The sequence below is a fragment of the Mus musculus genome, chromosome 1 (genome assembly GCF_000001635.26).
Source record: "Mus musculus strain C57BL/6J chromosome 1, GRCm38.p6 C57BL/6J".
Taxonomy (NCBI): Eukaryota; Metazoa; Chordata; class Mammalia; order Rodentia; family Muridae; genus Mus; species Mus musculus.
In genome coordinates, this window is record NC_000067.6 from 164,036,968 (window position 1) to 164,109,056 (window position 72,089).

Consider the following 72,089-nt stretch of genomic DNA (forward strand, 5'->3'; position numbering starts at 1 on the left):
TCTCCTAGCAGTTGTCTTTGGAGTGCATATAAGTTTTGTGCTTAGAGTTTACAGAATAACATCATAACCATCTTCTGTTCTCATCATTTTCATAATTAGAAATTTAGTAGTTGCATAGTAATTTATTTCCCTTCTGGTTTCTCGTGTTTGGTTATCCAAGTCAAATTACGTTTTGTGCTAATAGCGTTTTGTGACTGACTAGTAAGTTATTTCCTCAGAATAAATTCCCAAGAGTCACTTTAATGAAGAGAAAAGGCTATAAGCATGTTTATAGTCTTTGCTACATGGCACTACACTATTAGGCAAAAGGACTCTATGAATCCCTATAAGTGTAGAGTCAGACTTTCAAAAGAATCCACGTTGCTGCTGCTGCTGCTTCATCTCCTCCTCTTCCTCCTCCTTCTCTTGCTCCTCCTTCTGTTTCTTCTCCATTTTTTATTTCTGAGTATTCAGTGAGTTAGAAACATTGGGAAACATTTACCTAAGTTAAATACCCAAATAATGAGTAAAACATAAAAAGTATTTATTTAAAGTGAAATTACTCAAATGTCAAAGAAATAGAGAACCTAAGATCTACACAATAAATCAAAGCTAAGCATTAAGATTACAGCAAAGCTGGCCACCTCCTTAGGTGCTTTGCAGCACACAAAAGGAAATGATGGTGTTCCATCCTCTGTGATCTTATTAGGAGACTCACTATTGGTGATGCTGGTTTGATTATTGGCTAGCTTTCTCAGTTATGGGACACTTTTCCATCTATAACCAGCAATGACTATTAAGACTTTGAATACCTGACTCTTCGACCATCTTTATGTAATGGTAATAAATACAGCCATTTATGAGACGCTTGAACTGATGGCTACAGTGGTCCTTTAAAGATGAGTTTCTTCTTTGTTTACCATTTATAGTCTTCAGAAAGGCTATTGTCTTTTCTTCCTGTATACTTGTGTTTTTTATTCTTTAACAATCTATTATTTTTAATGTTCCTTTTGACTCTCAAATTGTTCCCAACATGGTCATCAAAGGTCACTTTTGATGGCTTCATGTATCTCCTTCATCTACTCCCTAAGTCTGTGAGTATTTCCTTATTCCTAGTACAGGCTTACTGACCCATGCAAGACCTGGGACCAGTAGTTTCTCCAGGAAGACACTGTTCGTGTTAGTAGATGACAACATTTGTAAACTAAATTCTGAGCAATAACTCAATTCTTCCAATATATCATTGAAGTGAGAATATTTCAGTGTACAGAGCTAAGATATATATTTGTGTTTATGTGTATTTTAAATCATGAGTTTATGTATTACTTTACACATTTATTAAATATGATTATATTGTTTTCTTTCACAGTGATATTGGCCCTAAATAACATCAATGTTGCCATTTATTCAATCATATAATACACAAAGAGTTATTCCAAAAGTAGCATATTACTGGTATTACCCAAATACCACGAGTTCAAGTTTAAGGTGTTTTTGAAATATTTTTCTTAGAATATAGGTAGTGTTTACAGTTAAAGAACTATTTTCCACTGACATTTAGGTTTAATTTTTTTCCTCCTCAATTTAAGTTTTCAAAAGTTTTGACATTCTGTTACATCAGTTATTTCTATTTGCACTCAATGTTACTGGTTGCCTTTTTTCCTGATTCATCTTTCTTACACTTATTTTTTTTAATAAGAGCAAGTAGATATATATATATATATATATTTAACTTAGCTCTGTCTTGTATACTAAGGTGATATATACATACACACACACACACACACATATATATATATATATATATGAATATATATATTCGTATAACAATGGAACCAAATAGTACCTCATTCTATGTATGTACTACTATACTGCTTTCAATAAATCTTCTATTTTACCCATTTAGGTTCTTAATATTTTGTTATTAAAATCAAGCCATAAAGAATAACTTGTACATTTATGCTAGTAGTTCACTACAGACTCCTAGAAGTGGAACTGATTAGTCATAAGTTAAACATGTGTGCTCTTTTGTAAGTTATTTTGCCAAGTTCCCTGTTAGGACAATGATACTGTTTACAGCTGCCCCAGTTGTTAGGGTTAAGTGTCAATATGACACAGATTCAGAATCACGTGGAGGGTGGGGCAGAGTCTCAGTTAAATAGTTGTCTTCATCAAGTTTCTCTGTGAGGGGTTGTTTTGACTTTTAACTGTTATAGAAGGTTCAAGGCAACTGCGGGTGGTACCATTCCCTAGGCTAAATAAGGAAACAAGAGACCATGAGCCAGAAGTAGCCAGCAGGTAGTGTTTCTCTGTGGGTTCTGCTTCAGGTTTCTGTCATGACTTCCCTCAATAAGGGACAGTAACCCCCAAGATAAAATAATTTCTTTTATCACTTAAGCTGCTTTGCATCAGACTATTTTTACGACAGCAACAGAAAGAATTGAGGAAATTAGTGATGCTTGATGATTTTTTTCCTTCACAAAAGAGTGTGTTGACAAGCTTTTAAAGACACCCTCCCTTTAAATAGTTTGTCCTTATATGTCCTGTATATATGACACTAGCTACAGCCAGATACAGCCCAGACTAAAAGTTAACCTTTGACCTGGACTTTTGTATTCACAACATTTTGAGAAAAGCTACTTAACTGGAATCAACTTGTTCAAATGTACGAGGGTATTGCTTTCTATCTAAAAGAATAATGGTCCTAAAAATAATTAGCTATGAAAAATTCCCACCGTATCACATTGGACTTTGTAAGAAGAAAAGGCAAATGTCCTTTACCATTCCATCAGTCAGCAAAACAGGTTCCCAAACAAGCTTTTCTTACCTTGAACTTTTACACGGTATTTGCAAAGGGGAAGAAGACTGTCCTAGCCAGCATAAAGGTTGCAAGACTGGTGGAAAATAACAAGAAAACAGCTCCCGTTCCTGCTTAGGTAAGTAGAAAAGAACCTTACTCTGAACAAAATGTTTTATGTATTTTTATCCATGGTACTTTTTTTCTTTGGAGGAGAATCAGTGCTTATAGAAACATTAGGATGATGGGATCTTTAATTCTGCACATTGCATACAGAAAAGAAAATGTATGTGGTTGGAAACCTCCTAGCTAGTGAGGGAACCATTTCTTCAAGGGATGTTTCTCTTAGTTACATATATAATGGGTAGATAGATAGATAGATAGATAGATAATGAAATGAAGGAAATGTTATATTCATATTAGACTGCTCTCAATACTTCACTACTAAAATTAGACCATAATGAATAACCTAATGCATGTATTTTTATATTGTTGATGGCATATTAGGGACTAACACTGGGGCGGGGGGTAATTTTTCATATAGTGTATTGGGGTTCTCTCAAGGAAGAAACACAATTAAAAAAATAATTACAACTGTAAAAGTTATATTTATTGGATCGGCATAGATTATTATTAGTGGATAAATAGTCTAATAGTGACCATCTGTTTCTGGGGGATTCAGAGAACTAGGTGTCTTTTTAGTACAAGCAGATAGAAGCTGAGAGCATAAGCTATCAGTGGCACAACCCCAGTCTGAGACTAAAGGCCCAGAGCTCCGTGGAGATACACTAGGGCGAGTGTGTGTGTTAAAGGACAGAAGAAACTGGAGGCTGCTGCTACCAGCAAAAGCATCAGCAACAGATGTGCTCAGCGATGTAGTGAGGTGGAGAATTTAGTCTATTAGACAAAGAAAACCCAGTACAATGTGCTTTGGATTCGGTTTTCTGGGTATTTGCATGGGGCTGAGTTTCTCGTTCCCGAGCAGTGTGAGGCTTGCTGACTTTGCACAAGCTGTCTCAGAGAGGCACGGTGGCAAGGCGTGTCTGAAGAAATGTTTCATTTCTCAGAGTCTGTCAAAATTCTTTAATTAAAGGAAGCATTCCACTCATTAAAATCATAAAGACTCTACTATGCTAATTCCCCCAGCCAGACTGACCGGAGGCATCTTTTAATGAGATAAAATGATAAAGCTGAATTTCTTAAAAGGTATTATTCATCTCTTCCTATCTGCAGAAACAGGGGCTTGCTGGCTTAGTGAAATTGTTGTCTTGATTCCTGTAACATTCCCAGGGAGGGATCTCCAGAGACATAACTGGTTTTTTTTTTTTTCTCCAAAATCAACATTATTCAACAACACAAAGGATTTTCTGAACATCAAAAGTCAAGTGTCGACACCCAGAGAGCAAGGAAATTCTGTTTTGAATGTCAGCCCAGTATCTTGCCTGCCCCCCGCCCCCTGGATAACATACGCTTGTTACTCAAGGTCTGATTTACCTTTGAGGTTCTACAGCACAAGAACAGCCTTTCAGCTGGGTACACTGCTGAAGGTGTTTAAGGATGTAGCTGGCATCACAGATAGGTGGCTTTGTCGGCAGACAGGACATCACACTTGCAGATGGTGCCAGGGTGGCTGGTGCAGTTGGAGTTTCCGGAGTAGGCACGATGCCCACGTTTCTATCTGAATGTTTTCCTACGTTTGTGTTAGCATCGCCCAATTTAGTCATGAAGGTTAGGACCCTGTGTTTGTTGGGAAGTCCCGAGTTTACTCTTCTCAGAGTTTTAACACACTTAGAGGGATGTGATCATACATAACTGTTTTGGGTGGCATGATGGCTTTTGCTAACTGATCACACCTTAGTATCAGCAGGAACAGGGTCTCATGGAGGGGTTGCCTAGATAAGGTTGACCTATGGACATGCTTGTGGACGGTTTTCTTCTCTCTGTTAATTGAAGTGGGCAGATCCTCCTTGAACGTGGGTGTGTCATTTCCAGGGCTCTGGACTCTGTAAACGTAAAGAAAGGAAGCCGCCTACCTAGTAAGCACACATACATTCATTTACTCTCTTCTCTTGGCTGTGGATGTGATGGGAAAAGCTGCCACATACCCCTGCCTCTTCTTCCCCACCATGATGGGCTGCAACCTAGAACTTCAAGCTGGAATAAACCCCTTCTCTTCTCACTTGCTTTTTAGCAGGGCATTTTTATCACAGCAACAGACACAGATTAGAACAGACGGTGAAGGAGGCACGGACCAGGCAGGGTAGATTGCTCTTAGCTTCTGGCCAACAGCCAGCAAACCATAGAAACCTCTGCACCAGGTCCACAAGAAACTCCATTCTGCCTACAATTTGATCGAGCTCAGAAGCAGATTAATTTCTGAGGCTCCCAAGAAGAGCTCAGCTGTCTGATACCGTGATGTTGACAACGTAAACCCAGGGGAGAGAAAACCAACCCCTTCATAATAAATGTGTGCTGATTGCATTCATAAAATGTGTAATAAATTGTTAAGATAACAATAAAAAATGTAAAAGCCAGACTGCTGAGCCATATAAGAGGGCAGAAGTGTTTGCTGCCAAGCCTGATGACCCAGGTCCGAGCCCCAGGACCCACAAAGTAAGGAGAGAACACTCTCAAGTTGTCCTCTTCCTGAGATATGTCACATGCACATTCATGTGTGAATGTATGCACACACACAACTAAATACATCATAATAAGAATTTTAAAATGAATTGAATAAGCCCACAGTACCCCAGGATAGTGCGCAAGCCACATCCCGTGGATGCACAAGTATGTGTAATTCATTGTGAAGGGCTTTCTCCAGCCATGGACACCCACCCAAAAATGCAGGAGAGTTACTGATGCCTTCCCGGAATTGCCTTTCTGCCAGTGGTAGACAGACATTGTGAGGTTTCGTGTATTGCTTCACAGAGTGCTCTAGTAAAAACTGAACTCTGGCTGTGCCCGTTGGCAAAGCCTTTATTAATATACCTTCTTGTGAGATCCTTTCCTTCCTGTCTCACTTCTTTACCACCCTATAGGGTTTCTCAGGATCATCTCTTGAATAAGTAACTTATACCACGTTATGACTTGGGTTCTTCAGTAGAAGCCTAACCTAAGATGCTGGCCTACAGAGCCAGGCTGGGAGTAAGCTGCTGGACCATTTGCTTGTGTGGAAACAATGGTGTACTTTCCAGGCGAGAGCTCTGAGCAAGTATGACTTTACCAAAAGGATCCAAGCTTTGGGATGATACAGATGTGGATTTGAACCCAAGTTCTGCCAGTTAGTAGCTGAAAAAAAAAAGGACAAATTTTTAACCTCTCTGGTTTTCTGTTTTCTCTTTTGTAAGATGGATTTAATGGCTACCTTTCAGGTCATGAAATAAGTACAAAGCAATATATGTAAACTAGTGGTCTGCAGTGATTGCTCATTAATGCTGCATTTAAATATTCACTATTAGCTATACAGCCATGTCCAAATAGAGAACATTTGCCTAATGAACCATCTTATTTTGGTTTCTATGACTGATATAGCTGTAGAGAGACCTAGAAACTTCAGGTATGTTCCTGTCTCCTCTCTCAAATCACCTACTTTTAATTTTAAGGAAAAATGACCCTTACTCCTTGGACTTTTAGTGGCATCTTATTGTTATTTGGAACTTCTGCATCTCCTCTCTGGCAACAATAAAAATCAAAGTTATATCTTGAAACATGACCAGGCTGGGAGTTTTCTACTGGGAAGGACTGAGAACAAAGCTAAGAATAGTTCCTGAGAAAAATCCTACCTTTTAAAACAAGTGGCGCAAGTGGCCAAGGAAAACAGAGCAGGGGGCTTTTCTCTCGTCCGGAGTCTTCTCTCACCCCTGCAAACAGCAGTCTCCAGGCAGCCTGGCTACACTCAGGAAGAGTTGAGCTAATTAGCCTGCCCACCCTCCCTTGTTTCTTCCACTTGGGGAATTCACCAGAGTTGGCTCATTTAGACCATATTCCCATTAGTTATTCCTTAAATCCCCACACAGAAAGTTAGGAAGCTTTGAGATAAGGCGCTGCCAAGCAGGAAACAAAGCCATGCCAAACAGGAAGCAAAGCCATATTAAGACACTGAAGCCTCTCATCATCTTGGAAGCTTTAAGGGTGAGGTTAGTGTAGAGTCCTCCTGAACCTGAGGACAAGATAAAGCAAGTGAATGCAACACACACACACACACACACACACGTACAGATACATACACTCACTCACACACACACACAGATACATATACTCACACAGACACACACACACATAGAGAGAGATACATACACCCTCTAAACACACACACAGAGAGAGGATACACATACAGAGACACACACACAGACACACACACATAGATAGACAGACAGACACACACACACACACAGATACATTCACTCACACACACAGATACATATACTCACACAGATACACACACACATAGAGAGAGATACATACACCCTCTAAACACACACACACACACACACACACACACAGAGGATACACATACAGAGACACACACACAGACACACACACATAGATAGACAGACAGACAGACAGACACACACACACACAGATACATTCACTCACACACACAGATACATATACTCACACAGATACACACACACATAGAGAGAGATACATACACCCTCTAAACACACACACACACACACACACACACACACACAGAGGATACACATACAGAGACACACACACAGACACACACACATAGACAGACAGACAGACAGACAGACAGACAGACAGACAGACAGACAGACACACACACACACACACACACAGAGGATACACATACAGAGACACACACACAGACACACACATATAGACAGACAGACAGACAGACACACACACACACACACACACATTTCTTTTTTCCTCGGGAATAAGCCACCTTCTCCCCACATGCAAGAATTCCAAATGGCAGCTCACCCTAAACACCTTTCCCATTTGCTCAGCACTGTCACAAGGCATCTCTGCCCATCAGCTCTCCAGTTTCGTCAAAATTCTGATACCTAAGGAAGGGATTTCTTTTTTTTTTTTTTTTTTTTTTTGATTTTTATGAATGTTTGGTTTGTGTGGTTTGGTTTTGCTTTGTTTTAAGACGTGTTCCTGTGTAACCCAGACTGGTCTTAAACTTACTACGTAGCTATGGGTGACCTGGAATTCTGATCTTTCTTGCCTCCACTTTCTAACTTCTACAGATATTTACCATAACACCCAACTCTTGTGTGTGCATGCATGTGCATTTGTGTATGTGTGTGTGTGAGAGAAAGACAGACAGACAGAAAGAAACTGAGAGAGACAGAGACAGAGAAAGAGACAGAGACAGAGAGTGAGACACAGAGAGAAGAGAGCCTCATGATCTTACGCTGACAGGCCTTCAACTTACTATGAAGCCCAAACTGGTCTTGAGTTGGCAGTCCTGCCTCAGGCAATTGAATTCTGGGATTTCAAGCTTGTGACACCATACCCAGCTCCATTGTACCGAAGTGACCAGAGATTCTTCTGTACAGTCCAGTCTGAGAACCCTACATCTTCCCGTGGGTGTGAGGAACAGAGTGTAGAGCATTGCTCTCGCTTTACCTGGTTGTCTGAAGGGGATCTACATATCCTGAGTGAGTTATTGGGAAGCCAAGCGAGACATATACCGATCAGTTTTACATCGAGTCAATTTACGCTTTGATCAAACAACGAATGCCTCTCTGTGATATGGTGGCATACTAATGTTAATTTTTTAAAAACTCATTTGGACGTAAATGAGGAAAAATATTTGCATAGCTATAAATAAGATCGGATCTGCATTACCATTTCTCCCTCTACCCATTCTAGAAAGATAATTTAGATGTCATCAAAGTAGAAATTTGGAGGTACTGTGGCTTTGGAAAATCCAAAAGTAAGAGGTTTCTAAAAAGGCCTTTTGCAGAGGTAGGGAGAATGGGGAGAGCCACTCTAGGAGAGGAGAGGGAACTGCCTGTACTTGCCTGTTCCACTCAGCAGTGACGGTCGAAACACAAACTGACACATCTATAGAGGGCTTTGTTTCACGTGTCATATGTGGCTATGACCAGGGCTACTTTCCACCTTACCCAACAATGTGCTGTTGTTTCTACAGGGCAGTCTTGATTAGAATTCTCACACTTGTTTCAGTGATGCCACACCCTCTGTCGGAGCCTCTTTCCCTCGGGAATTCTGAAGTGGTTAAAATCTTCAATGTACAGGGTGTGGAAGGAAGCCTAAAGGTCTTGAAGTAAAGACTAATGGAGCGAGGACATGTGGTACCTGCTGGAGCAGCCTATGATGTGCCTGTGGCTGCATCTTCTTTCCTCTAGTTGATCACATTCATGCGGGGCATTCCTTCTCCCAAGACTGAGATCCTCAAGGGGTGTCTATCACCCCAGGTTGGAAACTAAACAGTTCAAAGCTCACTGGCTACATTTTCAGAATTTGGAGACTTAGTACAGACTAAGATACCTCTCAGCACCCACCCGTTACCTATGAAGTTTGTACTATTTGAAGGGAATTAATCTTCCCTTCAAACTACCCCCCTCCAACTACTCAAGTCTCATCTAGTTTCCTTTTCAACTTACCTCCCACAACCACCACAGAAATGAATGCTCCTCGTTAGCACTGGACAGGATTGACCAGATGAGGGATGTGTCAGATGATGTAGCTACAGCAGGTGAGCAATAATCCCTTCCTCTTGTCCTGAGCTTCCTCAGGGGCTCTGTTTATGGCTTCTCCAGCAATATGAGCAACAAGAGAGCAAGGCTATTGGCTCCCACTGTCCACTTACAGGATTTTCAGGTCTAGTTTCTGGGGCAAGACATAGGAAATATCTTGGAGGGATGCAGGATGCTAGCGTGAGTAGATGTGCATTAACACACCTCTAATCATGTTTGTGTTCATCTTTAGATAGAATGTACATGAAGCCCCCTTTACTTACAGATCTCTTCTATCACTTGCTCTTACCTTTCTTTCTTATAGTGAGGTCTATACCTAAAGCTCTTCCAGTATAATCTTAGAATACGATTTTGCTCTTTTGCTTTTGATCAGGATCTTTTGGCAAATGTGGCATAGAGTCAGCCACTCCTTCCAGGCAGGGCACAGTTGCCTTGCTTGTTGTTTTTTTCCTTTCCAACTTGCTTCCTTTATCTGAGCAAGCCTCTCCCCGTGGCATCCCTTCCCTGTTATTTGCTGTCCTGGGTCTTTTTCCTGCCCCTAAGCATCACACCACTTGGTAGAGAACTTCAGTGAACTTCAGAAGTGTGAAAAGCCTGGGGAGTGAGGAAGAGCAGAGACCTCAGTATGGGCATCAAAGCCGAAGGCACCATGATCTGGGCAAGGGAGAGGGACCTGGAAATCAGTTGCCTGGGATTCAGCAATGTATCTCCATGCAGTTGGATGAAATAAAGCTTGGTGAGAGAGAGAGAGAGAAATGATACATAGGTAGATAGATAGATGATAGAAAGATAGGTAGATAGATGGATTTATAGATGATAGATAGATGATAGATAGGTAGAGAGATGAATAGATAGATCCTAGATAGATAGATAGATAGGTAGATAGATAGATAGATAGATAGATAGATAGATAGATATGAATACATAGATGAAAGTTAGATAGATGATAGATAAGTGATAATAGATAGATAGATGATAGATAGGTAGATGGATAGATAGATGATAGATAGATAGATAGATAGATAGATAGATAGATAGATAGATGATAGATAGATAAAACCTGGTTTCTTAATTCTTTCACCTGTGCAACAAGGATAGGGTACACATTTTACAAATGATAGAATCAAAGCAACACGGATGAGCATGACAACATGAATAAAACATGGCACAGAGGAAGCCCTCAACACCTTAGCATATAATCAGCGGTCTAGGTCACTAAGTAGGTACTGTGTCACTACAGATACCATATTACCACTGTTGAAACGAGAAATCTAGTATGAATAGAACATGAGAAGAAACATTCAGGAATGACTCCCCTGCACCCCAGTGCCTGTTAGGATGGCCTAAGGTAGCAGTGACTGAGCAGAACCTTGGCACTGATGTACGTATCATCAACAGTTATCCACAAGAAAATCGAGAGTGACAGATCATGGGTAATAAAATACTCTTAGTTTGCTCATCTTTGTGAAACCAAGTTCTACACTTGATTGATAATGGTAATTAGACTTTATAACACAAGACTTAACATCACACACTTGTATCCCATTTGATAAAACTGCATACAAATATAAGAGCCCAGAAAAAGAATTAATTTAGAGGGGCAGAGTCTCTGACATCACTATGAAAGTGTTTTAACTCAGTGGATATTCCCAGAAAACTTTTTGGATGCAGTTGAGAATTTCCTCTTAGCCAGATTTTGATAATAATGTCCTATGACTCACAGGAAGCCAGCTCCCCTATAAAGAGGCTCCAGCAGAAGCAGTGCTCAGTGGTCCTCGACTGACTACACAGCAAAACTGCGAGAAGAACGGATAGAGAGAAGCAGGAGCAATACACCTAAGGGATCCAACGCCAGAACAACAATTCCACTGAACAGTAAGTGCGGATTCCGAACCAGAGGAGCCTTGGGCCCGAAGCATAGATTTATGTGTGCTCACATACGCAAAAAAAAAAAAAAAAAGTCATTCTGATTAAAAAAGACCTGTCTAAACTGTTATAGTGTTGTAATTAATACCTACATTTTCTCTTTGTTTAAAATGATGGAAATCTTAAAGTCTGCATTTATTCTCCATGCTAGATGCCTGTGAAATAAGGGATGAGGTACAGGATTCTAAAACCTCACAGCTTTGACTTAAATGCTGTTGTAGAAGGATGTGAGTAACCCGCACTTAGAATTTCCTTCTGTGACTAATTCTGCACTTTCTCTCCTCAGGAAAGTTTCTCCAGTCTAGCGCCTGGATGAAAGCAACTGCTGGAGTCATGAATGCCTCGCGCTTTCTCTCTGCTCTTGTTTTTGGTAAGCTGGAGTCACGGGAGACCAGGGACTCTCACCCTCACCCCAGTGACTCTTAAGAGCAGGATATTTTGTTGTGTGGGGCTTTCTGTGCGTTATATGGTGATTAGCAGAACTGATGACCTCCCTGCAGGGTTCTGCCTTGTGGTGGGAAGGGTGGATTTTAAGTGCTTTGTGAAGAGTCGTTCATCTGGCTCCTGAAAGGGGGCTCAAACAGGCACCACGTAGCATCCAATGAAGTTTGCTTTCTCTGACTTCCATTGTACTGTGAGGTTGGAATATAACATTGCGGTTGCCATAAGGCACCACCAGATAATGGCACACGGTGATATATAGAAATTCTAGCCCCTTGAGATGATCCTCTTCTTACTTTTAAAATCAATAGTTTGAACCAACAAAAGGACCCTATAAACCAAAAGCAAGACAACACGATTCAGGACTAAACTTTGCTATCTCTTTCTTGACCCAATCCAGTTCTCCTCGCTGGAGAGAGCACAGCTTGGTACTACAATGCCTCCAGTGAGCTCATGACGTATGATGAAGCCAGTGCATACTGTCAGCGGGACTACACACATCTGGTGGCAATTCAGAACAAGGAAGAGATCAACTACCTTAACTCCAATCTGAAACATTCACCGAGTTACTACTGGATTGGAATCAGAAAAGTCAATAACGTATGGATCTGGGTGGGGACGGGGAAGCCTCTGACAGAGGAAGCTCAGAACTGGGCTCCAGGTGAACCAAACAACAAACAAAGAAATGAGGACTGTGTAGAGATTTACATCCAACGAACCAAAGACTCGGGCATGTGGAATGACGAGAGATGTAACAAAAAGAAGCTGGCTCTGTGCTACACAGGTATGAAGTTTCTGCATGGTGGAAGGCTGGCTCTGTGTGGAGGCAGCCTGACAGATTGAGAGTTGTATAAAGGAATTGGTCTCTACTAGTTTTTTCAAAGAGATGATTATAAGTGATTTTAATAGTAATTGCATCTCTTAGTACTGATTTGTGTGAGTAGAGGCAAGATATATACATATATGTGTGTGTGTATGTATGTACTTATATGTATACATATAATAATTCTATCAATATACAGAGTATATATATTTGCATAAAAATAAAATATGTGGTTTAGTTGTAGCTATTCTGATGTGTATTTATTACCACCAAAATATACAACAGATGAGACTGGAACTTGTATCTGGCATGCCAATCAAAATCTCCAGCACTAATGTCATTAGAGTCATCTGGATTGCACTGATTCTAAATTACAAACAAACAAACTCATGATGAGCACCATACTAATTGACTGTCCTCATATGGACTGTGTTTTCTGTAGCTTCGTGTACCAATGCATCCTGCAGTGGTCATGGTGAATGCATAGAGACCATCAATAGTTACACCTGCAAGTGCCACCCTGGCTTCCTGGGACCCAACTGTGAGCAAGGTAAGTCTTGTCCTCACCTGTTTCTTCTCCAAGATGGTAACACCCTCTCCTCCCCCAGATGGCTTGTGATGGCTTGTCAGTCGGGCCCATGTGTTTCCTCTACTGAGTAAGAGTGATATAGTGGCTGAGACTATGAGATCAGATCCTCCTGGGTCAAACTGCAGACCTACTACCCGTATTACTTATGGCACCTTGACAAAGTAGTCCTGTAGGGTGACTGACGATTCCAGTTGTCATGAAACTAAATAACATCATGTGGCAATTAGCTGAAGCTTAGCGTTTTAGGTTCCAGAGAACGACAAAGAAACTGTTTCATAGTCTGATGGTTCCATAGAGCCTGGACCACAGGAAATGTTCAATGGGTGATAATTATGGTGACCAGCGTTCCTCTCTCAGATGCAAAGGGAGAGATGAGCAGACGTGTGTCTTGATTCGTTGTTTTGTTTGATTTTTCAGCTGTGACTTGCAAACCACAGGAACACCCTGACTATGGAAGCCTGAACTGCTCCCACCCGTTCGGCCCCTTCAGCTATAATTCCTCCTGCTCCTTTGGCTGTAAAAGGGGCTACCTGCCCAGCAGCATGGAGACCACCGTGCGGTGTACGTCCTCTGGAGAGTGGAGTGCGCCTGCTCCAGCCTGCCATGGTAACTCTCCCAATGCAGTAAACCTCTTCACTCCTCCTCATTGCCTTAGCTTTTTATCCAACTTGTAAATTTTTCCAATTCTGTGGGAAACGTGTTCTTCTCTCTCTGGTACCTTTTTGGTTTAGCATAGGATTTTTTTTCCACTTTTTTTAAAAAAATGGGTATTTCTGAGATCCTGGTGACGCATAAAGGAAGGTGTCACGGAGAGAGTGCAAACGCATCTAGACAGCATCGTAACTTTCCCATGGACTTTCCTGGTCGGCTCTCCCATGCAATAGGACCTTGTTGAGCTCTGTACCGCTCAGGGAGCTTCTCTTTGCACGGCAATCTTAGTTCTCTGGAGCAATCGAAAAGATTCGCTGTTTAGGTCTTTTGTATGCTAATATTGTTTTTAGGGTGAGTCTTGGATCTTGATCTAGAGGCTATGGGTTTTGTTGTTGTTGTTGTTGTTTCCATGTGTAGTAAAATAGATCTGAGACCACCCAGCACAGTTAAAGTGAAAATTAATGAGAAAAGATGAAAATGTGAATAGTGTAGTAAAGACTTAAGCATCTGTTATGGATCTGTTATCCATAACTGGCACAGGAGTTTGGGTTATGCCCTTTGAAGATGGTCTCATCTTCTTTGACAAACACTAATTCAAGAGAAAATGAAAGCATTTGTTTTCTTTGAGTAAAACTCTCTCCTCTCTTTCATCTCCTCAGTGGTTGAATGTGAAGCTTTGACCCACCCTGCCCACGGTATCAGGAAATGTTCCTCAAATCCTGGGAGCTACCCATGGAACACGACATGCACGTTTGACTGTGTGGAAGGGTACAGGCGAGTTGGAGCTCAGAATCTACAGTGTACCTCATCTGGCATCTGGGATAACGAGACGCCATCATGCAAAGGTAGGGTTCTTCCAGGTTGAGATTCATCGAACTCTCCTCCTCAACCAAGGCTTGGAATGGGCAAGCCAGCTTTACTAATGCGAATGGGTGCTTGTGTTACAGCTGTGACCTGTGACGCCATCCCTCAGCCTCAGAATGGCTTTGTGAGCTGCAGCCACTCAACAGCTGGAGAACTTGCGTTTAAGTCATCCTGTAACTTCACCTGTGAGCAGAGTTTCACGTTGCAGGGGCCAGCGCAGGTTGAATGCAGCGCACAAGGGCAGTGGACACCACAAATCCCAGTCTGCAAAGGTGAGTAAGAAACTGTCTCTTCTAACGCTTTCATTTCTTTAAAAACAAAAAAACAAAACAAAAAAAAAACCTGTCATCTTGGCCACTGGCGATGACATCAGGTATCGTCTGTTAACTATGATACCAATCGTGAGGGCAAGAGAAATACCTCTGACATTGACTTAAAAACAAAACACATAGCCAGGAAGCACGACTGGATGCAAGTAACATTTCTTTTGCTTGTTTATAAAGTAGGGTATATTAAATATTAATTTACTGGCATTGGCGTAGAGTAAGAATTAGTAACGTATGAGAAATCCTGTTTAAAATGTAAAATTCAGTACAATGAAGGTACTGCTCAGCCCTCACATTGTATCACCCACTTCTGAAGTTCCAAGCTAGCAGTGATGACAGTAGCCCCAGCTTGGTGTCTGTCACCTACAAGGATTGTTTTGACACAGACATAGAAGCAATACAGTGTAATTGTCTTTACGGCAAAAGCAAGAATGTCCAGGTGAGCAGTTTTCATTATGCAGCTCTGGCATCATTAGAGCTAAATTTAGTATTGAGTGAGTTTCAGGGGCAAAAATGCCACAACGCCAAACTCATGCCAAGAGCAGGCAAACCCTGCATGGAAGGCTTCGTCTCTTTCCTCTTCTGGCAGCACGTGGAAGCAGTCACGGCCCGTGCCATGCTCTTCAGTGATGTAAAATCCCATTAACCTCACTCTGCACATCAGACCAGCATGGAGGGACCATATTCTTGCTAATAGTTGCCTCGAATTAGGCATCATTATCATGGAGATATAATATGTGTATCACATAGGAAACAGCCGTTTTGCCAGAAATTCACAATGAAGATCCATCTTGAGTTCCTTACTCATAGCCTTGTGCCAGTTGAACTTTGCCATCAAATGACAGGTGTTCTCCAGTCTCACCATGGTGTTTTCTCGCCCCTTCTCTGGTTTCTCAGCTGTCCAGTGTGAAGCCTTATCTGCGCCACAGCAGGGCAACATGAAATGTCTTCCCAGTGCTTCTGGACCTTTCCAAAATGGGTCCAGTTGTGAGTTCTCCTGCGAAGAAGGATTTGAACTGAAGGGATCAAGAAGACTTCAGTGTGGTCCAAGAGGGGAATGGGATAGCAAGAAGCCCACGTGTTCAGGTACATGCTTTTTAAAAACTATTTCTCTCTCTCTCTCTCTCTCTCTCTCTCTCTCTCTCTCTCTCTATCTCTCTGTCTCTCTCATTCTGTCTCTCTCTGTCTCTCTGTGTGTGTACTCCAAGACCCATATGTGGAAGTCAGAGGACAACTTGTCAGAGTCGATTTTCATGTGGGTCCCATAATATGGGTCTCAAGAATGAAATTCAAGTTGCTAAGATTGGTAGCAAATGCCTTTACCCCCTGACCCATCTCTCTGGCCCCTGCAGACATACTTTAGATTTTACTGTAAGATAGAAGCTATTGAACATCTTTGTGGCTTGGCTACCCTGTGACACCTGCTATAGCCCAATGCTTATATCTTGGAATGGCTTCTCTCTTCTAGCTGTGAAATGTGATGATGTCCCTCGGCCCCAGAATGGCGTCATGGAGTGTGCTCATGCTACTACTGGAGAATTCACCTACAAGTCCTCATGTGCCTTTCAATGCAATGAGGGCTTTAGCTTGCATGGCTCAGCTCAACTTGAGTGCACATCTCAGGGAAAGTGGACCCAGGAAGTCCCCTCCTGCCAAGGTAACACTGAGTTCAGACTCTCATGACACACATCAACTCCGTGGTTTTGTGGTATGGGTTTCTTGACTTCCGCTATGGGCATGTCCTTTGCAGTGGTACAATGTCCAAGCCTTGACGTCCCGGGAAAGATGAACATGAGCTGCAGCGGAACAGCAGTTTTCGGCACAGTGTGTGAGTTTACATGTCCTGATGATTGGACACTCAATGGATCTGCAGTTCTGACGTGTGGTGCCACGGGACGCTGGTCTGGGATGCCGCCTACCTGTGAAGGTAAGGCACTGATGGATGGTGGTTGCCTTGGGGAGTAGAGGGAAGAGGGGTGTTATGTTGCTAAGGAAGCTAACTGTCCATTATGTCCAAATCAGAATGGTAGGTCATAGAGATGGATAAAAAGACAACAGGAAATGATGTCTGTGGACCAGGTAGAATGTTCTGTTCTTCTCTGACACCCCCCTTTCTTCTCCAACGCTCACCACTGACCCCCGCTGTTATGATTTATTCCTTGGTCCTTCTCTGTTCTCCCTTTCTCTCCCGTTATACCTCCCGTTTCTGCTCCCTCGAAGTGGGATTCTGATCATTGGAAAGGGGAGATCTAGAGACAAAAGGAGGAGCAGGAAATAAGTGTGTGTGAGAGAAGGCAGGGGTAGTTCAGTGCTAACCGAGGTATGGTGACGTGACGTAGTGCCAAAGAGCTTTACAAGGCTACGTCCTAACTGGGAGCACGATATGCAGCCTCAACGGCGGTTTGAGAGGAGTTGATTAAATCTTCAATGACAGTAATAAATCTTCTGCTGATAGTAATAAATATACAGAGAAAAGGCCAAACGGCAAGGCCGAAAGACTCGAAAGCCAAGTGTTGCTTATACTGTCTCCTCCCAATTTGTTTCCTCAGCCCCAGTCAGCCCCACCCGTCCCTTGGTAGTTGCACTTTCTGCGGCAGGAACCTCACTCCTGACATCGTCCTCATTGCTCTACTTGTTGATGAGATACTTTCGGAAGAAAGGTAAATTCAGGCATCCACTCCAAAAATGAATTTGAAAATTGTGTGTGTGTGTGTGTGTGTGTGTGTGTGTGTGTATTTCCCCTCACTGATGAGCTGTGGCCACTTAAAATTTTTCACTAGAATCTATAGAGGAGAACCTACTTATTAAATAACCCCCCAGTAAATAGCAATGGAATCAAGCAAAAGTTTCAGGACATATTACTCAGCTTGATGTTGAAAGTTTTAGGAAATCCATGTTGACTGTGATAACATGCTTATCTCTAGGGGGCGCTACTCACATAAAATTCCATGGTGTCCTTGGAGATGGTCAATCAGAATTGTAGAGTTATACCACGATTCTATTGGGAGCATAGGTGAAATGCTTTCAAGTAACTGAGAACATTGCTTGAAATAGTCTAAATTTGTGTGTGTGTGTGTATAAATAACAAGGATAATATATCAGGAATACACACACACACACACACACACACACAGAGGAATAGAAATAGGAAACATACCCACAGTCCCTTTGATCTACAGACTATTTAAATGTTTTTAATTAAAAATTGAAATTTAGACATTAGGAAATTCCATGTAAAACATGGATTTTGGATTTCTTAGGAGAACTTAGAAGAATCAGACAAGATGAGCATGCAGCTGTTTCCTGGTGTCAGAAAGCCGCTGTGGTCTTTGCATATTTCGTCCTCTGCATTTTGCCTTAATTGCTACCAAATGCTTATTACAGAGTCCTGTAATACTGAGCATGTAAGGCCAGATGAGTCAGGTCAATTAATCTGATTTGCTTAAAACTCATTAGTCCGAACTAATAGTTTTCTTTCTCTTGCAGCAAAGAAATTTGTTCCTGCTAGGTAAGGTGAATTCTTGTGTAAAGCATGCTATTTAATACATACATTTTCCCCTCTGCATGTAGGAAAGCAGTGATTCACGTCCTTTCCTTGTGTTTCCACAGCAGCTGCCAAAGCCTTCAATCGTTTGAAAACTACCATGTGCCTTCTTACAACGTCTAGGTTCAAAACAATCAGGTATGACTTGGGCAGGTCATGTGAATGAGAGAAAAATCTCTCTTACACATAGTGCTCCTCCTTGACACCCTCAATCAAGCCTGCCATTGGCTTGAGAGAATCCCCATCTTGATGATAATTTATAGAAACTTGTTTCTTTCTCTCCCTCTCCCTCCCGCCTTCTCCCTCTCCCTCCCTCCTTCTCCTTCTGTCTCCCTCCCTCCTTCTCCTTCTCCCCCTCCCTTCTCTCTCTCTCTCTCTCTCTCTCTCTCTCTCTCTCTCTCTCTCTCTCTCTCTCTCTCTTTCGCTCTCCCCCCCCCTCTGTAAGTGAAGCAGCAGACGTTGGTCTTCCTTGGATCATTTTACTTAGGGATGGTGGTGGTGGTGGTGGTGGTAAGTCTAGACCCATTTAGCAATTAGATTTGTAAGCATGAATCTAAGCTAGGGACTGGGAGAGACCAGGCCTCTTCCTTTATTCCTCTGAGATAAAGAACTGGGGCACAGACTTTATAGGAACTTGCCTGAGTTTCCAAAGCTACCGTGAACACCAGCAGTAGCAGGATCTGGAATCTGTGATCCTCAGTGTCCCCATTGCTTCTGAGAGTTTGCTTGGGAGGTCAAGTCCTTCTAAATAAAGGGTTTTCTTGATGAAGAGAATTGCTGGTGTAGTGTGGGGCTTAGAGAAGGATTGAACAGAAACTAGATGTTTCAATTTGCCTCTTCGGCTCCCTTCCTTGAGTTTCTTCATTAGCATAGTCCTTGGTGATGACCAATATAGTTGAACAGTACTTAGTTAAAGCCCAAGGTGCACCAGAGTTCATTCTTTGGGTTGTATATTCCGTAGGGTTCAATGGGTATAACTGACCTATATCTACGATTACAGTGTCATAGAGACTAGTAACTGAGTGGCATTGGGAGTTCATGTCTGGAGCACCTCCGAGACAGCTGCTAGCTGATGGGTGTGCTTTGTTGCTGCTTCCAGCATGCAGGAGACTTGGAAGACTCTCACACTTGCTTGTATTTGCAGGAACACAAATGCATCGTGGGAAATAGAATGATAAGCTGAAGACAGCAGGAAATGAACTGTCTACAGAATCCTGGTTCCTCTTGCCTGCTTAAAAACTGGGATCCCGACTCCATGGATCAAAACTGAGTGACAAGGCCAGCCCTCTACTAGAATGACTCAGTTTCCTCTTTCCTAGTTAGTGACAGTATGAAGAACATGCTGCCACAGAAGGTGGAGGTGCTCTCTTCAAAAGAGAGTGAATGGACGGGGGAGAGCGCGAGCTGGAATAGCAGAATCCATTCTGACTCTTAGTCATGCTAGAATTTGGGAACAGAAACAGCGTTTTATTGCTTTGTTTCTTTCTCTTGTTCCCCACACAGTGTGTCAACAGCTAATTCCAGTATTGTTGTCACAGGCGTAAATAATATTTATCAGCAGTTTTGAGCAAATGATTTTCTATTTCTATCTTGAAAAACAAAAAAGGCAGAATTGCCATATTCTCAGGTTATGGCCTAGGAGTGTCATTACGGGTACAAGGTGCAGTTCCTGGTGAATATAACATGTTAAGACTGCTAGGCAGACATATTGGCTTTATCCCCATGGGATTCAGTGGCTGCCGAAGTATTCTTGAACATTGTGTTCTGTGTCCTGGCACTGAAGCCAGCATGAGATCCATCATTCTTATGTCAGCTCAAGGGTCAAAAGGACTTAAAAAAAAATCAGAATCCTGTGGCCTATCACATGGCAAAAGTTATCCTAAATCTTTTTTTTAATTAGAAAATCCCTAAATCTAAAATTAATGTTATATCTGCAGCCCACTTATTTTCAAAATGAGAAATTAATAATCAGTGTGAAATCCTGAGTATTTAACGGTAGCTGGTTTTAAGACATGGTACTATCAGAAGAATAGAAAGTGAAGAGAGAGTTTAGATATTTGATCCCCCCCTGCCCTGCCAAGGTTTTTTTTTTTCTGGAAGAGAGACCATCCTTGAAGCTAAATGTTCTGATTTAATAAAAGCATAAATGATAAAAAGTACATTTTAATGTATTTAAGAGCATGTCAAAATGTGAACATGCTGTGATTCCTAAAAGAGTGGTTCTTTTACACGACAAACACGTGATTCTTATACCTTGTATCTAATTCTAAATCCACGATGAGGTGTCACCCTGTAATCAATGCAGACAATGGACTTTTAAAGAGTAAAGGTGTCCAGTGGTTATTCTAGTTCATATGTTCTAGAGGAGGGGAAAGCTGGTGAACACAGTGATTATGTTATGTTACAGAGAATAAAACTCCTAAGCAATTTCATCTGCAACTGGCAATGACATACACTTGGTCTGTAAATGCCAGCTCTGTTCCTGCCAAAAGTGTCCCAAGTTCCAAATTAACATATTAGAGAAAGAAAATTTTTGGGAGGTCCTCGCTGATTGGTGGCGGTGGAAAAGCCAACAGGGAACAGGAAGTGTGATAGGCATTAGGATGAGAGAGGAGTGACAGAGAGAGAGAGAGAGAGAGAGAGAGAGAGAGAGAGAGAGAGACTGTGAGAAACTGCACAATGTAAATGGTTGTATATTTTGTATCAGAAATTACTGTGTGAAATATAAGTGTGGTCTGTATCTAAGTCCTGATTGAGTATTTTAAATTATGATTTAAAATATTTTATGGTGTAAGAGTATGTATTTATTTAAATATGTTAAACTTATTGTATTCACATATGAGTATAATGTTTTGCAATAAACGCGTTTCTACTTATCTTTGTGTATCTGAGTCTTCTTAACATTTTAATGCATCCAGATTAAAATCTGTACCGCATAAAAATTACATCCTAATTAATTAATTGTGTGCACATGTGCTTGCGTGCATCTGAATTGTCACTGTGAATGTGTGGAAATCGAAGGACAGCTTTGAGGGGTCAGCTCTCTCTTTACACACCACGGGCTTGCGTGGCAAGTGCCTTGACCCAAACCTCCCTCTTTTAAAATGGAATATCAGGCAACCATATACCTAACTCTGCAACATTTCTATTGGCGTAAGTGAAACCCTGTCAGTTAGCGGTTCCTTCACACTCTTTTCTCTCCCCTCCATGGCAATGCTAATCTACATTATGTATATGGATTTGCCTCTTCAGCACACTTTATATACATAAAAGTGCACATGACCTTCTTCCTAGCTCTTTTTACTTAGCACACTGTTTTCTAGGGTTCTCCATGGTGTAGCTTGTATCAGCTCTTCATCCCACTTACGGAAAAATTATATTCTCTGTGCTGATTGACCAGATATTGTATCTGGACCACTCAGGCCATTGTCACTGAATGTCTTTCCGCCTTTTGATTACTGTGAATGACGCTGCTAGGGAAGCCCTGAGGGTGTGGTTAAGGTGCAACTCCTCCACTGTCATTATCTGGAGGCAGGTAACTTAGGAATCCTGCTCTGCTTTTAGAGAAACCTTCCAGCTCTCTCCCAGTGAGGCTGCTCCATTTTACAGTCACACCTGCCATGAGAAGGGCTCCAGTGTCTCCACATTCTAGCTTATACTTACAGTGGTCTCTTGATGACATCAACACTCTAGTGGGTGTGGAATTATATACATCTAGGCTCTTGTATCCATTCCAAAAGATAACCAAACATTGACTATCTAAAAGAATCACCAAGCCCAAGGAAACAAAGTCTTTGCTGCATGACAGTCTCATTTGCTGTAATTTTAAAAAGTTCATGTTCATTTAGTTCATTGGGTTCACTGAAGTTTGAATTATCCCATCTTAGTTAGGGTTTCATTGCTGTGAAGAAACACCATGATCAAGGCAACTTCTTCCTTTTTTTTTTTTTTTTTTTTTGGTTTTTCGAGACAGGGTTTCTCTGTGTAGCCCTGACTGTCCTGGAACTCACTTTGTAGACCAGGCTGGCTCGAACTCAGAAATCCGCCTGCCTCTGCCTCCCAAATGCTGGGATTAAAGGCGTGCACCACCACACCCGGCAAAGGACAACATTTAACTGGGTCCAGCTTACAATTTTAGAGGTTCAGTCCATTATGGAGGAAGCATGGCAATGTTCAAGCAGACATGATGCTAGAGAAGGATGCTGGGAGTTCTACATCTTGATTCAAAGGCATCCAGAAGGAAGGGTCTCTTCCACACTGGGTAGAGCTTGAGCATACGACCTCAAAGTCTACCCCCACAGTGACACACTTCTTCCAACAAGACTACACCTATTCCAACAAGGCCACCCCTATTCCAACAAGGCCACTCCTCCCAATAGTGCTACCTACCGTGGGCCAAGCATATCCAAACCACCAAATCCCCCAAGACTAGATTCATATAATGAGGTTCTTCGTTACCAGTATATACATTCTTGCTGCTATTGCAAAGGCCTACAATGTAGGCCTGTGGGCAGACGTGATCTAATTTGTTATCATTCTGAGCTAGGGCATACGTTTAACAGTGGTCTAGGATGCTGATATTCCTGATTCTTACGCTGTGAATCCTGAGCTGAATTGCATCACTAAGTCTCCTGGTCCTTCACTTGCATACATACTTCCTGTTTTTCAGAAAGCCCAGTCATTGTTTCAGCCTCCTAAGTTATTGACGGAGCTGTTACACCCATGAACTTACATGACAAACACCATGACATGTATGTGCCAACACACACACACACACACACACACACACACACACACACACACACAAAAATATAAAATAGTAATAACAATAACAACACTACAAGTTAGCAGGTCATATTAATTACCTTTGAAAGTCTAAAATACTACAGAGATAGGCATGGTTATCTGAATGAGTTCAAGCCAGAAAGACCAGTAAACATTCCAACAAGCAAGACTACTTAGACTCCATAGATTATAAAGAAGCAAGCAAGCATGTGAAGTTGGGGGATATGTTGGTGAGTTTCCAGGGAATGACAAGCAGTGGGAGATGGGGGTGGATTAAGCACCAAGGAACTATGAAATTACTTAAGAACAAATACATTAAAAAATGAGACTAGTAATAGTTACTCCTCTGTAGCATTTTAGACTTTCTTTTTTATTATTATTATTATTTTGTTTTGTTTTAGGTTTTTTTTTCCCCCCGAGACAAGGTTTCTCTGTATAGCTCTGGTTATCCTGTAGACCAGGCTGGCCTCGAACTCAGAAATCTGCCTGCCTCTGCCTCCCAAGTGCTGGGATTAAAGGCGTGCGCCACCACTGCTCAGCTTTTTTTTTTTTTTGGTTTGTTTTTGTTTTTTGTTTTTGTTTTTCGAGACAGAGTTTCTCTGTAGCCCTGGCTGTCCTGGAACTCACTCTGTAGACCAGGCTGGCCTTGAACTCAGAAATCTGCCTGCCTCTGTCTCCCAAATGCTGGGATTAAAGGCGTGCGCCACCACTGCCCCATTTTAGACTTTCAAAGGTAATTAAGATGACCTGTTAAGTTCTAGTGTTGTTATTGTTGCTACTACATTATATTTGTGTGTGTGTGTCTGTGTGTATGTTGACACATACATGCCATTTTTTGTCATTATTACTAACTTTCTTACAGTTTAAATACTATTATGTCAGTGACTTCCTCCAGATTGCTTTTGAATGGCTGAATTCAAACTTTATATGCTGTCTTACCCTCTTCACACTTTCTACTCAAGGTATTTCTAGGTCCCCCAACCTCTCTAAGTTAGAGCCCTGGGATTTTATTTAGGATTTTGCTTTCAGAAGAGCCATTAACAAGGACTTCCACTAGGGGGTGAACGAGGAAAGAGGAAGGAGAGGAACTAAGTTGGGTCAAGTCTTCCAGAAAGCTCCCGAAGTTCAAGAGCAAGTGAACTAGCTCTGAAATAAGTTTTTAATCTATGGTACGACCAGGGTCCCCTACCCCATGGTCGGGAGTTTATAAACAAAACAAGGAACACAAAGGAAAGTGGGGTGGGAAGGGAGAAGAATGGAAGGGAAGGGAGGAGAAAAAAGGGGAGGGGAAGGGAAGGTAGAGGAGGGGAAGGGTAGGGAAGGGAAGGGACGGGAAGGAGGCATAGGTAACCAGAAAGGACTAAGAGGATGTGGGGAAGAATCCAGTTGCCATTGCTTCTTTTTTTTTTTTCTATTTTTTTTTTTTAATTTGGGGGATTATAATATAATTACAATATCTCTCCCTTTCCTTTCCTCCTTCCAAACTGGGGATATCCTGAGCAGGGGGCATAGCTTCTGGTCCACTACTGTGTTCTTGGGGCAAATGATTGAGCCCAGATTAGGAAAGGGGTGGGGAGAGAGAGATAGAGAGAGAGAGAGAGAGAAGAGAAAGAGGAAGAATTGGGGGCGGAGGATGTGAGGCTGGGCTGGAGAAATGAAAGAAAGCAAACCCCACTGGTGACATTGGCACATTCTTCCTGAGCGCAGCACGCCCTCCTTGTGCAAGAACTCTGAGCCCCAGGTGCAGGAGGCTGAGGCCTGCAGAGAGACTTGCAGAGAGACCCAGCAAGCCATGGTGAGCATCCCAGCCTATAAGAGATCTCTAGATATTCAAAATTTTCCTTGGGGTTGAAGAGGCAGGTGGCAAGGGGGCAAGAAGCTATCATTTCTGCGTTTAAGAAATATAGAAACCAACAAACAAGAACAAGAACAACAACAACAACAAAACCCCTACGCATGCTGTCTCAAGAAAATGACTCTAGACTCTTTCTTGCTGATTTTCTCCCTTGGTGTTTGCTTTGATGGAATGCTGGAAGGGGCACAGATAAGATTAGACCTTTGCGGTGACACAGAGTGACTCCCTGAGGAGTGATATACATCCAAAACTACAGTTTTAAGATGTGCAGAAAGCCTATGGCTTTGTTGTTTGAGTTATTAAAAATATATTGCTTCTTACTTGAAAAAAGCAATGCTTGCCTTTCCTGGCTTCTGGCTACATCATTCTTTCATATATTTGAGGTATGGCTCCTTCATGACCCAGCGTGAAAGGCAAATGTGAGTGTCACTGGTTCATTAGACCCCAAGAGCATTAAAAACAAGAGCATTAAAAAAATTAAGATTCTGTTTGATTTAAAGCTCAGTCGAAAAGTAGGTACAAAGAATACCGAAATATCGGAAAGCATAACATTAATCATGATCAACAACCTGGGACTGAAACCTGGAAGGAAAATGAAATAAAGTAGTGTACCAGTGTGTAATGAAGTAGATGCCATAATTTTCAGCCATGACACCCACCCCCCCCCAAATAGTTTACCTTGGATACGGTTGATAGTGGGCTGATGGGCTTTATCTGTGAATTGAAGAAGTGCCAGGGCACTGCCTCATGGTGCTATAAGTTTGCAGTTCAGAGTTTAAATATTTTGCACTTCATTTACAGGTGTTTCCATGGAGATGTGAGGGTACTTACTGGGGCTCGAGGAACATCCTGAAGCTGTGGGTCTGGACACTGCTCTGTTGTGGTATGTCCTTTGTTTTTGGCTAAGCCTTAGGCAGTGATTGTTCTTTTCTTAAATATTCATTGAAAGTACATAGTTGCAGGGAATACAATCAGGTAGATGGCTATTAATTCTTTTTTTTGTTGCTTTTTTGTTTTATTTTTTTTTTTGTTTTTGTATTTTTTATTTTTGGCTATTAATTCTTTTAAGGACTCTCATTCTTTCTCTGACCTTCAGAACTTTTCTGAGTCCCCCTAATACCAGCTTAGCATTGACATTCTCTAGTGATGTGCCCAAATCCTGATATCTACACAATAGTCCTCTGTTAGGAAGGAGTACAGTTAATTGACAAACCTCTAATAAGGCACGTTATGCTTATTCTACATTTCATTTTCTATTAATAGTTTGCTGTGCCCAAAATGAACTTCCACAGTCCAGAGCGTGGGCTGCCTGAGGGCTGGGGTTTTGTTTTTATTTTAGGGGCTTTTGTGTCTTTCTTTTGATGTTACATGTTTTATGCTTAAGCCTTAGAGACTCTTCATCAATAAATTTGAACCATTGTCTGAGCTAACTTATGTTAGCTCTCCTTCTTCTCTCACCTGGACTTTCAGCTCAGAACAAGTGAACACACCCTCTCTTTGTTTTTATAAATTTTTCTTTGCTTTTGAGAGTTTCATACATGCACAGTAAAGTATGATCATAATGATATGCCATTTCCCCCTTCAACAACACCATATACCCCCCAACACCCCTCCCAACTTCCTGTCTGTCTGTCTTTATTCCTTTTGTTTTTGATAACCTACTAAATCCAGTTAGCACTGCTCATAGGTGTACGGGTGTGGACCATCGACTGGTGCATGAAAAACCTAGCTGTGACCACACCTTCAAAAAGAATGATTCTCCCTCCCCCAGAAACTATTAACTGACAATAGCCCTTCAGTAAGGGGTGGGGCCTGAAGATCCTCTACCCCATCCACACTTGATCCTCCTCTAGGTTTTATGCAGCTGCAGAAAATCACAACTGCTACGAGTTCAAAACTGCATTAACCATGTCATGTCCAGAAGACAGTACTCCCATATTCCCCAACACTACTTCCCAGGCTTTGTGTCTCTTCTGCAATGAGCCTTGGTAGATGAGGGGTTAATATGAGCGTTCCATTTAGGGCTGAGTCTCTAATTCTCAGCATTTAACAGCTATGCATCTCTCCACTGGCTGCTATCTACTTCAAAAAGCAATTTCTCTGACCCAGGTGGAGAGCAGCTCAGGATGATTGGCTTAAGTATAAATATTTGGAAGGTATTTTTGATATGTCTTTAGAGTACTCACCTTATGAAGTAAAAACTCAGTGAGCTGATGGCTATGAAATCTTTTATCTTACTGTAAAATCATAGCTCACATAGGTCATGCCATTCTTAGAATGGCCAGTGTCATCAAGGTCACTGTGCACAATCATGTGTTTTACTTGGTTGCTTCAAATCCCTTATGCCTGAAGGCCCAGTTGTTAATTAGGCACTATTACTTAAATATCTTTGTATGTAGAACATGATAAAACCAATTGTGTGTCTTTTGCATCATCTTTATGTATGTTGTTCTTTCTGTACTATGAGTTTAGATACACAATTGGTCTATGTATTGAGGCTTTCCCAGGGCAGCTTCTTCTACAATAGAATACATTTTATGTTACAATAAAGTATTTAAAATTATGTTAATGTTCTGCCTGACCCTATTTTATTTTACTTAAATGAGAAATTTTATATCTGTACTGTGACATATAATAACAGTAACAAATATTAGCCTTTAGGAAGTTATCCCAGGATTAAAAAGTATAGTGTAGATTTTAAAGCTGTATTAAGTTATTCTTTAATTAATTCTTAGTGACATACATTTCTAAAGTAGGTTGGATAAATTACACTTCAAAGAATTTTGAGGAAGATCTTTCATTAAAAAAAATCTGCTAAGATATATTTATGTATAGTAGTCATTGAGTAAAAAACAATTCTATATCTTTTCAAAGAGAGAGAGAGTCTATATTCTGATCCAAGGCTGCCAACAGCTAATTTGGGTGACCCTGAACTGCTCACCTGTTCTCCTGCAGTCTTTGTCCCTCATCTCTAAGTGGTGGGCAGCCTGCACCTGTGCCTGGTCCTAGAACACTCTATGAGTCGTCATATTTCTGCTGCTGTTTTCCAGACTTCCTGATACACCATGGAACTCACTGTTGGACTTACCATTATTCTGAAAAGCCCATGAACTGGGAAAATGCTAGAAAGTTCTGCAAGCAAAATTACACAGATTTAGTCGCCATACAAAACAAGAGAGAAATTGAGTATTTAGAGAATACATTGCCCAAAAGCCCTTATTACTACTGGATAGGAATCAGGAAAATTGGGAAAATGTGGACATGGGTGGGAACCAACAAAACTCTCACTAAAGAAGCAGAGAACTGGGGTGCTGGGGAGCCCAACAACAAGAAGTCCAAGGAGGACTGTGTGGAGATCTATATCAAGAGGGAACGAGACTCTGGGAAATGGAACGATGACGCCTGTCACAAACGAAAGGCAGCTCTCTGCTACACAGGTAGGCAGTGTCTAGGCTCCTACGCTGATGTGGGACCACCATAGTTAGAGTAATAAGACTCATTACCCAGAAACTGCTATTCTGGGTTCTAAAACAATCCTAACTAAGCCTTAAGCATAGCACCTCTGGGCAATCTGCAGGTACACAACAACTAAATAACGTTCTATCCAGGTTGTAAGTGTGTTATGTGGGGAACAGGGATGGACAGACTGTGCCTCAAGGACAGACAGGAAGAGGATGCTGAAAGCTAGGTGGTCTTTGAGGGCTTTTCTCTAACACCTCCTAATCATATAGACAATTTCTGTGAGTTAATTCATTCTAAAAGCAGACAAACGCCTACAGCCAAGTGGCTATTGTATCTTATAAATTAAAAGTGTAGCGTGCGTTATGCAAAAATGTTTTGAATACTTAAGCAAATTTTTCTTGTTCATTATAATAGTGTCAAACAAAAAAGTTCTTTGTGCAAAGAAGAGACTCTGGATGTAATCACATTAAAATGTCTTTGTGTAATCTGCTTAAAGCCTCTTGCCAGCCAGGGTCTTGCAATGGCCGTGGAGAATGTGTGGAAACTATCAACAATCACACGTGCATCTGTGATGCAGGGTATTACGGGCCCCAGTGTCAGTATGGTAAGCTTCATTTGTTTGTTTGTTTGTTCCTGCTGGTGTTCATTAGACCCATAATAGCTTAGCATTGCTGTGCAGAGTTTGTGTCGTGTTGGCTTTGCTTACGGACTTCTCTCTGATTCTGCATGTGGACGACACACCTGGTTATCTTCAAAGCATAGTTCAGAGGCCATTTCTTCCCACGGTATTTCTTTGGACCCCCAATACAGACAAACAGTTATCAAGTAGCGGAAACAAGACTCAACTCCATCGAATCCTCATAACTCTTCTCAACCCTGCTTCTCTCTCCATGAAAGTGGTCCAGTGTGAGCCTTTGGAGGCCCCTGAGTTGGGTACCATGGACTGCATCCACCCCTTGGGAAACTTCAGCTTCCAGTCCAAGTGTGCTTTCAACTGTTCTGAGGGAAGAGAGCTACTTGGGACTGCAGAAACACAGTGTGGAGCATCTGGAAACTGGTCATCTCCAGAGCCAATCTGCCAAGGTGAGTGACTTTAGAGTGGATCTTCGTTGTTGGGACAAAATAATACCAGTTGGGACAAATCAATATTAGCAGTTCTAAGAAATGGGAAGTTCCAAACAGAAAGCTAAACTTTCACAATAATATCTTCCTGTAAAGATTTCCCAAGTCAGCATGAAGTTTCAATTTACTTCACAAGTGGTTTGAAATATCACAAGGAGAAATGTGTTGGGATTTGTCAAAGGTGAGCAGGTTACAGTAAAAAATGGGGTATTGTAGACCCTTACTGTCAAGGATGTCACAGTCCTCTGAGCTTGCAGGATTAAGAACTATGAGGTCGAATAGAAACAATTCTATTTCTCCCTAGGAGAGTGAGGTATTGGGAAGGTACTCCTGTTCTTCTATAGACAGATGTGACAAGGAACAGTAAAAGAACGAACATCTGATACACAGAATATGTCAGAGTTATTTAATAACAAATCCTATACACTTATTTTGGTTGGGTATTTCTGGAGAATATGGAAGCAAATCATAGATTCTGTACTTATGGAATATATATTTAATAGAAACTATTTATGTTCAGGGATCAAGTTTGAAGGAAAATGAGATGAACAGGAATAATCCTGTGGTGAGATCCCCTAATAAAATACAGGTCCTTTATTTGCAATGAATGGCCACTTGGCATCTTACTGCCAGCACTGGAGGCAATTATCCTAGAAACAGCACAGAGGACCACTGCTAGGATGGCCAAGAAAGAGAGGGTGGAGTCATCAGAGTCCTAGGAAGTCACTCAGAGATGCGGTGGGAGAACCGGAAATGAGAGAATACACATGTGCAAAGAGAAAGGCTCCAGCTCAGCCAACTACTATGGAAAGGCGCATCAAATCTTCAGAATGAGACTAAGTTTCAAAATGCGTTTTGATGTGTCTGCTGCACACAATGGAAAATTGGAAGAAGAAGACAAGTAATGGCTTTAAGGAATAAAGAACTGAAACAAAAATTAATTTCAGTATTAACCAACTGGACTAGATCTGACCAATTCACTTATCTCTGAAACTGTGACTCTTCCCCAGAATGTTACCTCCACCACACCGTTGGACTGCCCTTTAGTTTACTCCCCTTTAAACATCGTGCTTGCTTTCTTGATTTCCATCATATCCTTTTTCTAACTGTCTATTTTGTTTGTTTTGGTTTGGGTTTTGGTCTTTTGTTTTCAAGACAGCATTTCTCTATGTGGCCTTGGCAGTCCTAGAACTTCCTCTATAGACCAGGCTGGCATCAAACTCAGAGATTCGAATGGGGTAGGAGGCATATTCCACCACCAGCTGGCTTCTGATTGTTTGGTTGACTATAGTGACTTCTTCTGGGTTCTTTCATTTGTACTTATCCAAGCTCATAAACTCTTAGTCTCAGTATCTGTCTTTTCTATTATTACGACTTGGTTTGTTTCTTTCTTCAAATTTTCTGAATTTTATGGATGTATATATACCTATGTGATCTTTGGATTAACAAATCTGTTTTTAGCCATGACCTCCAAATATGCTAAGAATGTTGTTTGGATATCTACGACTCAAGTGTCTCCAGTCAGTTTTTTTTTCTTTTTTGTGGCTGTAATTACATTCCATGGAAATGACATTTAATGTCATTTGTTTAATGTCAATCTGTGAAAAGAAATGGTGTGAAACTCTGCCACCCTACTCCAATACTTGTGTAAGATAACACTTGATAAATCAATTTTCAAAATTTTATTTCTTTTATGGGGCTGAAGAGATGGATTAGCTTAAGTGCACTGGCTGCTCGTACAGCAGACCTGAGTTCTATTCCCAGTCATCACATGGTGGCTAACAGACATCTCTGACTCCACCCCAGATGATACAATGCCATCTTTTGGCCTCCTGGGGCTCCAGGCACAGAAATAGTACACAATATACTTGCATACAAAACACCTATACATGTACAATTCAATAAAATAATTTTTATTAATTAAAAAATAGGCACTATCACACTTGGATATAATGCACAATGATTATATTCATCCCCAGCCCCATTCCAATCAAATCCTCATAACTCTTCTCAACCCTGCTTCTCTCTCCATGAAAGTGGTCCAGTGTGAGCCTTTGGAGGCCCCTGAGTTGGGTACCATGGACTGCATCCACCCCTTGGGAAACTTCAGCTTCCAGTCCAAGTGTGCTTTCAACTGTTCTGAGGGAAGAGAGCTACTTGGGACTGCAGAAACACAGTGTGGAGCATCTGGAAACTGGTCATCTCCAGAGCCAATCTGCCAAGGTGAGTGACTTTAGAGTGGATCTTTGTTGTGGCAAGCTTGTGTTTATAGTCTGAGAATACAGGGGAGTCTTGCCTAGAAGTCTGTTTCTTCTGTTGCTGTATAATTTAACCAGAGTTGGGTTGTAGTTTGATGCTTTTCAAGTGTTTTGTTTTGTTTTGTTTTGTTTTGTTTTGTTTTGCTTTTCTCACTAAAATGAAATGCAAAACACCAAACCAATCCAAACCAAACCTAGCTAAACAAAAGCAAAAGTCTTTGAAGTCATCTGGCATTTTATAATCTGATTTACAGCAATACATTGAAGTTATACTCTGTATCTTTTTTTCTCTCATTGTTATCACATAAAGCCTTGATGAACCCTAGTTGAACTTTGGTTCCTCTCCTTCAATGACACCCATTTTATGTGGTGGCCAACTTAGCACCAACCAGTTTCTTTCAGGGGATTTACAGGTCTTTCTTGATTGCTTCAGTTGGTAGGTTCTTAAAGTCATCTTTTCTTTGTTTTTCTCCAGTGTAAGCTCTCAGGAGAATAACAACTTCTGCAAAAAACAAAGCCCCACTCTTGATTGTTTTCATTTGCAATAGAGTGGGTTTTCATCCTTTCTTGACTGACAGGGTTTATCACATATAGATGATGGAAAAAAAAACCTGGTAACTCTGAAGTTCTGGATAGGCTTTTTACATTTATATTTATAGTTCCCTAGTTTAATTCTCTAAAGTAAACCAAAATCTATCGTTGACATCATGGAACTGAATTGTAAGGAATTGAATCAGTGATAAGCCTGCTTCAGGGAGTAGGGGTGTCTGTCAAAGCTGCTTAAGGAAAAGGCTGAAAGCTTTGTGATCACTGAGCATGTCCCATGCCAGAGTCTGCCTTCTGAGTCTAAGACTGTATGGTATGACATTTCCAGAAGTCTTGCATGTTACCATGCTGGGGCAGCCTTTTGGAATGGCTACCCTATACCACCATGGGCTGCCAATGCCTTGTTGTCTCTATCTCTGACCAGTTATCCATATCACAAGTCTGAAAGTACGGTCCAAAGTAATTCCCACAAGTTAGAAATTTCTAGATTTGTATGGATGGTTTCATTGATAAATTCTGGAGGCTCTGGTCAAAACCATGTAATGGGGGCTGGAAAGAAGAATCAGTGTTTTAAAGTACTTGCTTCTCTCAAGGACCTGGGTTGCTTCACGCCATGTGGCTCATTACCATGTGCCATTTCCTTTCCAGATAATTCTGTGCAGCACACACATACATTACTCACCCCCATAAAAGTTAAAACCATACTGAAACAAAAAGCTTTAGGATTGGCAATGAGACTGGGAGGGAGATGGGAGAGGCTAAAGGGGGTGGTGCAAAGATGACCAAAGAACAACATGTATACCATCTCTGAAAATGCCATAATGGAATCCATCGTTATGCACGATTAATTAATGGTAATAAGAAGGTGAAAACTGCCTTTGGTCCTGACTGCCCTGTTGTGTTATGTCCTCCCTGAAGTGACTCAGTGCGCACCTCTAGCAGCACCCAATCAGGGCACAGTGGAATGCAGTCACTCCCTGGCCAACTTCAGTTTTACTTCTGCTTGTACCTTCACCTGCTCAGAAGGAACCAACTTAATTGGCAAGAGAAAAACTGTCTGCAGATCATCTGGCACCTGGTCTAGTCCTAGTCCAATATGTCAGCATGAGTAATTTTACTCAGAAATACTGAAGGCTTAAAGCCGGAGCTGATCAGCTAGCAGAAGACAGAAAGGAGATAACAAACACTTAAGTCCCTTTCCCTCAATACATGTGGCCTAAGAAACAAATGGATATGCAGTTGTGCACTATAAAATCCTTGCCTGTTCTTAGGCTTTCCTTTCATGATAATTATTTTCTTTCTCAACTCTCCTATTGCTTTAAAGTGTAAACCCATTGACATATTTATGTATGACCCATGTCTTCTATTCTGTCACAAGTTTATTTCCCCGTTAATCTTTTAACAATGCGTCCTCTAAGCTCACTAGTGACTCCCTAACTCCCAACAAGTGAACCGTTCTCTAGTACCCCAAGCTGATGTCTCCCCAATCTGTCTGTGCATGGGAAGGACCGCAGCTTCCTCATGTGTATACACCGTGCATCAGAGTACATGAAAAAAAAAGTGACAAAATAATTGTTTGTTAAGTTAGCATATGAACTAGCAGCTACCAGTGTCTGCCCAATGTAAACCGTCTTCACAGAAAATAGAAGCGATAGGCCCTGAAGAAGCTGTCAAAGAAGATCGCTGGGTGTTTGGAGTAGAGTGGGGGCAGGGAGCAGGAAGGTGGTAACGAGGACATTACAGCAAGGCTGTATGCCAGGTTCATCAAATACATTTCCTTTCCAACCGACTTAGTTTTCATTTCCTCATCTTCAGCAAACCAACAGTTGCCAATATGTAAAAGTAGATTCCTTCACCTGGAGGTATCAGAAGATAGATTTTTTTTTTCAAATTAGTACTTTTCAATAAGAGACTGTAAGCCAACCCAGTTTGTATATCCAAAGGGTAGAAATGGCCTTTTAGTTGGTTTGAGTGGAAATGAAGGGCAGGGGTCCAACTGCATTGCTATATATCATTGCAGACCCTGGGCATATAAGCAATAAGATTTTTGTGTATCTCATTCAATGTAAGTAGTAGAAGCAGCTTCCTTTGATCAACAAGTTACCCAGCTCAGATCGCTGACTTCATTTTCCTTACAGTTTAGTAAGCTTTCTAGTTCTTCTCTGTGCTCAGATATCAACCTTTAAACAAGACCAGGAACGAAACACCATGATGACTACTTCTTGTTTGAGTTTTGAGATACATCCCCAGGACCTCCATGAGTCACAGATCTGAGAACTGTGGTCCCATAGGCAGAAGGCTAGAGGCCAGTCCAGCTGTATGCATACCGTGGGCCTTCCCGTGTTATTCCCCTCATCTGTTACATATGTTACTGTTGGGGGACATCAGAAGACCAAAATGATGACTATCATGAGCTTGAGTAAGAGAATAATTCTGTGGCTCATGCCATATGCCTTACTGATTCCTCTTTCAGAGACAAACAGAAGTTTCTCAAAGATCAAAGAAGGTGACTACAACCCCCTCTTCATTCCTGTAGCCGTCATGGTCACCGCATTCTCGGGGCTGGCATTTCTCATTTGGCTGGCAAGGCGGTTAAAAAAAGGTAGGTATGTTCAATAACATCAAAGTAGAACAGTGTTCAAGTGGAAGAGAGAGAGAGAGAGAGAGAGAGAGAGAGAGAGAGAGAGAGACCCACACAGGAAATAAACTTATTTAGTTGAAGCAGGTGCCAAGTGACTTCTGTGCTTTGTAGGCATAAGTCCCTAGAGAGATTGGGCCTTATATACACCTCCATTTAAAAAATCCAGACAATGTATCATGGTTGGCAGACCTTTTCATGATACGTTGCTATGAGGAACTTGGCTAGATGAGACACTGTAACAACTCTTTGGTCCTATTTCTGTATGAAGGGGAATGCATTGCCACTGTCTTCTGGGAGCCTGCACAACTTTGATCTTAGCACTACAATAGCATTAGGAAGAGAGTCTATGATTGTCTAAGATTTTTGAACATCTCTTTAAGAGTCATATAACTTTCCGGGTGTTGACATGTGGTTGCCCTTGGGAGAAATCCTTGTGGATTCTCTCTAGAATCTATTCACTGAGGTCACCACTGTAATCTAGTATACCATATATATGTATGTGTAAACATATACATATTTAAACATATGTGTGTTTATATTTGTATGCATACATATGTAGTGTACACACATATACGTATATAGTGTACTAGGTTACAGTGGAGGATATATACACATCCTAATGATATGCATACACACACAGACACATATACAGAGAGAGAGAGAGAGAAATACACATACATATATCCAATATCCAATAAGGCAGAAACCTGAAGAAAAAAGGGAAAGGGAAAGGAGAGCGTCCTCAAAATCTTATTCTCTATCATCCAGGAAGTATATAAACTCTGCACGAGGACAGAACATTCTTCTTTTGCCCCCTTCCTCCCTCCTGAGTATGCCTTTGCCTTCAGGTCGGACCAACGCACCAGCCACAGGCCCACAGTCTGCTGCAGTTTTGAGGTGTGCACTGCCACATTTGTCCACGTTTATCTAGCAGATCTACTCAAAACTGTAAGATTCACATACCCCGGCAGCTTTAAAGATTCCCCCGTATTAAGGTCAGGTACTATGAGTAACCTTTGTGACTCCTTTGTGCTGCTTCCTGTGGTAGAAGCTGACGGCCACTTAGATTTCCCTTCCACCAGACTCACCAGTGCACGTTGTGTCACCCAGCTCACCCACACTGGCAACTGAAAGAAAATCGTCTACCCGTCTCTGACAATCTTCCCACCATGATTTGATCTCCTGTCCAAATTTAAAAATAGGAGGTGATAGACTCATTTTCCACCAATCCATAAGATAATAGAGGATGCGCTATGTAGGAACAGCACTAACTATAACGTGTCAGTACTGAACAGTTCAAACTTTTCCTCTATTGATGGAAATTCCACGGACCTTGGATACCGCCATCACACAGGATACTAAGTATCGCCTACGGCACCAGAACAAAGCTGAGATTGACACTTTTCTTCCTCTTACTGAGACTTCAAAACCTCACTCCAACTGTCTTGCTGCCTTGGGTGGGGCAAAGAGGTCATCACACATGCTCCCTGAGTAAGGTGGCCATTAGCTCAGTGACTTCAAGGAGTAATGAGGACGACAAGGACTCCCAAATTTCATCTTTTTCAGAGGCAGTTGTAACCACAAAGGAATTTAGTCAAAGTCACCCGTATTTGGTGGGTGCTAGCTGGTTAAGGCTACCTTATGAGTGGGGAGGAGAAAAGCTGTAGGTTGTTTTTAAAGTCTTAACTTTGGAGTCAGTCATTTCTGTAGACGATCTCAAACTGATAACAAGAAAACGGCATGCCCCTGCTGTGGGAATCTGAGTAGGGCAAACAGGAAACAGATAACGGGTACTTGGGCTAGTGGCAGTTATGCCACCAAAGAGAGTAGCGGTTCCCAGAGATCACTAACTCTGGAGGGAAAACTCGGTGTAACTATGCTGTGTCCAATGGTCTTCAATCATGAAACAGCCACTCATCTCTCAAGCTTGCAAGGGAATGGCTTTGTCTTCCAAACATTTTAGCCATAAATTGACTCTTTACAACATGAATCATGTCCCTTTTTTTCTATAGAGACACTGATCTAGGTCCCTGAGATAACCCTATAGGTGTTCAATAGATATGTTGATAAGAATCATAGTGAAAATAATAATTCTATATCCATACATATTACGTACATGTTATAGTTTTATTGGGTTCATCAGACTGGAAAGGGGACATGTGACAATTCAGAGTATGAAGGCCAATGGGGTGACAAAGCATTCTTCTCTCAGGTGGATGCTATGACCTGGTGCAAGGGCTGCCTATGCCCTAATGGTCTTGGCTTCTGGATTCCCTTTAACTCTTCTCCTGGGTCCACAAACAAGGACCCTGGCCATGTGCTCTGGTAGAAACACTTGGTACTCCTAGCTTTTCTCATTCTCCAAGGCAATGGCATTTTTTTTAGGCCAAGCTCTAAAATCTCTTTAAGCAGGAGCTCAAGGCAGAAATGGCTCTTTCCTCTGAAATAGCACCCCTAAAAAGCACTTGCTTTCAGGGTTACAAGGCAATGCTGTTCCTCAGGCGGAAGAAATTTCCACCTGACCCAACACACTGGTTTAGTACAGAACATGAACTTGAATGCATTCTCTCTTAGTTCTCTTTTCTTCAGAAAGACACTTCCTCAGTAGGACAAGACACTCTCTCAGTAGGACAAGAAATTCCCTTAGTAGGACAAGAAAATCCCACAGTAGGATTCTGGGTCTTGTTTACCTATTGTCATTACTTTCATTGTTCCTTGCCATATACATATGGCAAGAAATCTCAGAAAAGGTAGTGTGTGTGTGTAGACGTATATATACACATATATTTATTTGTGAAGATGTACAAATGGACTCAAACTTGATTATTCTACCTAATCTGTATATTTGGTCCATATCATCTACAAGCAAAATTTTGAAAGACTAGCTTTTATAGAACTTTAAAATATCAAAGACACAATTGAGTACTGTCTATTATGTGCCAAGCAATGGCCTAAACATTTTAAATACCGTTTTTTTTAACCCAACAATGAATTTAACATCTATGTGGGACAATTCTAGACTAGCAGTTTACAGCCACTGAAAAACACCAAAGCCACCCCTCTCTCAAAGGATTCTCCTTTCTCAGAAAGCTTTCTTTCTGTTTCTTTTTCTTCTGTTTCCTACAGACCTCATTTCTTCACACCACTAGTTAAGCAATATTTAAATAAGAATGTGTTTTGGTTCACAAAATGTACTTTGTATAGTCAACTAAAATTACCCAAAGAGTAAGTTAGAGGAGAGTCCCAACTGAATAAGCACAACTAAGCTGGAGCTGAGGTTTTTGTTTGGACACAGAAATGTGGGTTCCAGAGTTCTATGCATTTGGTGGAAGTGGTTTTCACACCTAGTTCCATGTGGCCTGTTCAAAGGGGAAACAGAAGTATTTATGACATATGAATTGTATATAAGATTCCATATGATGTATGAAAATATGCCGCTCAAATTGGATTGCATGATCCTCACTGATTCCTACTAATAAGACCAGAGCCAAACTCTCAGGACTCACATAAGAGAAGCTGAGAGACATTGAAGTCCTTTAGGGAGGGGCTGGTAAGAGGATGAGCTGTGCCTGGGACACTGGGTCAGACCAGTAGGGAGTTCAGCCAAGGCTCTGGCTTTATGAGCATCACAGCAGGTGGAGTGGAGTCCCCAGAAGCAGGCTCATCACACTGTTCTGCTACAGCTCTAAACGGTTACTGGTACCCCAGATCCACTTAGCAACAGATGGGTGTCCACTTACCAAATGCACAATGTATTTCCAAAGACAGTTTTGGAGGTGGGCATACCCTTTACTTTAAAAAAAAATTGAAATTGTTTACTTTTTGATGATACTTTTTTTTTATTCTTTTTTCTACGTTTAGGCAAGAAATCTCAAGAAAGGTAAGTTTTTCAATGAAGAATTTCCACATCTGTTTGTTTCTACTTTCCTTAGGGTGCTTCCTATTATAGATAGAACACAAACCCCGCAGTAGTTATTTACCTGAGCGCCTCATACAAATAGCATTTCCAGATAAGGTAGTTGAGTGCTAGCTGCCATTAAATCTTTGTGACTTTGATGCTAGTGGTCTGAAACAGATGGATGTATAATATGCCTATTAAGAAAGGAGATTTCATATGGTGGGAATGTTTCCTGGTAGTCTCTGAATTTTCCTTGAGGGTTAGAAGCATGCTGTTATGTTTTTTCTTGTCTTAGCTTACAGGACCAACGTCTAACAATTGAGAAACATTCAATTCAACAAGCATTTCCAACAACTAACATATTGTAAAAGGAAACTGTCCAGGTGCAGGCCATCAGTCTTAACACAGAAGGGTAAATGACTACTCTAATGAGTGCTGGCCTTCAGAAATGAGAAAGAGCAGTGGAGCATGGAACCTACCCACCACTTCCCTAAAGAAGTATTTGCCCCAGTTGGTTCTCAACACTGCAGTTCTTCCAGTAGAGTAATAATGTAGATTGTTGAGACAAGATGCAGACACATGGAAGTTCCTGGCCTATCTGGCAGAAATGAAGAAAGGGAGGATGAAAAAGGTGGCCAGAGAGACAGATGGAAGAGGATGAAAAAGAGCTGGGGTGACAAGAGTGGGAACCATCTCAAATGCAGCCAGAGTAGCCATCAGATTTCCAGAGGGTGCATTAAGGGCATCAGTGGGAAGGCTATTTAGATAAAGACAGAGGTCAGCTGGAGTAAGGATGAGGAACCATTTAGGATAATCATCTGGAAGCAGAATGTGTTCTGCTCTCTTGAGAATTTGCCACAAAGAGTGGGAGAGTGGTGGGGTTGAGGACATGGGCTCAGTAGAGTCTTTTTACTCTGTTTCTATTGCTGTAATTGTGTAGATAGGACCCAAGTAAGAAAAGGGTCTCTCTGGGGACTGGCCTCCCTATCTCTGTAGCAGGAAACCCACAGGATGTAAATATTTCTTCTGTGTTCCCACCAGCTGAGTGAAAGTTCTTTTGGCATATCCTACCCAGAGCTGTGTTCTGGCCGCAGAAACACCTGCTTTGATTGCTACTGCACGGAAGTGGTTCACTTCATTTCAAGGATGCGGTGGCCAGCAAGAGATGCTAGTCAAAAATAATTAGCATAAAATTGTCTAATAGATTTAACAGTTTGTTGACTTTTTTGAGTAATTGACAATTACTCAATTAACTTTTGTTTATTGAACGTTTTTTTTTATTAGAACAACACTAAGCTTAACTGAGACACTCAGAGCAATGAGTCCTTGACTCTAACTTCAGGGAAATTCTTATCTAATTGTGGAATGAAGACAGAAATATTTAGAAGTACAGAACAATCTAAGGCAGAAATGGTCATAGTTGATGAATTTTGTACCGATGAGAAGAAAAATCATTGCAAGAAAGGCAGAATCTGGGAGAGAACCTTCAAAAAGTTCAGACTAGGAAGGTAACTCAAACATGGGCATGAGAAGATGCGCAGATTTTCCTAGAGTCCCTGGTCTACTGAGCATCTGGGCAATGAAGGCGATCATCCTCACACCAGCACATGGCTTTAGCTTACCCACCAGGTGTACTAGAACTTGGAAGCTGATTGGCTACCTGGAGTTAATCTCACTGATTAACTAAGGTGATACCACTTCATACATTTTTAGGCTCGAAAGACTGAGGACATCACCTTAAAACTGACTTTGTAGTTAGGTAAATAACTTACCCACAGGCCTTGTGACAGTGATAGTTACAGTAATAAATAGTAGATAAAAACAAACTTTTATCAAATACACATTCCATGTTGCATACTGTTTTAAGTGTTTTGAGTCTTAAATGGTTAGATGTTGTCTGCAATCCTGTATAGATAGGGAGTGTTGTGATCCTTAATAACAGTAAAGAAACAGAAGGGGAAACGACAGTGGCTTAAGGGAAGTCACTGGAAAAAGGGAAAAAGCTGAAACTTGTAACACCAGCATCCAGAGACAGTATCCCTGTTACTCGTATGATTCTAGATCCTTGATTTACTTCTATGTTAGGGGTTTTACTACCAGAGCCCCTCCTCTTCCAGTAAAATGACTTATTTTCACACTAAACCATGGTGTGATGGCACTGAGGAAGGGTGTGGTGGAAGAAATAGGGTGTGTCTCTAGAACAAGCCAAGGGGGGCATGAACTTTTTTTTTTTTCTAACTTAAGTTGATTCTCACAGGTCTTTGTTCTTGTTCCTATTAGTTTTTGGCTGATGAATGACTCCTTGGGCATTTGTGGTTTTGATTCTTGCTGGTTATTTTGACTCTTCTGCAAACTGGTTCTGTTTATCACCTCATTTGGTTTCTGGTTTCTAAATTCTACCTGGGTAAAAGCTACACCCATGATACACAGGATACGATGCCAACCTCAGAGGAGAGGGTATGTGCGAGATTCTGCTTTCAGAAACATTTTTATTTCTACACTGGCAAGCAAGTTTGCAGCTGCCACGGTGGTTTACCCTGACAGTTCAGAACGAGACCAGAGCCTCCGAATCTGGTTCTCCTTTTGAAAGGTGCAAAGGCACAGAAATATGGTTCTCCTCCACCCTTTCCAGGAATGGCACAGTTGTGACATAGAACACAGTGGCACCTATTTCATGAATATAAATTCGTCCTTATCTCTCTAAACCATACTCCACCAGAATCTCAAATCTGGAACCAATACCACTCTCTTCCTGAGTTTTTATTTTCTCCGATCTCACATTTTATCTCCTACTTCCCCACCTCTCCACTGTAAAATCAGCATGCAGTAACCTCCACAGGTTCCACATGGAAATTAGCAGTATTGCAGAACTATGACCAGATGCGATCTGGGGGCCAGCACTCTGAACATCATACTTCTTAGAGAATCGGGACTTCAGGCTGAATCAACGTTTACATTAAAATATTTATTTGGAGAGAGGGGCTGGAGAGCTGACTCAGCAGCTGAGGGTGTGTGCTGCTCTTGTAAAGAACCCAAGTTCAGTCCCTAGCATCTGCACTGAGTGGCTCACAACTGCCTGTAACTCTGGCTCCAGGAAATTTGCCCCCTAGAAACTGTAACCAAGCAACTTCAGTCATGCGCACGGGCACACACACATGTGCGCATGCGCACACATGCGCACACGCATGATGAAAAATCAAAATAAATCTTTAAAACGTTGGCTTGGGGATACTACTTGACTGTGAAAAATGTTGCTGTAATGTCTCTTCCACATTTCTTTTAAAACGCTTCACACCTTGTCCACGATCTCCAACTAGAAGCCTTCCGTGCTCTCTTCTTCACGTTAGTGGCTCTTTACCTCCTCTGCTAGCACTTCAGTGTTTGTGGTTTCCTTGCCTCTGTCACCTAGAGAATGTTCACCTGTATTACTAACAAATTCGTTTTTACCACTTTTAAAAGCTCCTTAGTTTAATTTTATAATCTGTTGCTTCTCTTTCAGGATGGATGATCCATACTGATTCATCCTTTGTGAAAGGAAAGCCATGAAGTGCTAAAGACAAAACATTGGAAAATAACGTCAAGTCCTCCCGTGAAGATTTTACACGCAGGCATCTCCCACATTAGAGATGCAGTGTTTGCTCAACGAATCTGGAAGGATTTCTTCATGACCAACAGCTCCTCCTAATTTCCCCTCGCTCATTCATCCCATTAACCCTATCCCATAATGTGTGTCTATACAGAGTAGTATTTTATCATCTTTTCTGTGGAGGAACAAGCAAAAGTGTTACTGTAGAATATAAAGACAGCTGCTTTTACTCTTTCCTAACTCTTGTTTCCTAGTTCAATTCAGCACAGAAGCTAATGCCAAACACAGTGAAAATATGATCCATGAGTAATTGGAAACTCAGACTCCTTGCGCATAGTACGTACCCTATGTAACATCGACAAAAATCTTTCATTTCCACCTCCAAAGAACAGTGCTCTATTCAAGTTGGGAAAGTCCTACTTCCTCTGTAGACCCACTATCTGTGAGTGACAGCCACTGTAGCTGTTCACATTAACCTTCCCCATCTCCTTTTCCTAGGAGAATAATTCCACACACTGCACCCCATGATGGCCACCAAACATCAAAGAAGGGAAAATCTCCTGCATTGAGTTTTAGTTTTGAGTTTTCCCTTCTCTTTATTAGATCTCTCTAGGTTCCTTGAAGTCAGTGTTCTGATGATTATTAATAGTTAATGATAACACAACCCACTCTCTTGGAGCTGATGTTATGAAGACAACAGGTAGAAAAATTCCTGGGCTCAGGCTGGAGTGACACCCTTTTCTTTCCCTAACATCTTCTACTCAGATACCTAAATTTAAGATTCAGGACAGCTGTCCCCAACTCTTACCATGTCTTTTATAACTTGCTCCTTAACTTGCCCAACCTGTAGGCTATCTCATTTTCTCGCTTCACTCTGCAAGGTTTATAACATGATGAATTTAAATACAGCCTGTTTTTTGTTTTTTTTTAAATGTTACTTAGTCTATTTGTATACCAGAATATGTGTTGTTTTTTTCCTAGATAAAATTGTACCCTTCTTGAGGGGAGAGACTGTGTCAGATCTCAGGAGTTCCTAGTTTGTTAATTGACCCTTGGTAGATTTGTCTGACTGCAGTCAGTGAATGAAGCTGTGTGAGGAGATTTCTGAGAGCTTGTGAGAAAACACCAAGCAAACAAGACGAGCGTCTTCTAATCTCTGTTCCTCTGTAACAGGGATGTGTTCTCGGAATGGTCTTTTGTGCCCCTCCGAGGTGTAAATGGAGTGGGTTTGCTTCAGATTATCCATCAGTTACCAATAGTATTTAGAGGATGTTTCCAAGAACAGGCTCTCCTCCTGACTGTCTATGGCTTGAACTAATGTGACCCTACCCTCAGCACTGTACAAGCTGAAACTCATGTGACTTTGCCTAAACTTATGTGACCTTGCCCTCAGGACTGAATACAGCTGGAACTCATGAACTTTGCTTATACGACTTTGCTGAGGCAAGCAGAACTCTGTGAGTTCAAGGCTAACCTGGTCTAGATAGAGAGTTCCAGGCCAGCCAGGGCTACATAGTGAGACCAAACAAACAAATGGTGAGAAATAAATGAATGATAGAGAAAGGGAAGGGGAGAGATAGAGAGAGAGAGAGATTGAGAGATTGGAATTATTTCCCATTTCATAAGTAATGCAGTTTTTATGCACATTTTACATCTTATGTGAGCATTTTTTAATGAGGACCATGGTTTGTTTGTTTGTTTGTTTGTTTGTTTTTTTAAGTCACTTCTGATTCTATTGCAATTGCAAAGCCCTTTCATCCTGTGTGTCTACCAGCAGGTGTCAATCATGCTCACACACCTTAGGGTTCATCCTTTGGAGAAGTATAGTGCACAAGAACAGACTCAAGAGTTCACTACCCTGTCTGATGCTTATTCAGGACAACAGAAATCACAGACACAATTAGATCCTAGATAAGGCGTCAGGAGAAACCAGGTTTTTTAAAGTAGAGACAAAGTTTTGACACCAGAGCCAGCAGACAAATCTCGCAGGCTTAAACAAAAGCCAAGATGGAAAGACCATCACAGTGCTCTAAAGCTCATGAAGTGTGTACTATGCCATGGTCTTTGGAAAGCAAAATCACAGATGGGCAGAACCACAACAGCATTCTAGGAAAAAAAAAACCTATATGATGGTTTAAGAGGGGAGAGAAAACAGAAGCAGGGGAGGCAAGCCATTCAAAGGCAGTTCTCCTGGCTCAGCAACGATGAGCCAGGAAGGTCCATGTGGGCATCCCGAAGCCTTTGTTCTCTGACTAATGGGAGGGTGGAGAGTGGGAGGAAGAGTACCGAGCTCTTAGAAAGGAAAACATAAGACAAAGATTCTGGTTAAATATGGCTTATGCAAATCTTCCCTTATTCAAAGATCTTGTAGGAAAGTCCCTCCTCTGTTATTTTTCCTCCACATGAATGTATCTCCTTTATTCTTAATACAGGATTGAGTCAAGGATGTAACCCAAATGCCTGTAAGCTCACAAAGACAACTGGAGAAGAGGAGCAATGGGAAAGGGCTCCAGGTCGGAAGTGCTCTTTAAATGAGGGTGGTGATCAATTCTACCCACTTACAAGAAAACAAGCCAAGTTTTTGAGGTTTCATAAACACAGTTTAAGTAGAGACACTGATACAGACTGGTCAGCCTCTGTCAGGGTGCAGGGAAGCTTTCAGCAACTCTTCCTCATTGGGCTATGTTGGCCTGTGAAGTCAGATTCATAGAGATTTTGAGCGTGTAGGTAGCGTGTTGGATGATGCACTACTTGCTGTGGAGTATGTCATAACCTTCTAGATAGATTGGCTCCCCTTAGAAAGCATCTAGAGTTGTCATAGTTTTCTATTATAGACATACTTATTAAGCTGCAGAGTGGTGCTTCCATCTTAATACTTAAGTAATTTAGGAAAACAGGAAATCATACATGGTCAAGCTATGCTCTGTGACTTTAAAGACTCCTGCTCCTCCTCCTCCTCCTCTTCCTCTCCCTCCTTCTCCTCCTCCTCCTTTCATAAGAAGCTCTTGGGGCTGATGGTGTATATGAACCAGCCACAACTCAGCAACTAAGGAATAACACCAGCTGTTGAGTAATGTTTCTATTAGTACTTCTGTCCCCAAGGAGAACTGTTTGGAGTGATTTTTCTCTTGCTGATAGCAATAATAAACAAATGCTTTGGGTTTTTTGTTTTGTTTTAAGATTTTTCATCCTGATAATAGTTAAAGTCTGGAGATTAGAAACCATGGCTTCTTACACCATGCAGTGCTTTCAAGGGCTAGCTCATGCTGCAGAAGACCAGAGCTTCACTGGAGAGTGACACGTCAAAACACCCTTGAGCAGCACAAGACCTCTATCTCTTGATCTTTTGTGTGTAATGGGAAGGGGGAATACCTAGAACTTATATTTCTGTTTTCTTTCAGTACTGGGAATTAAACAAGAGCCCTTGTGCATGATTGACAAGTGCCCTTCCATTAAGCTGTGTTCCTCAGGCTAGTTTTAACTCCTAAGAACTCCGTGACTTCAGATCTCCTTCTCATGCTTTTGAAGTTTACCAGCAAATTAAGCAACACTGTGGCTTCCCTGTGCCATGTGGTTTGAGCAAGTTACTGACACCCTGTATGCCAGGCTTATTATCACTAAGTGGTGGACAGTTTAGCCCGACTTTTCGTGTTAGCTGTAAGGACTAAATAGGCAAATACATGCAAAGAACTTAGGAAGAAACTGGAAAATAGTAAGCACCAGATAAATAACAGCTGGTGATGCAGTGAATATCATCTTTAGTGTCAAAGATCTGTGTTTGTGGCATCCAAGAGCATTGTGGTCTTAGGTACATGTATAAGAGCATTGTGGTCTTAGGTTCATGTCTTGGGCTTCTCCACTATCCTATGCAATATCCCAAGACACAAGGCCTTGTGTGTATCCTCTCCCAGGAATAGTAAAAAGCAGAGAGAGATATTCCATGTGGCCACACTGGGGATAGGAACAAAGAAAGGGGTCCAGTGACCCCAAGCCCATGTTTCACACTACTGACAGGAACTCTATTCTTAAGCAGAAAAAGAACTGGAGTAGAGGGGCAAGAGGAATTAAATAGTCTCTGGTAAAGTCTTGTAAGACTATTTCTCTACTCCTGCACCCAACCCACCATCACAGGTACCTGTCCATCCTGTAAGGTTTTGTTCTAATGGGATTTGAGGTGAATTGTGAGTCACAATGAAGAATCTATGATTTTTGTTCGGTTGTTTGTTTTTGTTTTATTTTGTTTGTGGCAAAAGTACCTTCTACATGCCTAATTCAGACTCAGGCTTATTTTTAGTGCCCAGATTCTTCATTTGTAAGGTAGGATTAATAATAGATGCTTTTGTGGATAGTGGTTCAGGCAGAGTCTCTTAAGTGCTCAAAGTGTGAAAATAAAAGACTGTGAATGCTCAGCCATAAATGGGACTTCTGCATCATACACACACACACACACACACACACACACACACTTACACAAATGCATGCAACGCAGATATACAAGCATGCTCAAACATGAGTACACACACACACAAGTACACATGTGCACACGTATGCACACAAATGCACAGGCATGCACATGCACACTCATGCACACACATGTACTCACACATGCACAACCCCCAGGCTCAGAGAGCATTACAGAAGAAAGGTAGAAAGAATGTTAGAGCCAGATATGAGGAAGAATATTGCCCTCTAACATAACATGGCCATTGCATTCATGAACTGACAGCAGCTGTGGCTAATTGCCCAAGTAGCAAGCCAATTCCAAATTCCAACATGGAGACAAGAGGAGCTCCTGAGACCTCCCTGCTAGCTGGGGAGCTATTGGCAATTGATGGCTACTAGAGAAGAAAGCATCACTTTTCGGGGGTTCAGGAAAGGTGGCCACTGGCTGGTTGCCCATGCCCCAGGGGATGACCCCTCATCCACACACAACTTGGCAGCATTGATTGGACTTGGTGGATTACTAATACAGAAGACCTGAAGCTGTAAATAAGACAGCTGGGAAGATGACTTGGTGGGTAAGGTGCTTGCCTTATGACTCTGAGGACTAGGGCTGGCATCCCTAGAACCAACATTGAAGCTGGAGCTCATGATGGACTGTGGGTGCTATGACCCCTGGGTAGGACCCAGAGAGTGCCTATTTCTGCTGGCATACCATGTGACAGAAAATAGAGGATCCAAGCACACTAGTGAAACCTTAGATTCGGCCTGGCACAGGGCAGGGACTGCTTCCCTCAGGTGCTGGCAGCCTGGCACTAACCCACAGTGCCAGTGGGATAGTTGGCTTTTCCAGAGCTCATGTTGATTCCCCATTGGTCCAAAGGCAGTATTTAAAACAAAACAAAACAAAACAAAAAGCAACAACAATAACAAAAAACCATAATAACAAATGCTCGCTGCTTCACAATACAGTAGATTTGCACCTCGATGCTGATCTCTGGAGTTTATTTCCCCGGTTCGTGACTCTGCCTCCCTCATCCCCTCCTACATCCCTGTTTCCACAGTAAACACTGCACATACAAGGCAGAAACAGGAAACTTCTCCATCCAGCTGGCTAGCTAGACTAGCACTAGTATTAAGCTATGAATTCAGCAAGAGACTGCCTCAGTATCTAAAGTGGGGAGTCACTGATGAAGCCACCCATCTTATCTTCAATCTCAGATCTCTACATGAATATGCACACACATACAAACATTCATACATACTTGCACATGAGCGCATGCACACACACACACACACACACACACACACCTGTAAAAGTCAAATAAACAAATCTGTTGAATGTTCACTTCTCTAAGATACTCCTGAAGAAATAGGAAACCCAAACATCTCCTGTATTGAAGATAGGATACATTTTACAAAGCGGGGTAGTGGTCCACACCTTTAATCTCAGTGCTGCAGAGGTAGAGCCAGTGCTTAATCTCAGTGCTGCAGAGGTAGAGCCAGGCAGATCTCTGAGTTCGAGGGCAGCCTGGTCTATAAAGTGAGTCCCAGGTAAGCCAGGGCTACACAGAGAAACTGAATCAGAATGTTAAAGTGCTTCACAACAGAACCTGCTGGCCTTCATTTGTACATTGCTCCATTCTTTGTCAAAACTAGAGCCAGGCTTTTTTTATTCTTTTCTTTTTTTATTTAAAAAACAAACTTTTTGTATCAAATGGAGTTACATATCTTTCCCGCCTCTCTTTCCTCCCTTTCACCCCTCCCAGCTGCCTGTCCTTGAAGCCCTGTCATATCCTTCAACTCTCAAGATGATAGATTCTTTTTCACAGAACATTATTGTTACACATATACAGTTTAAATCTCAGGTTCATCAAAGAACTTGTGTGTAGCAGCCAAGCTTTTCCCATAAAGAAAACAACAGAAAATAGTCTTCCAAGTATTCTTTACACTTATAGACACGAAAAAGGAATATTCTCCAAGTATTATGATTTGAGAACATCTTGATTCACAAACCAGATAAATACTTATCAACAAATAAAAATTCCAGACTAACCTCTCTTGTGAGACTATATGTGAAAAATCTCAAGCATAATATTAGCAGGCCAAATATACTATCCAATAAACATATATAACATGATACCCAATTTATTTCCATGATGTAAGAGTGGAATTTCTATTACAAGATCCATAACTACAAATAACCATATTAACAGAGTGGAGGACAAAACCCTCATCAATAATCAAAAACCCTCATCAATAATCATCAAATGCTCTCCCAACATGCCTCCTTCCCTTCCCTCCTCCTTTGACAGGTGTCATGGCTGCACTCTGCTCCAAAGACCACCCTTGCTACTCCTCTAGCCTTTCATGCATAAACAATACCCTTCCTTAGTTCGTGCGTTTTGGGAAACATATTAATCCTCACTGCTTCTGTCCCACATTCCATTGCATACTAGAGATCTGGTCAGTGCATTACCCAGAAGTCTCTGCTCCTGAGCCTGTGTTTTAGACACAATACAGCAATTACCTTTCCGTGAAGTCTCTGCCTGCATGTCTGTCTTCTAATCTTTGGGTTCTTGTCAGCTCAACTCGTGCCAATCTCCGATCTCTGGATACTGAGCTTGGGATTTGAACAGAAAATCTCCTAAATCCCCAAATTTAGATAACCCCAAATTCTATAACTGTGCTTTATAAAAGTCAGAGTTCAATCAAGAAACACCCTGATCCACCAATTCAGGTCTTGCAGATTACAAAACCTTTCCACTCACCACTGCCCTTCATTAGAATAACGGTGCATACAGCAACAGAACTGGAGCCAAACCCCTACAGTGAACTGCAAGATCATTCTAGACCTTCACTTTCTCCAGGCACAGTTCTTCCTGAAAACAGCAGCAGCAATAACAACAACAACAACAACAACAAAACAACAACCACTACAAAAACAAAACAACAAAACAAAACAAAAAAACCAAAAACCAACCAACCAACCAAACAAGAAAAACTTTTTAACATTCAGTTAGCCTGACATCCAGGAAGTTCCTTTGACTTTGGCTGTGGCGATCCATTGTCATTTTGTTTTTTTTTTTTTTTTGAGAGAGCACTAGCCCAGATAGTTCTAAACTGGCTGACTCATGAAGCAATATCGTGGCTACAGATGACACAAGAGAATTTATTTCTGCTAAGATTTGAATGTTTTAAAAAGTTTTGATAGAAGTTGGTGGTATTGGTGAAAACTTTGCCTCCTGGCACAGGGTGACAATTAAGGTGTGTTAGAGTTTGCTTTTCTTCCCAGTGTTGGCACTACTGCTCTAAGGCCCTGAGAGAAAGGGGCGAGGGGGGAAGAACCTTTGGCAACATTCCCTGAGGTTATAGGCCACCATTTCCCCTTCCTACTGCACTGACATGCAATTGCTGGCAAAGCCCTAACAATTCCCTAGGTTAGCTCTCTTGTGTCCACATTTCCCAAACATCTCAAGACAATGCCCGTAAGAAAGGTCTGGGGAAACTTGTAGGTTTAAGTCCTGATTCATGAACCAGGCAACAGCAGCAGAAGGAAATGCACGTGACATTGGTGCAATAGGGTAGACGAATGCAAACTGAGGATAAATGTAGCTTTTTGCTTTGTGCTGCTGGCAAGGACCATGCCAACAGACTCACTTTTCTCAGCGGTAACTCATTATGTTATGCTATCCTGTTCATCTGATTAGCTATTGATTCATCTATTGTTCATCAGATAGACAAGTGGCTAGCTGTGCTATGAAATTCCATTCTTAAGTGACTACCACTGACCAAAAAGTACTAGCTGTACCTAATCTATTTCTAGATGCAGGGAAAGAGGAAGCATAGAATACAGTCGGTTGTCCTGTAGCTATGAGCATCCTGAAAGATGTTGAAAGAACGGTTGAGTAAGCATATGATACAATCACATCACTAACCAGTTTTCTCAGGAAGCTGTTTAAAATAGCCTTCATCCTCCATCACTGGATATAGCCAATTTTATAGATTGGGGTACAGCCTTAGGTATGGAGTTCACTGTATGTCTCGATTTTCATGGTTTAAGACGAGCACATTAGTGACATCAACTAGATAGCTTCATGGAATTGCTTGTCATTCCTTCCCCAGGTAATAGGTGAAGCAGGCAGGATAACACTACAATAAAGGATAAACTGGAAAGTATGTAAAAGAATCGTCAAAAGTGGTGGAAATCCGGTGGACCTTGAAAACACAGCATAGCTCCATAGAGAGAAAAGTAAGGTTTCTTGCACCTTTTTCTACCCTGAAATTCATTTCAGAGCCAGGATTCCTATGGCAGAAGAGCTGGAGGCTCCACATGGTCTCATTGCTGTTTCTGTTGACAGTACAGGAGACTCCTCGACCGCTACAGTCTCTGAACGTAGTGTGGAGGGGGGCTGCTCAAAGTACAGTTACACAGTCAACAGAGCTCTCCGTAGTTCACATCTAATCTGAGCAACTGAGGATCAGTGTTAGCAGTAACCCTTCTGGTAGAGTGCAGCCATCCTGAGGCTAGCTACTGTCCATAGCATATCTCCATACTAAAGACTACTGTGATTCAACTACACTAACACAAGCAGCAGCCTCATTTCTCCAACTATCCTGTCCAGGCCCAGCCGCAAGGCCCCTACACTGGCTTCCAAACATATGCAATGCCCTATCTCCACCAAACAGGTAAAGCCTTGGCTTAATGGATAACTGGGTAGCAGCCTTGGTGTCTTGCCAGGCACTGGCCTACAGCACATGTATCCTTCTACCACATCCCAACAACCATTTAAGTTCCCCTTCCGGACTGACAGCACACCACATAGCTGGCCATCCCATAGTAACTGTACAATCAAACCCAACCTGACAGCCATTGAGTGGTTACCATGCCCATATTGGTGAGTCTGCTACAACTGTCCTGTCCTAAATGTCATCATCACAAGCCTGGGATGGTCCCCAAACCAACCAACTAGTAATCCCCATCCTCCAGTTATCCCCATCCTCCAGTAATCCCCATCCTCCAGTTATCCCCATCCTCCAGTTATCCCCATCCTCCAGTTATCCCTATCCTCCAGTTATCCCCATCCTCCAGTAATCCCCATCCTCCAGTTATCCCCATCCTCCAGTTATCCCCATCCTCCAGTTATCCCCATCCTATCCTCCAGTTATCCCTATCCTCCAGTTATCCCTATCCTCCAGTTATCCCCATCCTCCAGTTATCCCCATCCTCCAGTTATCCCCATCCTCCAGTTATCCCCATCCTCCAGTTATCCCCATCCTCCAGTTATCCCCATCCTCCAGATATCCCCATCCTCCAGTTATCCCCATCCTCCAGTTATCCCCATCCTCTAGTTATCCCCATCCTCCAGTAATCCCCATCCTCCAGTTATCCCCATCCTCCAGTTATCCCCATCCTCCAGTTATCCCCATTCTCCAGTTATCCCCATCCTATCCTCCAGTTATCCCCATCCTCCAGTTTTACACAGAACCTAGAAACACCATTGAATGGGCAAATAATAGCATTATGGAACTTCAGACGCAGGGGGAATGAGGAAAGCCACAGACAAGATCAAACAATAGCATGAAGGTCCTCAGCTTTGAGAGCAATGTGAACACCCTGGCCAATGAATCCTGATTAGATCCAATCCAATGAGGCTTCTCTGAAGTGTTACATTAAATCAGTCAAAGGACAACGAAAGAATTAAAAAACAACATGGAAAAAGTCGAGTCACCTATATGGAAAGCAATACCAAGCCAACAGCAGATTCCTGCTCAGAAATATTGCAGCCCCAAAGACCATAGGATAATATATTCTGAGTGTTAGAAGAAAATAATGCCAGTGAAGTGTACTATACAAAGACATCCTTCAGAAATGAAGGGAAATAAAGCCTTCCTCAGGCAAACAAAACCTGAGGGAGATCATCAATACTACAAAGATTTGTAAAAACTCCTTATTAAGGGAGGAACTGGCATCATGAAAACTTGCAAACGATTAAACCTCACCGGCAGAGTGCATACAGGAATAGGAAAGAGCAAGAAATCAAAGCTTCTCACTACCGAAAACCACCAAACCACAATGATTCACAACAAGAGAGGAAGAAAAATACACAAAATAACAAAATAACTAACAATAGGACAGGCATAGTCATATAGACTAATAAGGACTTTAGTGTTAAATGGATTAAACTCCTCAATTAAAAGAAATGTTCCTCAGTCAAACATAGATCTTTTTTTTTTTTTTCCATTTTTTATTAGGTATTTAGCTCATTTACATTTCCAATGCTATACCAAAAGTCCCCCTTACCCACCCACCCCCACTCCCCTACCCACCCACTCCCCCCCTTTGGCCCTGGCGTTCCCCTGTACCGGGGCACACAAAGTCTGCGTGTCCAATGGGCCTCTCTTTCCAGTGATGGCCGACTAGGCCATCTTTTGATACATATGCAGCTAGAGTCAAGAGCTCAGGGGTACTGGTTAGTTCATAATGTTGTTCCACCTATAGGGTTGAAGATCCCTTTAGCTCCTTGGATACTTTCTCTAGCTCCTCCATTGGGAGCCCTGTGATCCATCCATTAGCTGACTGTGAGCATCCACTTCTGTGTTTGCTAGGCCCCGGCATAGTCTCACAAGAGACAGCTACATCTGGGTCCTTTCGAAAACATAGATCTTTAAGACAAAAATAATAGAATACTAGATTTCTGTACAATAATCAAAAGATCGATTCAACAAGGTGATGTCCAACACCAGATCATCCAATGTACAAATCATAAATTACAATATCAAGAGGGGAATAGAACTTGCCGTCTACCGTAACTAGGGATGCTAACTCTTACTTTAATCAACAGTCAGATCAGTCAGAGAGAAAAATCAACGAAGTCACACTACACCACAGTCAAAGGAATACAATATATTTATAGGACATTTCACCCAATACTTCAAGATACACATTACTCTTATTACCCCATAGAACTTCTTGAGAACAGATCATGTAAGATCATAAAACAAACCTTTACAAATTAAAAAAAAATCCAAGATTATAACCTATATCTTCTCTGACCAAAGTAGAATAAAAGAAGATATAGCCATAAGAGAAACTGAATTTTTTAATTTAAATTATTTTATTTATTTACATTCTAGTCGTTGCCTCCCCATCCCTCCCACCCCCCCAAGCAAAGTTCCTCATCCCATTCCTCCTCTCCCTTGCCTCCGAGAGGGTGCTCTTCCCCCACCAAAGGCCTCCCCCTTCCCTGGAGCCTCAAGTCTCTCGAGGATTAAGCTCATCTTCTCCCACTGAGGCCAGACCAGGTAGACTTCTGCTACATATGTGCCAAGGGGCTTGGACCAGCCTATGTATGTTCCTGGTTGGTGGCTCAGTCTCTGGGAGCTCCCTGGGGTCTGACTTAGTTGAGTCTGCTGGTCTTCCTATGGGGCTGCTCTCCCGTTCAGCTTCTTCGATCTTCCCCTAATTCAAGCATAGGGATCCCCAACTTCAGCCCAATGGTTGGGTGTAAGCATCTGTGTCTGTCTCAGTCAGCTGCTGGTAGAGCCTCTCTGAGGACAGCTATGCCAGGCTCCCCTCTGAAAGCATATCATAGTATAGTAATGTCAGGCCTTGGTGTCCCCCATGAGATGGATCCCAAGTTGGGCTGGTGACTGGACAGCCTTTCCTTCAGTCTCTTCTCCATTTTTGTCCCTGCAGTTCTTTTAGACAGGAACAGTTCTGGGTCAGGAATTTTGAATACAGGGTTAGTAACCCTGCCCCTCCACTTGAGGCCCTGTCTATCTACTGGAGGTGGACTCTTCCAGTTCCCTTTCCCCAGCGTTGGGTGTTTTGGCTAAGGTTAGCCCCAATGAGTCTTGAGTCACCTCCTGGGTCTCTGGTACTCTCTAGAGGGTCCCTCACCTCCCATTCCCCGAGGCTGCTAATTTTCATTTATTCTCTTGGCCCTCTGGGCTTCTCTCCTGTCCCCCCAACCCCATATTTGATCCTGTTTCCCTTTTCTCCTCCTCCTATCTCCTAACCAGGTCTTTCCCCTGCCTTGCATGGTTATTTTTCCCCCTTCTAAGTGGGACTGAAGCATCCTCAGTTGGGCATTCCTGCTTGTTACACTTCTTATGTCTATGAGTTGTATCTTGGGTATTCTGTATTTTTGTGCTAATATCCACTTATCAATGAGTACATACCATGTTTGTCCTTTTGGGTCTGAGTTACCTCACTCAGAATGATATTTTTCTAGTTCCACCCATTTGCCTGAAAAATGTATGATGTCCTTGTTTTAAATAGTTAAATAGTATTCCATTGGTAAATAAACTACATTTTCTGTATCCATTCTTCTGTTGAGGGGCATCTGGGTTGTTTCCAGCTTCTGGCTATTACAAATAAGGCTGCTATGAACATGGTGGAGCATGTGTCCCTGTGGTATGGTGGGGCATCTTTTGGGTATATGCCCAACATTGGTATAGCTGGGTCTTCAGGTAGAACCATTTCCAAATTTCTGAAGAACTGCCAGATTGGTTTCCAGAGTGATTGCACCAGTTTGCAATCCCACCAGCAATGGAGGAGTGTTCCTCTTTCTCCACATCCTCGCCAGCATGTGCTGTCACTTGACTTTTTTATCTTAGCTACTTTCATTGGTGTGAGGTGGAATTTCAGGGTTGTTTTGATTTGCATTTCTCTGATGAGTAAGGACTTTGAACAATTTCCCTAAGTGATTCTCAGCCAATTGAAATTCTTTTGCTGTGAATTCTGTTTAGCTCTGCACCCCAGTTTTTTTCTAATTGAGTTATTTGGGTTTTTGGAGATTGAGTTCTTGAGTTCTTTATATATTTTGGATATTAGCCAGTCCTCTGTTGGATGTAGGGTTTTCTTAATGGGATCCGATGCCCTCTTCTGGTGTATCTGAAGACAGCTACATTGCACTTATATAAATAAAATAAATAAATATTTTTTTAAAAAAGAAAAAATTTAAATAACAAGAGAACCAAATAATATCATTTTGAATACCTAGTAGGTCAATGAAGAAATTAAAAATGAAATCCAATGATTTTTTTTTTCTTGAATCAAGTCAACATAGAGAAACAGATACCAAAATTTATAAGATATAGGGAAAAACACTGCTGAGTAAAGCTTCTAACAACTGATATCTATGTCAAAGGATAGAAAGAGGGGCTGGAGAGATGGCTTAACTGTTAAGAGTGCTTACTGTTTGTCTTTGTCAGGTGTCTATTGCTGTGAAAGAGACCATGACCAAAGTCAATTTGCAAAGTGTTTATTTGAGCTTACAGTTCCACATCACTGTCCATAATTAAGGGAAGTCAAGGTAGGGACCCAAACAGGACAAAAACATAGAAGTAGGATCAGAACCAGAAACCGTGGAGGATCGCTGCTTACGGACCTGCTCCTCAGTGCTTGCTCACTTGTTTTCTTTTTAAAAAACATTTTATTAAATTTATTTATTTATTCACTTTATATCCCAATATCTGCCTCCCTCTCCTCCCAGGACCCCCTCACGTGGGCTACTTTTTTTCAGCACCCAGTATCACCATGGCAACAAGGCAGCTCACAAACACTTATAATTCAAGTACTACAGGATGGGACATTCTATTCCATGGGATCCTGTATGCACATGGAGCACCTGAACTTCTGCAGGCACACACACACACACACACACACACACACACACACACACACACACACGTAAAAATAAAATATATCTTTTAAAAAAGAAGGAAAAGCATTCAAACACACAATAAAATACAGATAACCAGAAAACTTCTAACAAAATGAAGGAGAGCAGATTGACAAACCTCCATCTAGACTAAGGAAATCAAGAGAACCTTCCGAAATTAAAATCTGTGATGATAAAGAGTTCTACCAATGGCCTTACAGAGACAGAAAAGATGATCATGAACCAGAACTACAGGCCCCAGACCTGACAAACACTGAAGAGAAAGAAAAGTTCCTGGACATGCACGACATACTAAGGCTTAAGTCACGAAGAATAGGAACCACCACAGAGCAATAATGAACCATGAAATTCAGTCAATAGTAGAACATTTTCCCAACCAAGATATCTGCATGGCTTAGAATCTACCATTTTCCAGAAAGGCCAATACCATTTTTTTTTTCTCAAAACATCCTAAAAATTTTAAGAGACAATTCTTTGGCTTAATTCTGTATGATCCGGCATCACCCAGATACAAAACCCAAGCAATTGAATAGATAAAAACAAAATAAATAAAAGAAAGCACAGGTTTTTATGACTATCATGTGATAATCCTCGACAAAAATTAGTGAACTAAATATAGTAATAAAGCAAGAGATTAAATTGTGCAATCAGACGATATTTATCATGAAATGAAAGAAGGGACTCAACCTATACGCATCAATGTCTGTCATACATCGTTTCCATAGTTCTTGTGTCAGCTTGACACAAACCTAGATATACCTAGGAAGAGGCAATCTCAACTGCAGAATTGCCTCCATCACATTGGCCTCTGGACATGTGTTCACAATTGCTAATTGGTGTGCCAGGGCTCATCCCACTGTGTGCTATACCATCCCTGTGTATAAGAACAGTAGCCAAGCAAACCATGGAAACAAACCTGCATGGTTCCTGACTCTCTCCTTTGAATTCCTGCTCTAACTTCCTTCAGTTGTTGACGGTTATGGAGATATATAAGTCAAATAAACACTTTCCTCCCGAATAATCACTTGCTTTTGGTCATGGTGTTTATCACAGCAACAGAAAGCAAACTAGAAAAATCATGCTCACACAACAAAATATCTAACATATAAATATTTCGATGGGTTCACAGAAGGCTTGTAATAAAATTAGAGGCCTTTCAATGATAGGAATTTTCACCAATTTTTAAAATTTACATAATTTCTTAAGTCCAAATATTGCAGACTACAATGTAAGGATGAATTATTATCTCTCACCAAAGTACTCACAAGGCTAGACCCTGCTTTATCGCCCAGGATCCAAAGGCATCAGGTTTGCTCAGGATGGCAGGTCCAAAGACTGAAACCGTAGGCATCATCTCTATTTTTTTTTTTTAATTTTTTTTTTTAAGATTTATTTATTATTATATGTAAGTACACTGTAGCTGTCTTCAGACACACCAGAAGAGGGAGTCAGATTTTCTTACGGATGGTTGTGAGCCACCATGTGGTTGCTGGGATTTGAACTCTGGACCTTCGGAAGAGCAGTCGGGTGCTCTTACCCACTGAGCCATCTCACCAGCCCCATCTCTATTTTAAAGAAAAGAAATTTGAAAAGTTCAATAAGTCACTGCCCCTCATAATTCACCCCCAATGTTATTAGTTAAGGACAAAGTAATAATGCCTTCACACTTTGAATTTTTCCTCAGCCTCACACAATAACAGCACCTCTTGTCAGTTTTGTTTTCAACTTTAAAATAATAGAGACTAAAAACAGTGTATTTCACAAAACTGCTGTGAGACTTAAACAGATGTAGAACACTTAGAGCGGCGTCTGTCAAATCCTGAACTCAAACGTATTAGTTATTGTCTTGCTTAGCATTTTAATGATTGTTTTCCATTAAATGTTATGCGTGCTTAGGACCACATCAGCCTTGCTCTCCGTGGCATCCTGGTTCTGATATACAGTGGACATGGAGGGTTTGTGGTAATTAGTGAAATGTAGTAGCTACTTATTGAGTGGAGAAATACCCACCTACTACTGTTAAGTTCTGCACCCAGGAGTAACAGCGTATCGGGTATGAAGGAGGATCTGAGAACCACCAGGCAGCCAAACTGCTCATACCCAGCAGCTTCAGTCAGCTAAAGGCATTAAGGAAAGCTACAGCCAAGCTCTCACAAGATATTAGGCTTTAATATTGTTCTTTAGTAAGTTGTGGTAACATGTTATGCACAATTAAACACTCTTGTGAGTAGATCTTCTTGTCCTTCTCACACATTCAAAAAAAGGGTACAGTGCTTAGACACCATAAGAACACTGTAATATACAAGGACTCGTACCCAACAAACTCATATTCTGATTGTTTTTTCCCTAAACTTCTCCTGGAATTTACCCATTCTTAACATGACTTAAGGATTCTCTTATGGAAATGGGCAGAAAGCTGAGGCCCCTGAAATAATCTTTGCAATGTGAGAAATTACTGTTTGAACTTCTATGCAGTCTAATGAACTTACAAAAACAGGTGTATAACAAAAGTGCAATATCTGATACAATTTTGCTACCTCAACACACTCCTATAAACTAGCACCCAGGTCAAGAAACAGATCCGTATCACATCCTGTGCTGTTTCTTCTCTGGTTCTGGCTCCTCTGATCATCAAGCAACCCCTGTCCCCAAAGGATAGCTCAACTTCTAGTGTCTAATTGCACTATGGATTGGTTCCACTTGTCTCTGATCTTTATGTATGGCTGTCTTTTGGGACATCTTCACTTTGTGGCCTTCATTTTCTATTTATGAGATTTTTATTTGTTGTACGTAGACTGATGACTGTCTTTTCTATATGTGTAGGACTTTAAAAGAAAACTAGATATTCATTTTCAGCACTCGCAGTTTAAACCTAATATTCACGAATGTTAAGATTTTCTTTGTTCAACTTCCTAACCCTCACTACAAAGTGGAATTTCCTAAAAGACTTAAGCAAGGAAACTTTTTACTGTAGAGAGGAAGATATTGGATTCCCGTTAATTCTTGTTTATCTAGCTTTGTCACAATGGGCGGCTCCAGCAAGGAAAGCACAGTGATGCCTGGGAAAAGCCACTGCACTTTATCATCCAAGTCTTCCCCGAGCAGCGTCTGACTTCCTGATTAATTCCCTGGATGCTTGAAGACCGGAAAGGATGCAGCTGCCTGGATATTACAGCCCTGGTGTCCAAACCAGAGCTATGACCAACCTGACTGTTATGTTGTTTAAATTAGTCTGTAGTGATCCCCACTCCCTTTTCTTTATCACAACTTTGATCTCGTCTTGTTAACTGAAAGCTGTGTTTATGGATTACGTATGTATGGATTCTTCACTCATACATGGGCTGTACCTAAAAGTGATTTAACTCAGTGCTTTGCCCAGCACTAACCTCTACCATTAGAAGATGGAGAAGATATGTTAAGGTGGTTTGCCTAGCCCATTCCCTGACTCTTTGTGTGTAATCATCCAAATTAACTATTTTTAAAGGAGAGGAACATAAGGTGATCAACCTAGTAAGATCAGGGATCTTATCTTTAGACATGAATCTTCCAAAGGCGAGGGAAAACAACCGTTATCCTATATTTAAAAAAAATACCAGGGTCTGATAGTACCAACATCAATCTTTGGAGATAAGTATGGGGTGGAAGGGGCTAAAGTGCTGGTACTTCTCTCAGGGTTGACCTTGACCCTAGGTGTTCAAGGCGACAGTGGGAAACTCAGCTCACCTCGTACTTCAGAACTAGTTGTTTTCCTCTTCTGGGTTTCTTGGTATGTTCATACCATATAGAAGCTAGGTATTATCTGATAAATTTGCCTTAAAGAAAGCATATATAAAAATAATAACACTGCAATGTCTGTCTCGTCTAGTGCTGTTGACATTGTGAAAAAGGATCTGAAGTCTCCATTCAAGAAAATACTGACTTTATAGTTTGGAATGTAAGTAAAACGAGGCATTATTTTATGTAGCATGTGCTGTGTGCCAGGTACTGTTAAACTAGAAATATATTCTTGTCTGTTATTCTCAGCAGATATAGACAGCTTAGAGCTTCAATAACTTGTTCAAACTCATACGAGGAATACAAGGCAGCATTGTTATTCAACTAGAGACAAACATACCTGTCAAGTTCTGAATCCTTACAGGACACAGGCTCTTCTAGCATTGCCCAGTCCCGTTTCTGTATTTAACTCTTCTGCTTTTTACTGCTTATACCTGTGCTTCTATTGCATCAGACCATGTATTTCTCATAAGTGCTTCTGATGTCATACTCTTTCATCTCATTGAGAACAGTTCTGTAAAATATTCTCCTCATCAGAAAGCAAATCTCAAGAGGAGGACTTTGCCCTGCTCTAGTTTCTGTCTGCTCTCTTCTGCTGCAGTTGCTTCCCTTACTGTTGTCATGATTTTGACTTGGTGATCTTCAATTGATATTCATAAATTTGAGAAGATAATTTTAAGTACTTTTCTCAAATAATAGACAGACCTATATGACACTTTCAAGAACAAGGCTGAAATCATTGGCCATAAGGAATGATAGCCCTGGATCCCTGCCAGTTGGGTTGCTAGGGTTTCATTTGCTAAGAGTCAGGGGCAGTTAGTTCTTGGCTCTCAAATCTGGAGTATTGTTTGTGGGTGTCTCCTTGACAACACATCTGTCTGATGAGATTAGTAGAATTGGAAGAGACAAAAAGTGGCTAAGAGTGACAAAGTCTTAGCTAGATGGCAGTATGGAGCGTTTATGTTGTTACTATTGTGGTTGACATCTGTGATGGTTAATCTCAATAGTCAGCTTGATGAGATTTGGAGTCATCTAGAAGATGGGCCTCTGGGCATTCCTGTGGGGTATTAGCATAATCTGATAAACTGAGGTGGAATGACGTGCCTACTGTGGGTGCCACCACTCCCTAGGATAGACTACATATAGAGGAGAAAGTGAGCTGAGCCCAAGCATTCAACCCTTTCTACTTCCTGACTATGATGCAATGTGACAAACTGCCTCAAGTTCCTGCTGCCGTATCCTCCTCACTGCAATGAATTCTAATCCCAAACTGTGAGCCAAAATGGGTCGTTCATCCCTTAAGTTGCTTTTGTCAGGGTGTGTTATTATACTAAAAGGAACAGTAACTAATACACTGTTTAATTATAAAATACTGACAATGAAGACAGGATGTATATTGCTATTACCAATATTCTCAGTCTTCCTTGGACTCCTATAGTCTGAATGTCAAGTTATGAAAAGTTTTAGGAGCTGTGACATTCAGGGAAAAGATCTCTATAGAGAACAAAATCGTCTGAAATCATCTCACAGCTGTTATACATGCAGAGCCCAGAGATCCTGCCATATGGCTCACATTCACTATGGCCTTCCCTGCTGCTGTAACTCCTGACTCTGGCAGCCTTGTGCTCAGGTCATATAAACAGTGTGGGTACTTCAGAAGCATCCATAGTTTTATAGAGGTAAAACAATAAATCAACCATACTTTGGACTAAATGAATCCCAAATCTGTTTGACCTATTGGCCAAATAATCTGGGAAACCCTAATGTTACATGAAAACACTGTAAGCTTTAAGATAGACTTACAGGCCTTGGATTAAAACGCAATGTCATTTGCTAGTTCTTCAATCTCTCTCTTTTTCCATTAATTAATTTATTTATTAACTTTGCAACCTGATTGCAGTACCTCCTCTTCCCTGTCCTCCCTCACATAGCTCCTTCCCCCTCCCTTTCTCCTCTGAGAAGTGGGAGGACCCCCTGGGTACCAACTCACTTTGGCACATCAAGTCACTGCAAGAGTAGGTACATCGTCTCCCACTGAGGCCAGACTAGGCATCCCAGTTAGGGGATCAGGATCCACAGGTAGACAACTGAGTCAGGGTAAACCCCTGCTCCAGTTGTTGGGGGACCTGCATGAAGACCAAGCTGCACATCTGCTACATATGTGCAGGGAGCCTAGGTCTAGCACTTGTATGCACCATTTGGTTGGTGGTTCAGTCTCTGAGAACCCCCCAAGGGTCCAGGTTAATTGATTCTGTTGGTCTTCAATTATACCATTTGTAAAATTGTGGATTATACAGTATGTAATCAGTATGTCACACTAAGGGCCACTTATTTTAAGAAGGTTGCTCTCGTTGATGTGGGTTATATCTTTATGAAATTTCACTTCTTGTCTTGCTCATAGCCTTATAGCCTCAAGCTGCACAGTGCCTGTCAAGAACTGAGTACTCAATAAGCACTCATTCACTTAGTACAACGTGTCTCTGGAGGTGTTTGGTGTGGAGCATTGTCCATGTGCTTACCTGCCATTTGTATATCTTCTTTGATAAGTGTTAGGATCTTTAACCCTATTCAGCTGAGATTTAAATTTTTTTCTTGTTGAAGCTTAATACTTGTCATGTATTTGGCTTGTCTTCTTGTTCTCTTGATGCTGTTTCTACAAGTCAGGATTTTGATATTTTACCTTAAAAAAAGTCATTATCAGGAACACCTGGATTTTCTCTCACAGTCTCCCAGAAACTTTGTAGTTACATTTGGTCAAGGATATAAAGTCTGTGTCTAAATCCCTTGCTTTTATTTTAATGGTATATGTCTTAGTCAGGGTTTCTATTCCTGCACAAACACCATGACCAAGAAGCAAGCTGGGGAGGAAAGGGTTTATTCAGCTTACACTTCCATACTGCTGTTCATCACCAAAGGAAGTCAGGACTGGAACTCAAGCAGGTCAGGAAGCAGGAGCTGATGCAGAGGCCATGGAGGGATGTTCTTTACTGGCTTGCTTCCCCTGGCTTGCTCAGCCTGCTCTCTTATAGAACCAAGATTACCAGCCCAGAGATGGTCCCACCCACAAAGGGCCTTTCCCCCTTGATCACTAATTGAGAAAATGCCTTACAGTTGGATCTCATGGAGGCAGTTCCTCAACTGATGCTCCTTTCTCTGTGATAACTCCAGCTGTGTCAAGTTGACACAAAACTAGCCAGTACAGTACATAAATGTCCAATGGTCCCAGAAAGCATTTTTTCTTTTCTTTGAAATTTTATTATTTTTTTGTTTGTGTAGGTATGTACATATGTGTGTGTGTGTGTGTGTGTGTGTGTGTGTGTGTGTGTGTGTACGTGTGTGTGTGTGTGTGTGTGTACAAAACTTTCTGGAGACACTTCTGCTCTTCTTCCACAAGTCCCAGACACCGAATTCAAATTGTTACACTTGGTGCCAGGCCTCCTCATCCCTATTGGAGGTTAGTCTGGTGCTGTGTATACAGATGCTAAATTCTGTACCCTAAGATCTGTGGTGTCACATCGGCTCTTTCGCAGCCATGCCAGACCTGGCACTTAACCCCTCCCTTTTGTCTCTACTGCTCAGTCACAGGCTCTAGCCTGTTATTAACTAGTTAACTTTAAATTGGGCAGCAAGGTTTACATAACAAAGGCCAGCGAATATGTCAGTTCTCTCATCTGGAGGCAACCAGATCTTAGAATATAGCATCTGTATACATAGCACCAGAAATTTATATCTTAAATCGTGGAGGCCAAGAAGGCCAAGATGAAGGTATTAAAATAGTTGGGGTCTAGTATCATCCCACTTCCTGGTTTATAGATGGCATCTTCTATTTCCTCCCATGGAGGAAGGTGAGCTTCCTCTCATAAATATCTTTAATAAAAGCATCAATTCCATCTATAAAGGCAAAGTCCTCATCACTTGATTTCCTCCCTACTATAACACCTCCTAATACCTTTATTTGAGGGGTTAGCTTTCAACAAATAAGTTTGGGAAGATATAAAAATTCAGACCATGTCTCTGTATATGCTATAGTATCAATTGTCACTAACTATAAAATAACTTGCTAGGAATGTGATTGTGACTGTGTTGAATTTACAGAATGAGCTGGGACAAACTGACATCTGATAATATCAAGTCTGCCTACCCATTACTGATGTTGAGTCTCCCTCACCAGGAACACAGGTCATCTTCATTGATTTAAACTCCTGATATCTTCTGAATTTTGTATTTTCATTTATTTTTCTTCTCTTTTAAGAACTTCTTTTAACATTTACTTTAAGGCAGGGGGCTATTGGCAACAAATTCTCTCAATTTTTGCCCAAAAAGTGTATTGTTTCTCCTTCCCCTTTGAAGGGAACTTTCACAGGGCACACAATTTTAGGTGAGACTTTTCTCTAAATAGCTAAAATTCCACTTGACTTTTTTCTTTCTTGCATGGTATTCGAGGAGAATTCAGATCTAATTATTTTTGCTTCCCATTAGCACTGGCTTCCAGAATTTTTTCAAACTTAACTTTCTATGGTTAGAAAACAGTTTACCCCGAATATAGATGATTTGACACTTAGCCTCCTTGATGTTCCTCTTGTATCTGATAGGAATTTGAAAGAATTTCTCAGTTGTTTACCTTCTTCTTCTCTTCCTTCTCCTTTCGACAGTCTCACTCAGGCGCATATTCTTTTTATGTTTGGCCACAGTCCTCATATATCCTCTTCTGTTTTGCTTAGTGTTTGTGCTCTCAGAGTTTCACTATTGGCTAATTCTATTAAGATACTGTCAAGCATAGTAACTCTTCCCTTAGCTGGATATGGTTTATTAATGAGGCGTTCACTATTTCTAGTACAACGTTGCTGATCTCTACCATATCATTCTAGTTCTTTCTTAGAATCTCCATGTGTCTGCTCACACTGCCCACTTGTTCTTGCCTGCTACTTCATGCTTGAGAGCTCTTAACATCCTAATTGCAGTTATTCTAAATTCTTGAGTGGATGGATGAGAGATATAGGAACAAGTTCACTAGACAGTAAGACCTTATTTCTGAAGATACCACATACTTAAGTCACAGAACATAGAAATACTGTAAGGCTGATTCTGCATGCTTCATCCTTACTGGCAAATTTCTATAATGCTGGAGGGTGCTATGCCACAAAACAGATTCCAAAACAAAGTGAATTGGAAGCTAGTGGGAGGGTTTCCTCATACTCATTAGAGGAACAATCCACCAAAAGGATATTACAATCCTAAAAATGCACAGTACAAACACAAGGGTATTCAATCTCATACAAGAAATACCATTATATCTAAGCCTGGAGATAATGCTGACATGAGGATAGTTTGAAACCTCACTCATACCAACAGACAGGTGATCTGGGAAAAGGTTAATAGAGGAACCCTGGAGTAAATGATATCTTAAATAAGTGGACCTAACAGACATTCTATAGAACATCCAACCTCAACATAAAGAATATACATCCTTTCAACAGCTATATTCCTCCAAAATAGACCACACATTAGGACACAATGCATTTCTTAACAAATATAGGAAAATTAAAATCACCTTCTGCCTCTTATCTAATCACAAAAGAATAAAGCTAACTATCAACAACAATAGAAACTACTGAAAAAATGTAGATGCGCAGAGAATAAACAACACTCTGCCGAGTGAGAATTATTGACAAAGGAAACCAAGAAAGAAATTCCTTCTAGAGTTTCATTTTTGCTATTAAGACTGTTTTTGTAAAGCTGATCATTAACTATAAAATGTTGAAGTTTAATTTAATAACGAGAATAACATAAAGTCTAGCAATAGGAAAAGAAGACCTATTTAGCAGAGTTTAAGCACAAACAACTAACCAATAGAAATCCCCAGCACTGCTTTTTCCTGACTCCTTAGTGTTCAAAGGAAAGTACGTCCCAGGGGCACTATTATTCTTTTTGGTAGGAAAATTCCCTGTTATCAGGAGGCAGGATCATAGAATTATTTGAGGATTTAGACACTGGGCCTGGTTTGATTACTTCCAGCTAAATAGTTATGTGACCACCACTCTTCCGTTTCCTTATTTTATTATAATCTCTTGTTTAATGTTACAGTTGGAGTTTATGTGTACAGTATTCATTTTGATGAGCAAGACATTTACAAACTAAAGGAGTAACTTTCAATTAGCTATGATAAGTTCGGAACACACCTTAAAATTATGTACCTACTTGTAAGGCTCATCGGGGAACCCCAGGGCTTGTGTGAGGAACAAAGGCACCTTCAGTCCACTCTCTTTGCACATGAGATGTTGCCACTTTTATAAGAATGCAGATGATGGGGGCTGGAGAGATGGCTTAGTGGTTAAGAGCACTAACTGCTCTTCCAGAGGTCCTGAGTTCAATTCCCAACAACCACACGGTGGCTCACAACCATCTGTAATGGGATCTGATGTCCTCTTCTGGTGTGTCTGAGGACAGCTATATTATCCTCATATACATAAAATAAATAAATAAATCTTTTTAAAAAACCCAAAAAGAATGCAGATGACATCAATCTTCTCTTTTTAGCTCCAATTTCAGAGCAGAGATACTATTCAAAGTCCATTTCCAAAAAAAATCACTTCTTCAAGAGATTGTGGAAAGAATCAAGTATCTTTTCAGTTCCATTACACTTTTCTTCCAAATGAAAAAGTATGTAATTAGTCAGATTCACACTCCATGTGCACAGAAAGAAGAGAAAATGAATAAGACTCTTGAATGAAAAATATTCATTTGATTTTCTTGGACACATGAGCTATGTGCTAAAGGATTCATGGAAAAGAGGTTAATTCCACTGGAACTATGAAATAGTAGCTGTTAGAGGTGGAGAAGATTGTACTGAATAGATGGTTCATTGCAAGAAGTAATCCCTGAGGTATAGTGAACGTCATACAACTTGTGTTGACTTGTGGCAAGGATAGTACACAACAGACACTACATAGATGGCTAAGTTGCGATTTCTGCAGCAAAGAATTTCCCATTTATTAAGGGTGGTAAATGATCAGGTCTAATGTGGATGTAGACCAACAGGGTACTTGGCATCCATATGAGAAGTCATGTTCATAGTCTTGTTTTTATAGAGCCTGCTCTGGACTATAAGCAAACTTACCAATCAGTACCTGTCCCCATGTCAGGCTATGCAGAATAGATTATTTATAGAAGCCTAGCAGATGTTAATGAAAAAGGAAAAGCATCTATCAAATTACAAGAATTCACTGTAGGTGAAAACAACATATAAAGTGTATGTGACGGTTGTGCTGTTCTCTCCTGCCTCATTTGAAGTTATTCTCAACAGTACTATGAGCTAATGACCAAGGCTTTTTCATATGAGCTCTAGGGAGACATTCAAGCAAAGTCTTTTGCCATTTTTAGAATTTGGTTATTCATGTTTCTGCTGTTAAGTTGTTGTCTTAGTCAGGGTTTCTATTCCTGCACAAACATCATGACCAAGAAGCAAGTTGGGGAGAAAAGGGTTTATTCAGCTTACATTTCCACATTGGTGTTCATCACCAAAGGAAGTCAGGACTGGAACTCAAGCAGGTCAGGAAGCAGGAGCTGATGCAGAGGCCATGGAGGGATGTTACTTACTGGCTTGCTTCCCCTGGCTTGCCCAGCTTGCTTTCTTATAGAACGCAAGACTAACTGTCCAGGTATGGCACCACCCACAATGGGTCCTCCCCACTTGATCACTAATTGAGAAAATGCCCCACAGCTGGATCTCATGGAGACATTTCCTCAACTGAAACTCCTTTCTCTATGATAACTCCAGCCTATGTCAAGTTGACACAAAAAACCAGCCAGTACAATTAACTCCTTGTCAACTTGACACACAAACACATCACTATTAAGCCTCAACCCTTATTTTCTTATTCATTCCCAAGATCCAAATAATTTTAAAAGTCCCACAGTCTTTGCAAATTCTTACATATTAAAATTTCAATCCCTTTAAAATATCTAATCTCTTTTAAAATCCAAAGTCTTTTTACAATTACAAGTCTCTTAACTGTGGGCTCCACTAAACTATTTTCTTCCTTAAAGAGGGAAAAGTATCAGGGCACAGTCACAATCAAAAGCAAAATCAAACTTCAACAGTCCAATGTCTGGGATCCACTCATGATCTTCTGGGCTCCTCCAAGGGCTTGGATCACTTCTCCAGCTCCGCCCTTTGTAGCACATACTTTGTCTTCTAGGCTTCAGCTGCCTGTACTCCACTGCTACTGCTGTTCTTGGTGGTCATCTCATGAAACAGACATCTCCACTGCTGTCTTCCGCTGTAACTAGGCTTCACCAATAGCCTCTCATAGGCTCTCTTCATGGTGCCAAGCCTCAAATCCTTTGCATAACCCCTTCAGTCCTGGGCCATCAGTTGCAACTGAGGCTACACCTTCACCAATGGTCTCCCATGGCCTCTCACAGTGCCAAGGCTCAACTGCTCTTCATGACCCCTTCATACCTTCAAAACCAGTACCACCTGGGTGACTCTTACACATTACCAAGTCCAGCCACATCACAAGGTACAACCTTGGCTATCTCTGGAACACAGCCTCCATGCTCTCAGAAAACACTTCCAAGAAGATTTCATCTTAGTGATGCTGATCTCTTCTTAATCACCGCTAATTTCTGAGCTCCAGCTAACCAGCATTGATAGTCCCAGTAACACAAAAGTTCGTTTTACTGGTTCTGGTATCTTGTTAATTACAGCTGATTCTTCAGCCCCAGCTAACCAAAACCACAGAATATTCACAATCAAAACATGGCCCTGATAAGAGTCTTTAATCTTCCCTCTGAAATTTCACAAGCCAGGCCTCCATCGTCTGCACTGTTCTCAACATTATCTTCCAAGATCCCACATAACATCCCAGAGAACTTTCAACACCAAATGGATCTTCTAGCCCAAAGTTCCAAAGTCCTTCCACAGTCCTCCCCAAAACATGGTCAGGTTGTCACAGGAATACCCCACTCCCACTACCAACTTCTGTATTAGTCAGGGTTCTCTAGAGTCACAGAACTTATAGGTAGTCTCTATATAGTAAAGGAATTTGTTGATGACTTACAGTCTGCACTCCAACTCCCAACAATGGTCAGCAGCTGCTGTGAATGGAACTCCAAGGATCTAGCAGTTGTTCAGTCTCCCAAGTCAAGTAGGCAAAGGAGAGAGAGAATCAATCTTCCTTCTTCCAAAGCCCTTATTTAGGTCTCCAGCAGAAGGTATAGCCCAGTTTAAAGGTGTGTGCCACCACACTTTTAATCCCAGATGACCTTGAACTCAGAGATCTCCCTCTCTTAATCTCCTGGAATTCATAGCCACTATGTCTCAAGATCTCTATACAAGATCCAGGTCAGAAACTTGTATGTCCCAGCTTCCAGATCACTGGTGAGCCTTCCAATTCTGTATTGTAGCTCATCCCAGATATAGTCAAGTTGACAACCGGGAATAGCCACTACAGTTGTGGACCTCCTGATATGTTTTGTGTTTTAACCCTAATATTAAACCCAAATATGTGATTTTCAAGCATTCTCTCCCAATCTATAAACTATCTTTCCATATTGGTTGTCCAGAAATGTCTTCACTAGATGTCACTCCATTTATTTAGTTTGTTTCTTTGGCCTGAGACATAGTCATACTCAAAAATTCATTTCTAGGGTCTTCCCCGTACAGTATCTCTTAGGAATTTAGAGATACAAATCTTGCTTTTGATCTCACCCATTTTGAGTAAATTTCTAAATAAAAATTCTAACTGGGAGATGTTCTTTGACCACTAGGAGACACCTCTGAATGCTGAATTAGGATTTTCAATTCTGCATCTGCCTGCCACAATGCTAGAACCCTATCGGGGAAACAGAGAAGAGACAACCACTAACTGAATCATTACATAATTTTATCCAGATAAATGTTTTTTACTTAAAAAAATTCAACCCAAGTCAGGTGTATTAGCACACAGCTTTAGTGTTACATAGCTTGGTGGGTAGAAGCAAGTAATTTTTGTGAGTTAGCTGGCTTCATCTACACAGGGAATTCCAAGCCAACCAGAACTACACAGTAATAAACTTTCTCAAAAAATAATTTCTTTCAAACTTTTCTTTGCATTATATTTTATATGTATGGATGTTTTACCTTCACATATGTGTAGCCATCACATGATTGCAGTTCCTGAAGAGGTCAGAGGTGATGTCTGATCACCTAGGACTGGAATTACATACAGACAGTTGTGAGCCACCATGTAGGTTCTGGGAAATTAACTCAGGTCATTTGGAAGAAGATTAAGTGTTCTGAATCAGTGAGCCATCTCTCCAGTCTCCAGAAAGAAAGAAAGAAAGAAAGAAAGAAAGAAAGAAAGAAAGAAAGAGAGAGAGAGAGAGAGAGAGAGAGAGAGAGAGAGAGAGAGAAAGAAAGAAAGAAAGAAAGAAAGAAAGAAAGAAAGAAAGACAGACAGACAGACAGGAAGAAAGAAAGAGAGAGAGAGAGAGAGAGAGAGAGAGAGAGAGAGAGAGAGAGAGAGAGAGAGAGAGAAAGACAGACAGGAAGAAAGAAAGAAAGAAAGAAAGAAAGAAAGAAAGAAAGAAAGAAAGAAAGAAAGAGAGAGAGAGAGAAAAAGAGTCAGTATAAAACTCCATGCATGTTTCATAAAAATAGAATCTATTTGTCACTTCTGTGTCATGATGCTAAAGAAATGAATGACCACAGAGAGCCAATGGCTGATGTAAATAGAATTAAAGTCACATTCCCTAACATGCAGCAGCAGACAACAAATCATGCTATGCATCCTGATTCTGTTATCTGTTCGTTAACTTTTATGTCACTTATCTTTACTACAACTGATAATGGGAAATTAGAAATTAATGAAGAAGTTGCAGGCAGTTCAGAACTAAAATGTTTCCCATTTTGAAGATTGTGTGGAGCAGTAGAGATGTGCCAGTTTTACTTCCTATCCCACCTAGCCTTATCCGCTCAGCTAGAAAACTCTTTTGATGTGATCTTTTTATTTCCAGATAAAATACACATTCTCCAACAGACTAAGCCAGACTTCCCTTTGTATTCAAGGTTATTTCGTTCTGGGAGGCTGAGTTATATAGATGTTGCCCTGAGATAGGGCTCCTGTTTCTTGGTATGGCTATGAGAAGTAGCTCAACTCAATCTCACTCTTATTTAGTGTGAAATTGCTAGAGATTTCTAGAATACAGTCTTCCCTTTAAGATCAAGGAATTTCTTTCCTCAAAAAGTATGTTGTAATGAACTTAAAGAAAAAATTCACTTTTTATTCAACTGCAGTGTCATTGTAGATGGATCTCATCCTTCCCACTTCAAAACTATGTCCTGTTAAAATACATACCCCTCCAACCCCCAACTTGCATTCTAATAAAACCCATGTCAGAATACTTG

At 41.2% G+C, this 72,089-nt stretch overlaps 2 protein-coding genes and 1 long non-coding RNA gene across 10 annotated transcripts; 2 read left to right on the forward strand and 1 right to left on the reverse strand.

Annotated features, from left to right (window-relative positions):
- The first annotated feature begins 2,646 nt into the window (after positions 1-2,646).
- Sele (selectin, endothelial cell) lies at positions 2,647-21,520 on the forward strand. Of its 3 annotated transcripts, none has more exons than XM_017319404.2 (15): positions 2,647-2,915; positions 11,204-11,355; positions 11,693-11,776; positions 12,248-12,631; positions 13,113-13,220; positions 13,677-13,865; positions 14,570-14,755; positions 14,858-15,046; positions 15,998-16,186; positions 16,569-16,757; positions 16,851-17,027; positions 17,650-17,760; positions 18,587-18,608; positions 18,713-18,782; positions 19,789-21,520. In XM_017319404.2, exons 3-14 carry the CDS (start codon positions 11,719-11,721, stop codon positions 18,765-18,767), a joined length of 1,857 nt encoding a protein of 618 aa, XP_017174893.1. In that variant the 5' UTR covers positions 2,647-2,915; positions 11,204-11,355; positions 11,693-11,718; the 3' UTR covers positions 18,768-18,782; positions 19,789-21,520. The 3 variants fall into 3 exon arrangements, with proteins under 3 accessions (XP_017174893.1, XP_006496778.1, NP_035475.1); XM_006496715.3 differs by having other exon boundaries at positions 2,650-2,915; positions 18,710-18,782; NM_011345.2 differs by lacking the exon at positions 2,647-2,915 and having other exon boundaries at positions 11,267-11,355; positions 18,710-18,782; positions 19,789-20,710.
- Positions 15,490-26,025, reverse strand: Gm51665. Its single transcript, XR_003948100.1, has 2 exons — positions 25,963-26,025; positions 15,490-17,053 (listed from the first exon to the last, which is right to left on the reverse strand). It is a non-coding gene; the product is annotated as a predicted gene, 51665 (long non-coding RNA).
- Sell (selectin, lymphocyte) lies at positions 25,020-45,963 on the forward strand. 6 transcript variants are annotated; one of them, XM_006496717.2, is made up of 10 exons: positions 25,020-25,224; positions 26,086-26,167; positions 28,335-28,721; positions 29,243-29,350; positions 29,644-29,829; positions 31,906-32,091; positions 35,146-35,274; positions 36,162-36,210; positions 39,175-39,193; positions 42,711-45,963. In XM_006496717.2, the coding sequence occupies exons 1-10, from the start codon at positions 25,222-25,224 to the stop codon at positions 42,717-42,719; spliced, it is 1,158 nt and encodes a 385-aa protein (XP_006496780.1). In that variant the 5' UTR covers positions 25,020-25,221; the 3' UTR covers positions 42,720-45,963. The 6 variants fall into 6 exon arrangements, with proteins under 6 accessions (XP_006496780.1, XP_030108193.1, XP_030108191.1 ...); XM_030252333.1 differs by lacking the exon at positions 42,711-45,963 and having other exon boundaries at positions 36,162-36,261; NM_011346.2 differs by lacking the exon at positions 36,162-36,210 and having other exon boundaries at positions 25,109-25,224; positions 42,711-43,818.
- Positions 45,964-72,089: the final 26,126 nt, after the last annotated feature.

Excerpts from the sequence above, each read along its gene's own strand:
- Sele (XM_006496715.3), top strand. The coding sequence starts at position 11,719 with ATGAAAGCAACTGCTGGAGTCATGAATGCCTCGCGCTTTCTCTCTGCT. Across the intron at positions 16,187-16,568 it reads CAAGAAGCCCACGTGTTCAG|CTGTGAAATGTGATGATGTC; the intron begins GTACATGCTTTT and ends TCTCTCTTCTAG. Across the intron at positions 17,761-18,586 it reads GAGATACTTTCGGAAGAAAG|CAAAGAAATTTGTTCCTGCT; the intron begins GTAAATTCAGGC and ends TTTCTCTTGCAG.
- Sell (XM_030252333.1), top strand. Across the intron at positions 26,168-28,334 it reads CTGGACACTGCTCTGTTGTG|ACTTCCTGATACACCATGGA; the intron begins GTATGTCCTTTG and ends GCTGTTTTCCAG. Across the intron at positions 29,830-31,905 it reads TCCAGAGCCAATCTGCCAAG|TGGTCCAGTGTGAGCCTTTG; the intron begins GTGAGTGACTTT and ends TCTCCATGAAAG.